Source organism: Furipterus horrens, unplaced genomic scaffold, assembly GCF_987537825.1.
Source record: "Furipterus horrens unplaced genomic scaffold, mFurHor1.1.pri manual_scaffold_4, whole genome shotgun sequence".
Taxonomy (NCBI): domain Eukaryota; kingdom Metazoa; phylum Chordata; class Mammalia; order Chiroptera; family Furipteridae; genus Furipterus; species Furipterus horrens.
In genome coordinates, this window is record NW_028327174.1 from 49591726 (window position 1) to 49643675 (window position 51950).

The 51950-nt window shown below is 49.6% G+C and overlaps 3 protein-coding genes across 5 annotated transcripts; 1 reads left to right on the plus strand and 2 right to left on the minus strand.

Moving 5' to 3' along the window:
* The first annotated feature begins 4797 nt into the window (after window positions 1-4797).
* CACNB3 (calcium voltage-gated channel auxiliary subunit beta 3) lies at window positions 4798-19114 on the plus strand. 3 transcript variants are annotated; one of them, XM_090273092.1, is made up of 13 exons: window positions 4798-4863; window positions 13898-14020; window positions 14221-14343; window positions 14805-14920; window positions 15193-15257; window positions 15470-15489; window positions 15687-15767; window positions 15970-16028; window positions 16196-16305; window positions 16572-16723; window positions 16915-17010; window positions 17131-17280; window positions 17748-19114. In XM_090273092.1, exons 1-13 carry the CDS (start codon window positions 4858-4860, stop codon window positions 18060-18062), a joined length of 1416 nt encoding a protein of 471 aa, XP_090129218.1. In that variant the 5' UTR covers window positions 4798-4857; the 3' UTR covers window positions 18063-19114. The 3 variants fall into 3 exon arrangements, with proteins under 3 accessions (XP_090129218.1, XP_090129217.1, XP_090129216.1); XM_090273091.1 differs by lacking the exon at window positions 4798-4863 and adding an exon at window positions 5882-6054; XM_090273090.1 differs by lacking the exon at window positions 4798-4863 and adding an exon at window positions 9567-9793.
* An 840-nt stretch (window positions 19115-19954) lies between these two features.
* DDX23 (DEAD-box helicase 23) lies at window positions 19955-36058 on the minus strand. The gene is made up of 17 exons (XM_090273094.1): window positions 35953-36058; window positions 31213-31421; window positions 30520-30624; window positions 28716-28809; window positions 28317-28382; window positions 27373-27511; window positions 26989-27122; window positions 26745-26857; window positions 25303-25446; window positions 24980-25205; window positions 24576-24721; window positions 24034-24211; window positions 23053-23295; window positions 22473-22624; window positions 22148-22256; window positions 21251-21425; window positions 19955-20849 (listed from the first exon to the last, which is right to left on the minus strand). Exons 2-17 carry the CDS (start codon window positions 31419-31421, stop codon window positions 20626-20628), a joined length of 2457 nt encoding a protein of 818 aa, XP_090129220.1. The 5' UTR covers window positions 35953-36058; the 3' UTR covers window positions 19955-20625.
* A 5299-nt stretch (window positions 36059-41357) lies between these two features.
* RND1 (Rho family GTPase 1) lies at window positions 41358-48266 on the minus strand. The gene is made up of 5 exons (XM_090273095.1): window positions 48017-48266; window positions 47144-47231; window positions 44357-44466; window positions 43376-43510; window positions 41358-42455 (listed from the first exon to the last, which is right to left on the minus strand). The coding sequence occupies exons 1-5, from the start codon at window positions 48134-48136 to the stop codon at window positions 42210-42212; spliced, it is 699 nt and encodes a 232-aa protein (XP_090129221.1). The 5' UTR covers window positions 48137-48266; the 3' UTR covers window positions 41358-42209.
* Between the last annotated feature and the right edge of the window lie 3684 nt (window positions 48267-51950).

Sequence of the window (51950 nt, forward strand, 5' to 3'; positions counted from 1 at the left end):
TTCAAAAAAATCAGGTGCCTATACTTATATACAAGGATTTCTGGTACCGAGAATTAGCCAATCAGACACAAACTTATTATAAGACATGACCAATAAGATGCAACTCTATTACATGACCTATATATTTATGGTTCAAGACAGGGCATTTACACCAGATGGCTATTGTTGTGTTGACTGTTGTCATTTTTTAAATTTGACAATCTGACTAAACAGTCAGGTTGAAAATTGCTGTTGTAGACCTTGATTTGGATGTGGTTACACAGATGTAGGTATCTATGCCCCTAAAATTGTACTTTCAATATTTGTGCACTTCATATAATTGAGTTATATGTCAAGTTTTTAAAAAAGTTTCAGAACAAAAATCCATAAGTATTACACTCAAAGTGTTAATGGTGATAATATCTGGATGGTGGGAATGCTGTGTTTTGAGTTATTCTGTCTTGTTGCTTATCTTTATTTTCTAATTTTCTACAATCCATAGATACGATTTCTGCAATAAAAGGTTATTTTTTAAAATGCATTTCCAAATACTCGGTAATATTATTCCTGCTGCCTGGGGGAGAGTCAAGAAATGCACTTGCTGAGTTATTCCTGAAGGAGGTGGGTGTGGCCACGAATAACAGGAAGGAATGAAGTACTAATCACTGTGGCATCCCAGTGTGGGAACTTCTCAGGGGAAGTTCCCAGTACTGAGCATGTGGAAGGGCAGAGTGAACCAGAGTATCTGGCCCACACACTGGAATGGAAAGAACCCAGGAGATAGGATCTGAAGATCTGGGCCTGACTCCAGATCCACCATGGACTGACTATGGTCTCTGAACCTTGGAAGAGGAAGGACGAAGGGCTGGTCACAAGGCATGGGCTAAAACCCAGGTCATGACTGTACAGGTTCTCTCCACCACGTGCTACTTACCTGTTTATGAGGTTCTTACCCCCCAGTTACAACAACTAACTTTAACACTCCATTCTTTTTCTTTTGAATGTTTAAGCCCTTTTGTTTTCTGAAGCAAATGTTCCTGTTGAATTCTCATAGATCCTCTGTTAACCAAGCACTGTTTTTTTGTCTATTAAAGGTAAGGAAACTCATTTGCTGAGATAAGTGATTTGCACACAACTAATGATAGAATTAGGACTTGCCTTCTGGTATTCAGATTCCAAATCCCTGGTTCTTTCTACCAGGCCTATCCTGACACCTGCGCCCTCCTCACCTGCACCTGCTCCCGGAAGATCTGTAGTTCTCCATTGTCAGCAGGACGCTGATTCCGGGAGGGACAGAGGCCTCTGCACACAGATTCCTGGAAGGACCTAATGCCTTACTGGTACTGACTCCAGGCCAAAAAAGCCCCAGACTTCTGGCTCTGGGTAACCCTGGAGGCATTTGGGTGTCTAGACCTCCAATGCTGGGGAGAAACTGGGGTCAAGGGTCTTTCAGTCTCACTTCCCAACCTGGCTCCAGGGTGGCTGCCAGCTCCCTCTGCCCTCCTGACCATGACAAGGAGCCAGGACTCTTCACCAGCCCTCTTCCTTCCTCCCTAGGAGGCTTCTCACCAAGGCCTGTACTTCCCTATCCAGGTCCTGCCTCTCCCTAACACCTCCTCCCAGGCCCCTAGGCCTCACCACCTCCCTCCCCCCACTGCTCACAGCGAGGGAAGGAGCAGTGAGAAGCAGAGCAAGAGGTGATGGTGGGCCCAAGGGGCAGCAGCTGTGAGCAGCTAGCACTATGTTCTCTTCAATAATTCATTGCCAGGGAGGGTGAAGCCACCATGTCCTCCCGAACTGGAGATGGCTACCACAGCTCAGATCCTTAAACTGAAAGTGGTGGGAGTCAGTGGTGAGCCAGGGATTGGGTAGGAGTGAGCAGAGGGGTTACCTAGCCTCCAGCACCCTCCCAGCATCAGCACCTCTCCCTTTGCTCTTTATTAAAGAGGGCCTCTGATCTGGGCTGAGATCAGGGATTTGGTGACAGATAAAGGAACCCAGGAACTATAAGTGAGCCAGAAGGGTAGAGAGGAAGGACCCAAACACAGAAAACACAGAACCTCACCTTGACTCACTCCAGCTGTACATCCAGGGTCAGGTGAGCCTCCTGGGGCCAGCCTCAGCCTCTTGTAAGCAGCACACCCACCCCCAAAGAATGCCCAGGTCCCTTTTGTCCCACGCTGCAGGGAGCCCGAGGATGATTTAACTGCCCCTGCTAGGGGAACGATTTCTCCCAAAAGCTTCACCCCTTAGGCCTATAACCAGAGTCAAACATTTCAGAAACCCTCATCCCCCTTTCCCACCCCTGTCATACCTCTTTTCAAACCCAGCTTCCGTGGCTTGTAAACAGGAGGGAGTGGAGGAAAGACTGAAACAGACCCCTTGCTGTTATTCAAAGTCCTAAAGTGTTCAGACTTTTCCAAGAGTGAAGGAAAAAAGGCAGTCAAGTCTAGGCCAGCCCCCCTTCCCCAGGCCCTCCTAGGGATCTTGCTGCCAATACCTTTTCCCCAACCTGGGGCACCCCTGGAGTTCTGCTCCTGCCCCAGCCTCATTCCTCACTCCAATCCATTCTGTGCAGTTGGAATCACCCATCACATTGATCCAGTAGGGAAACTGAGATCTAAGTAAGACTGAAGTAAACATATATCAAGCCCCTACCCGACTGAACCATACTCTGTGAAGCAAGAGAATGAGAGCTAAGCATCTCAGCCCTCTCACCTTCCCTCCTTGCCAGGTACCAGAGAGCTCTCAATCCACAGAGCAGCCACACTGCATGCCCCAGAGTGGGCAAGAATCTGTCTTCAAGACATAGCTGGGAGCCCAATGCCTCCAGAGAATCCTGGTGTGGGAAGGACGGTGCAATCTTACTGGGCACTGTCAGCAAGAAACTCCTCAGGCATATTTATAGCAAATGCTGTGTCAGGGGATGGAGCCTGAAAGTGCCTAGAAGCATCAAATATCACCACAAGCCCAGAGGCGAAGCTCAGAAAAAGAAGACAGAGATTGCAGCAGGAGTAATTGAGGTTTGATGTTGGAAGAACTTCCCCAGAGTAATATCGGAGTTGGCAATGGGGATTCCCTGTGGAAACTACTTCTGAGCTTTCTCAGAAGAGACACATAGACCTCTTTGGTCTCGGTGGGATAAATACAAAATGACGAACATGGTGATCTTTGTTCTCTGTCCTTGTGGTTCACAAGTTTTCAATTAAGGCCACTCAGTGCCATTGTGCAGGTTATGCCTTGCTGAGGAGCTAAGAGGGGATTGAACCCAACTAGAGATCAGTAGAGCAACCTCCTATTGCAAAGCTGCATCTGTACAAAGACTAGACAAAAGGGCTAGAGAGGCCCTGCCAATTATCTTGAGGTCCTGACAACCTGGGGATCTGGTAGGTCAGAGAATAGGGTGAGCTGATCCCGGGGGAAAAGGGCTGAAGGCCGTCTGGGAATCCCTGACCCTTAAGGATCCAAGCTAAGGCATGGCTCCCAACAGTGTGTCCAGGCTAGAGGCCCCTCTTAGCAGGGTCCCGGACACTGTGGGGTCATAGCCAGAGATGGGGACCATAGAGATCATAGTCATAGCAAGGGAGGGATAGTGGGGAGGAAGATGGTGTGGGTCCCAGACAGGCCCCAAAGAGGGTTAATCCTGCCAGTCATTTCACATGGAGGAGGCTGGGAGAGGACAGTTCTAGAGGCCTGGAGGCTGGGCGAGGGAGAGGGTTGTGTGGTACAGCAGCTGGAGTGAAAATGAGAAAAAGTGAAGGCTGCTGAGCTGCCCTGTGCACCTCAGATTCCCTGATAGGCTAAGCAAGAAATCATTGATATTTCTATTTTAAAGTAAGGATTGAAGAGAGAGAGAGTGTTCTTGACTGTAGGTTCTGGGAGAGTGGAGGGAGGGAAGGAGGGAGAGAGGGGAAAGCCAGGACAATTGCTTGCCTTGGCCAGCACCCTCCACCCCCCTTTTCCTATGGAAACTAAAGCTGCCCCAAGGCCCAGAGGAGCTAGTCCATTAGCTGTGGTCAGCAGGGGTGCATGGAGTGGAAGGAGGGGTTCTCTTCCTCCAGGTCTTATTGCCAAATGAAAGGCAAAGCTTCTGCTCCATTAGAGCCAAAAAGAAAACCAGAACCAAAACAAAACATAAAATCCTCTATGCACATTTTAAAAACACACGCAATCTATCTCTTCTGAATAAAGTTGAGTAAATTGGGGGTAGGTGGGAGGTAAGGGAATCCTTGGACCTGCTGGACTAGACCACAGAGAGAAGGGGGAGGTGCCCTCCCAAAGCGCTTCCCAGGTTAAGACCAGCCTGAGGAGGAGCTGGGAGTGGAGAGAATTAATTCTCTCCCAATTTAGCTCCCTCTGGAATGAGGGCAAGGGGAGGGTCAGCTAAACAAAGAGGAAGGGAAGTCTTCCAAGATCCCCAGAGGATGGGAAGATTAAGGGAACCCCAGGGGGAAGCAAGTTAAAAAGAAGCGCAAGGACGTTCTAGCGCCATAGGGGGAAGAGTTCTAGCTAGTACCGAGGGGAAGTTGGGAACCCCAGTCATTCAGCGTCAGGGTGTGTCCGTGTATCTCCACAGAGGTCTACTGCACCTTCGCATCACCCAGCCGCCGTCTTTGGTATGGAGACGAGTCAGTCCAGCCTGGCGGGTGCTGGGGTTGTGGAGGGACCAATGAGAGGCAGATCCGTTCAGGGGGTGCAGGGAGAGCGCTGGCTGGGGCTACACCCCTGCTCCCCCCTTCCCCCGCCAGAACTTGGGCTTGTCCTCTTTGACGTGCCCGCGGAAAGGGGGCGGGAGGGGTACTGACCCGAGGATCCGTCTCGCGACTCTGTACTCCCTGCTGCCCAGGCCCGTCAGCGGAGTCGCCCCAGGAGACCAGGATGGAGGTAGGAGCGCTCTAGGGCTCCAGAGGGGCCAAGTGTCTAAAAGGATACTTGGGGTGGGTACAGAGTGCAGCCTGGAGTCCCATACTAGGGGTATGGAGATGAGACTGCACTTCCCGGAAAGATGGGGGCGTTCGTCCTGGGCTTAGTGGGGGTCTGGCTCAGAGCTTCGGCCCCTCCGTTCGGCCAGGGCAGCGCCTCCTGCTGGCAGGGCCCGCCCCTACCAGCCAACAGATGGGACCCTCGGGCGGATACCGCCACCTGGAGGGCAAGCGAGTCCAGGGGATGTTGCAGCAGGTTCTGAGGAGCCACCTCGCTTCTGCTTTTCGCCTTGGCGGGCTGAGTCCCGGGCCGCCAACACCCAGGAGAGAGAAGTAACAGAGACTCCCCGGGCGCCGGGCACATCCCGACTGGGCTATCTCCAGTTGGATCCCGCAGAAGCCTCAGGGTCTGGACCTGGGATCGGGAGATGGATGTGGCTGCCCCTTAACCCAGAGGGAGAGCCTTGACGCAGGGGTTAGCGAGCAGTACACGAACGTTCTTCTTTTTCGATCCGTTCATCTGCTGAGGTCGGTCGGAGCCGCCTCTGGGACCGCGGCGCTTTCCTTCCTCAGACAGTGGAGGTTGGGCGGAGGCGCACCGAGCTAGGGCCGCGGGGAGCAGAACCTTCAGCCCGAAGCGCCGGAGTCAGGCGGCCCTTGAGCTACTCCTGCCCTTCTGCCTGTGGCGGTGGGAGCTCCAGAGTCCCTTTTCTGGGGAGGGGATAGAGGAAGAAGCGAAAGGGGAGGGGGAAGGCAGAAAAGGGATACGAGCTATGTGAATGGAAGGACAGTGGGGGGGAACCCTGATAAACAGACCAGGGACGGTAAAGAGGAGGGAGAGACGGAAATGGAGAGAGCAGGACTGAAAGGCGACAGGAGAGGGCGAGAGTGACAAGGGAAGGCGTGAAAGGGAGAGGGAGGGAGAGAGGGAGGGATGAAGGAAAAGGGGGAGGGAACCAAGAGAGAGGAAGGGAGCAGGCGGTGGAGCCAGGCGGGCGTGGGGCGAGGCCAGACGTGCAGCGGGAGCCTGTATGCAAAGCCGCGGCCGGGTCCTGCTCCCGCCTCGGAGCCCCTGGCCCCGGGGGAGGAGGAGAGACCGCTAGGCCGGTCTATGTCTTTTTCTGACTCCAGTGCAACCTTCCTGCTGAATGAGGTAAACGCGGGGGGGCCCGTCCTCAGTGGGTGGGAGGAGAGCCCCATTCCAAGCTAGAAAGTGGGATCGAATTTGGGGGAGTCTGCAGTGATGGGGAGGGAGACCAGAGGTGAAGCTAAGGGTGGAAGAGGCAGTAAACTGAGAGAGTGGCCGGAGCTGGCAGCTTCTAAGCATTTGGACAGGGATGGGAAGGGACAACTGCCTAGGGATCCAGAACAGGGGCTAGAAAAGAGGAGGGCTCAGCCAAACTCCCCAGTACACCTCCCCAGGTTCCCTGGGGGCAGCTAAAATGCTAGGGGGGTTAGCTTGGTCCAGCTCTTAAAGACTGCTGAGGAGGAGGATTTCCCTGAGGCCCTAGCTCCTGCCTCAGTTTCCCCATTCAGTGCTCAGGGATCAGGATCTGCCCAGCTTCCTGGTGCATTTATAGGAGAAGCTAGGTATCCTGGAGGCTCCCAAGAACTCCAACCCCCTCAATCTGGTTATTCCCGCTTATCCTCCTGTGTCCTGCTTCCATGCCTTGGTACCTGCCAACTGCTAGACTAACAGCTCTCTCCTTAGAAAGAAGAGGGCAGGAGGAAGCCTCTCTTCAAATCCCTTTTTTTAACCCTCAGCTCTCTTCCCTTATGCTCAATCACAGAAAAGCAAAGAGGTTGGGGCAGCATGGACAATGACAGACAAATGTCTTATTATAGGACAGGCGGTCACTAGGTTGGTATGAGAACTGGACTAGGCAGGTGTGGGTGAGGTGAGAAATGGGGAGAGGGCATTGAGTAGCAATTCAGAGATGAGGGGAAGAGAGAGAGGCTCTGAAGCTCCTGAAAGACCCAGGGGATGGACCCAGATATGAGGAACTTGAACCTATCTCCTGGGGTTGGTTGGCATGGTAACTCATGCTTCAGAAGCACATTTAGACACCATTGTCCCAGCAGAGGATGAAGACAACAAGGTGTGTGAGGAAGGAATGAGGTTGATAGTAGGTCCACTGTTACCGACAGTATCCAGGATACCCTGGTGGTGGGGAGGTTCTCAAAGGAGAGGTCTGGGGAATAGATTCAGGGAAATAGATTCAGGGATTGGGAGAGAAGCAAATGCCTCAGCAGCTGTCTTTTTTCTTTTTAAAAAAATAATTTTATTTATTTTTATTTATTTTATTTATTTAGAAAGAGGGGAAGGGAAGAAGAGAGGGAGAGGAACATTAATGTGTGGTTGCCTCTCACGCACCCCCAGCTGGGGACCTGGCCCACAACCCAGGCATGTTCCCTGACTGGGAATCAAATCGGTGACCTTTTGGTCCACAGGCCCGTACTCAATCCAATGAGCTACACCAGCCACGGTTATTTATTTATTTTTAGAGAGAGAGGAAGGGAGGAAGAAAGAGAGGGAGAGAAACATTGATCGGTTGCCTCTGGTACATGCCCCACCAGGGACCAAACCTGCAACCCAGGCATGTGCCCCGACCAGGAATCGAACCTGTGATCCTTCGTTTGGGGGGATGACGCCCAACCAACGGAGCCATACCAGTCAGGGCAGCAGCTGTCTTCTTTATTAGAGTTATCTCCCAGCACTTCGAGCATCATATTCATCCACATCTCATGCCTCCTTTCTGCCCTCTGGAAGAACAGAAGGGATGACAAGGCAAATAAAAGAGGTGGCTATAGGAATACTGAGGAACTAGGAGAGGGCACAAAATTGAGAAGACAGTGTCTGGGAACTTTCAATACAGAAGAATTCAATATATAAACAATCCTCAAATGGTGCTGGACTCAGGAGAGGAAACTGAAAGCGGACGGCCTCCCCTAGTAGTGATCAGTCCCCTCAGCCATAAGGGATCTGACAAAATTGCCAAATCCAGCAGGAGGAAGACAATGGGCAGGGCTGGACTACACCACTCACAACGGTGGACAGGCTAAAGGCACACTTAAGATGGTCTTAAGATGAGCCTCCTTCTGTCTTTTTCTGGCCAACGAAACATAAACAAGTGACTGATATAAGTGGGAAGCCAGTTGGTTTGGGTGGTCTTTCTCTTCCATGTACAGTACTTTCTCCCATCTCATCAAACCCTTTCTGAGTTTTGGTTTTCTAATTCCCCTGTAGCCCTGGAAGGCAGATTCTTGATTTACCCTCCTGCGCGGGCGGGTGCGGGTGGAGAAAGACTGAGCTCAAGTCCTCCAGGTGTAACCCTCCCACTTTGCCCTTTGGGGTTCGGGCGTGGGGTGGAGGGGCAGGTAGGCGATCAAAATTCAAAGAAATGCCTTTGCTCAGGAGATGAGGGAAAAAGGAGGGAACGCAAAAGGGTTGATCTTTGGGGAAGCTTGCTCAAAATAAAGGCTGCTGTTTGGTTTCTAATCTCAAATCTCAGGGCTCCTTTGAAGGAAGGAGACGGACTAGGGCAGAGTGGTACATGTGGCTCCAACCAGGATACCAGCCACCCCACCTCCATCCTTTTGCTAAGGAGGGAATCTGGCCTTAAGCTAGTGACTCTGGGGACACCCGCTCGCATCTCCCTACTAACCCCAGTGTGGCCAGATTGCCACCTTCTATCCTAGCCACAATCCCTCTACCTCCACCCGCTGGCTTCTTTCCGGTCGCTTTAGGCTCACCTAAAACAGCCCCTCCCGTCCCAGTTCCCACGGATACCTTGGCAATGCCTGGCACAGCCCTTGGCAAAGAAGTGAGGGGAACCCCCATCCTGGGCAGACTAGGATGAAATCTGCCTGCGCAACAGGTGTGCGGCTGCCGGATCCAAAACCTCCTGCTAGGCGGGTTGGGTGGCCACGCCCTTCGTTGCAGGGTCCCAGCAATGAGGGGGGCCGATCACCTAGTGCGAGCAGGGGCTACTTATGCGGCATTGGCGTGAAGTCGCCAAACCCATTCCTCCTCAGTACCATTGCGGGGCTCGCTTTTGGAGTCTCTGGGACCGCCAGGGCCCAGACGCGCCGCCCGCTCACCTGGGACCCCCTCCCCCACTCGCCCCCGCCTCGCCTCTTCTCCCTATTTTCCTGCCTTCCTTCTTTCCTCCCTCTGCCTCTATCCTTCCTTCTTCTCTCCAACCTTCCCGTAACTGTGCCTGCTTTCTCGGCTCGGGTCTCGCCTCCCTCTGTTTCTGCGTTTCCCCCCGCCCCTCCCCCGCTCCAGCCCTTTGTTTCCCGGCGGAGTATTTCCTGGGTTGCCGAGCGTCCGTGTCTCCGCATCTCTCCTCGCCCCGCCTCCTCCCTGCCTGGATCCGCCCGCCTGCAGTCTCTCCTCCCCTTCCTCCCCACTGCACCTCTGGCCCATAGGTGCTGGGGGACCCACGTTCTACCCAGCTCGGGTCCACTACCCTCTCCTGGCCAGGTCCCGGGCTCCCCGGGTGGCCGACGCCACCGCCACCACCCCCGCCAGCTGCCGGCGGGGGGTGGGGGTCAGGTGGGCGGGCACTATTGTTTTAGGAGCCGGCGCCAGATTCTTCAGCCGCGCTCGGGGTGGGACTGGCAGGGTTTAGGGGGGTGGGGTGGGGTGGAGGGAGCGGTGATTTGAGCTCCGAGCAGCTGGTCTTCGCGGCTCGCTCCCTCCTTCGCGCGCTCTCGCTCTGCGCCGCCGTCCGCAGAGCCGCGGGGCTCAGTGGCATCTCCCGGTCGCGGCCCGCTGTCCTCGCCCCTGCCTCGGGGCCACTACCGCCCCCGGCGCCACTCGCTTCCCCCCACCCGGACTCCCCATGTATGACGACTCCTACGTGCCCGGGTTTGAGGACTCGGAGGCGGTGAGTGCCCCCTGTGAGGGTGGGGGTGGGGAAGTTGGGGTGACATCTCCGCTCCCTTGGACCCTTCTCCTAGTTCAGTACTTTGGAAAGACGCCTCGGTGGCGGGGCAGGGAGTATAGTGGGGGGCGCTCCAGGAAAGTAGAAAGATGGATTTTTGTGGTAAGAGCTCCTCAGTTCCCTAGTCCTAAACCAAGGGACATCGGTTGCGTGCAGGGAGCGGGTAGTGCGGGGGACTGGCCCCAGCAGGTGTCTCCAAAGCCCAGGACAGAAGGGTGGAGGGAGTAAGGGCTGGAGGCTGAGGGCACAGGGGCTTTAGAAGGGGCACACACAATGTCTGGAGTTCCCACAGGAGCATTTATGGGGTCTGAACTCAACAGCTACAGGAGAAGCTGGGTCTCCTGGGTCCCAGGGGGACAATTCAGACCTTCTGTACTTCAAGTAAAGGACAAATTTAGAGAGCCTGGGAGAACACCAGAGAATCAGGTACCAGCCTCTTCAAACAGAAAGATCACAAAACTTGAAGACCTCCATTATTCCCTAACCCTGTCCATCCTGATCTTGCCTTATCCCCTCACCCTCCAGCCCAGCTTCTCTCTCAAGCTGGAAACTGGGCGCCCAGCACATGGGTGGGCCAGCTGTCTGATCCCCATCCAGTCCATGCCTCCCGCTGAGGTGTCCTTAGAGCAGCGGGCATCCTGAGTGCCTGCTCAGCATGGAGGACCTGGAGGTGAAGGCAGAGGAGCCGAGGGCCTGGGGATGGAGAGGAAGCTCTTCGCTCCGACAACCAGGCAACCGATAAATATTTAATTCTCCTCTTTGCTTTTATCTCCTGACCCACTGAGACAAATCAGCTCATTAGGCAGTGATTCCCGGAGCTCAGAGGCAGGGAGAGTGCCTGGAAAGAGGGGGCAAATATGGGGAGCAGCTTCTCTCAAACATTCTGCAAAAAGGCCTCCTTTGGAGAGAACTAAGTGGTTGGAAGGGGTCCCTGATAGGTGTGAAAGGCAGAGCACTCCAGGGTTGAAAGTGGAGTGTTGGAGTCTCTCTCCTCCCATCTCTCGCTGCCAAGCCCAGGATGAATGAGTTCTAGGGCTCAGAATAGGCAGCTGTCAGTCCTTTTCTGGGACTGGGCTCCTGCTGGGCCAAATTCCCCATTAGGCCTCTGGGGCTAATTACATGGGAGCAAGAGCAGATGATTTTCAAGGCTCTGGTGGACACCTCTTTCTGACAATTGAAGGGACAGCTGGCATGGCCCCGGGTGCCAAGCTGAGCTTGAGAACGAATGTTCCTGCAGGGCTGGAGGCCCCTAGGAGGTTCTTCCCATCCCGGGTGAGAAGGCAAGAGCTGCTGCAAGAGAGACTGACGTGTGGATGCTGTTGGGGGCATTCTGCTAATCCATCACTCGCTCCCCACCTCTCTCTGGTCCCTGGACCACCCTCCTCCACTTTCCTTTCTCTTGCCTGGCTCCTTGCTCTCTCTGAGGCCCCCTCTGAAGAAGTAGGAGGGAGATCAGGCTCTAAATAAATCCACCACAGGCTCATCTCCCTCCTCTCCTTCCCCCATGCCAGGCAAGAGTGGAGCTGCGTCCTGCCCACACACTCACCAAGCAAGGGGGGCACAACTAGGGCACTGTGCCAACTCCTGGCAGCTCCAAAGTACTGAGCCTCTGGCTATTTGGCATAATGGGGTAGGGGAGGCAAGACCCCAGATTAGGCTTGGCAGGGGCACCTGGACTCCCCAAGGGATACCAGAGCATGAGAGACAGGTGAGCTCTGAGGATTTGGGAATAATGGAGAGGGAGTTCCATTCTGAGCCCAACTCATTAACCACTTATGGAGAGATCCTATCATTCCCATCCTAGGGCAGGAGGCCAGGTAATCCAGGCAGGGATATTAAGATGACTAAATTAGGCTGAGAGCCTGGAGAGCAGAGAGTGAAGGCTAGACTCCTCTCCCAGCACAGGTCTGGGCATCTAGGAGGCATCTGATGGGTACTTATCAAAGTGAGTGTCATCCTGCCTTGCCTCCTGCCTCCCAGCCTGTTGGCCTCTATTCCCTTCACTCAGCCACCTCCCAGAGGTATACAGTATTCCCTCACTTATGGTGGGTATTATGTTCTAGACACCCCCCACCACCCGCAATAGGTGAAAATCCGCAAAGTGGGAACCTTACGTTTATTTTAGTATTTATATATATTTTAAGGCTTTATAAACCCTTCCCACACACTTAAAAACCATCTCCAGTCCCTTATTAACCTTTCCCACTCCCTTATTAACCTTTTCCACACTTTTATAAACACTACTTATGTTCTTAAACATATTCTACACTCTTAAACCTACGTAACTTTAAAAACATACGTATACAGTACCGCAAAACCCCGCGATATAGTGAAAAATCTGCGATAAATAATTAAATTAATATTTTTAAAAATCCTGCGATACAGTGATAAGTGAACTGCGATATAGAGAGGGACTACTGTATTCTGTATCTGAGACCCCTGGGAGGAGGTCCCCCACTCTACAGACAGTGCAGATGTTCTTCCTGGGGCTCAGCCGTTCTATCCTACAGCCAAGCTAGCCTTATTTTGCTCTCATGAGAGATAGGAAACAACATGCAGACCTTACTTCTCTGTAAGATGAAAGAGTTTTTCCCCCCTGTGCTGTCTTCATGCCTCCCATCTACCACAAATATTGACTTTAGCCTAGGCCGTAGGCCTGGGCTGACATCAGGCTGACCAGCTCTCCTACCCATGGTGGAGCTGGGCAGAGGGCATGGTAGACAGCAGAGGGCATGGCAGACAGCAGGTCTATGAGTTTGTCTTCCCCACTGGGAATCTGACCTCTGCTGCCGTCTGTAGGTGGTCATGTAGCCTGGGCATGAAGGAAAATTCCTCAGACTGAGAATATCCTAAAATCCCCTCCATAGACATGCACATGCATGCACACACACACACACACACACACACACACACACACCTCTCACATCAACTTCTTCTCTAGGGTCCTACCTTATCTCTGTCACCTGCACCTCCAAATTGATAGAAGTCCCACTTTGCCTCTGATCATAAACAGGGAAAACTGAGGCAGAAAACAAAAGATTCCCTTTTGCCTAGACTGGGGAAAACTCAGCCATCCTGACTTCTATCCTCCGGTGCTAAGGTCCAATTTCCCTTGCTCATTTGGGCATCTTACTGAAGGCGTTGAAGGTGAACTCCACAACCCTCCAAATGCACCCTTGTCCAAAGACCCTTACTCTGGGCAGGACACAGACTCTCTCCTGGCTCAGGTTACAAAGACCCCCTCCTTATCACCCCAGGGTCCTGCTCCTCTGCTAGGTTGCCTGGCAACCACATGGCCCTCCTCCAGGGCTGATATCCCCTTGGAGGCAGGGTGGAGAGAGGTGAGCCAGGTGGTGGGCGTGGCCCAGCCTCACAAGCCCATGGAAATAGCTTTGTGTTGCCTTCAGCCTGTGTCGTTTGCTGCCCACACCTGGCCAGTTGCCCCAGCACTGTGAGAGAAAAGTGGGGGTGGGGAGTAACTTCCAGGAGTTGGCAGGTCTGTGTCCTCTTCGTCCTGGAAGGGTAGGGACTAGGAGAGATGAGATCTAAGGGGTGGATGGCTGTATCCAGACACTCAGGACCAGTACCATGCCAGCCAGTATCACTTGACTGTTCCCCACTGGCCGTACATCGGCCAGGCATTTTAAAGGGATAATGTCTAGGCTGTTTTGCAGACTGGTGTGAACAAGAGAGCTGGGTCACCCACATTCACAATCATCTTCAAGTACATCTCCCTTCCGTCTGCCTCAGAGGAGGACATGGTAGAGGGAAGAAAAGGAAGGAAGGAGGGAGCGAAGGCTCTATTCAAAGCTGCAGTATTAAAGGCTTGGGGGAGGGGCCCAGATCTTAGCGCATGTGGACTGGGTGGCATTCCTATAGCCCAGAGGCACTGAGATCCTTCTCAGGGAAATTGGAGGGCCTGTGGGGGACCGGCCACCCCTGTGGACACAGAGAGGCGGGGGTTTGTGGAGGCACTGCTATAGGGTTGGAGGGTGCCTCTGTACTTCCCACCTGAGCCTAGGGATCACAGCCTCTCCCCCATACCAGGGTTCAGCTGACTCCTATACCAGTCGCCCATCTCTGGACTCAGACGTCTCCTTGGAGGAGGATCGGGAGAGTGCCCGGCGAGAAGTGGAGAGCCAAGCTCAGCAGCAGCTGGAGAGGGCCAAGGTATCCTCTTGCCTGTAGGCAGGGGGCAAAGCAGGCCAGGCTGGGTGGAAACCTGTGCTCTGCCCTAAGTCTAGGGGACAACGGACAGTGTGTACGTGAGTCTGAAAGGTTGTGTGTGTGATGGGTGGATGATGGGGCAGTGAAACTGGAAGGGGTGCTCTGAGGCTCCCCTCATTGGCACTGATGGCCAAATTCTCCAGCACAAACCTGTGGCATTTGCTGTGAGGACCAATGTCAGCTACTGTGGCGTACTGGATGAGGAGTGCCCAGTCCAGGGCTCTGGAGTCAACTTTGAGGCCAAAGATTTTCTGCACATTAAAGAGGTGACCAACCCTCTCCCACACAAAGAAAAGCCATTCAATTTCCCTCCTCTTGCCCCAGTTCCCATGCTTCTTAGTTTAGTCCTCAGTCTATAAACAAGTCCCTGAACTCCTCAGCTCTTATTCTCAACACGCACCCGTATACCCTTCATATCCAAAACCCAATCCTCAGGGTCCCCATCCTTCTGACACCTGGCTTGGCCCTCAGTCTCCATATGTGTAAAGTGAGCAGTTAGATTAGGTGCCTCTCAGGTTCCCTGTGACAGCTGTGATGCCTCATGCTGAAATCTTAGGGGTGGCTCAAACCTGGCAGCCCTTCCCTCTGGTGCCTCCCCCTATCCCCTCCCCTCAAACTGCCTTAGTCAGACCAGCTCTGTGTCCCTGGGTCTTTCACACTGGGGAGCCTGGACTGAGGCCTGGGCCACCTGCCCTCACTATCCCTTCCTGCTCCACACCACCCCCAGAAGTACAGCAATGATTGGTGGATCGGTCGGCTAGTGAAAGAGGGTGGGGACATCGCCTTCATCCCCAGCCCCCAGCGCCTGGAGAGCATCCGACTCAAGCAGGAGCAAAAGGCCAGGTGAGAGCAGGGCTGTGACTCAATAAACATCCTCCCTAATGTGGGCACTTTACCCACAGCCCACTTTATTACACACGCACGCATATCCTGCTCCCCAGATACACACATACCCAGCTATACACATTTACACAGCACAAATATACACATACATACACAAGTGCACATATGTCACACCTTCCTTGCTAAAATGTAGGAAAGTGTACACAACTGTTAAGTAATGTATAGAACGTAGACACATTAAGGCACATTCTGACCTCCCTTTCTGCTCTCAGGAGATCCGGGAATCCCTCCAGCCTCAGTGACATTGGCAACCGACGCTCCCCTCCTCCATCTCTAGGTAGCCTTCCCCTGACCCACCTGTCTTGGGTAGGTGGGTCACTAAGGCACAGGGAACAGGGAGACTCTCCCCAGGTGAACTGTGTGGGGAGGGGTTGGTGGAAGGGTCAGAGAGCGGGAGAAGCCCAGTGTTTCCCCTGGGGAAGGGACTACATGCCCACAGGGCCTTATCCCCCTTCACCAACTTTAATCTTTTATTTCCTTTTCTAAAAGCCAAGCAGAAGCAAAAGCAGGTGAGTCAAGGAAGGGACCTGGGCTTGGGGGCTCATGGCTTATGGCTGTGGGAACAGGCTTCTGGGCAGTCATTGTGGGGGTGGGCAGCAGAACAGAGAGCAGGGGAGCCCAGAACTTCTGAATCTGCCCCACACCCGCTGGACATAGGGCAGGCCACAGGACCATGGCTTTGCTTGACCTCAGGTCCATTCTGCAGGCAGAACATGTTCCCCCATATGATGTGGTACCCTCCATGCGGCCGGTGGTGCTGGTGGGGCCCTCTCTGAAAGGTTATGAGGTGAGAGGAAGTTTTCCACCCCAAAGAGTCACATCTACCAAGCCTGCCATGGGAAGGCCCCAGGGACAGTGGGAGGGGGTGTTCTCTGCCACACTACCCCCAAGGCCTGTGTGTGGAGGAGGTGGGCTCCAGGACTATACCTAGGGATGCTGCCCCTCTCCAAGAGGGTCCTCAGCCAATTCCATTCCTTTCCCCCACCCAGGTCACAGACATGATGCAGAAGGCTCTCTTTGACTTCCTCAAACATAGGTTTGATGGCAGGTAGGCTGCTCTGGCATGGGGTGGCATGAGAACCAGGGAGAAGATCATTGCCTCCTAACAGATATCTGTAGCCAGGTCTTTTCTAAAGGGAAAATTAGGAGTTAGGAGGTCCTGGGCCTCAAGCTTGAAATTTAGAAGTGAGCTGTGCTTCTCCACCGCCACCCCAGGATCTCCATCACCCGAGTCACAGCTGACCTCTCACTGGCAAAGCGATCTGTGCTCAACAATCCTGGCAAGAGGACCATCATTGAGCGTTCCTCCGCCCGCTCCAGCATTGGTGAGAAGTCCCCAGCTCCTGCTTCTCTGCTCACTCAGGCCTTACTGAGAACTTCCCTCCTGCCTTTCTCTTCCCCAAGTCCTCCTCTGCCTGCCTAGGATTGGCAGGAAAACACCCCAGTCTCCTCAGTTCCCTGTTCCTCTGCCTGCCCAGGCCTTGATGAACACCCTCGCCCTCCAACAATTCCTTCCCTTCCACCACTGGGGAGCCCCCAAGCCCCATTGGAGGAAGAAGTGGGTGGAGCCACTGGCTTGCTCCCTCCCTAGCTGAAGTACAGAGTGAGATCGAGCGCATATTCGAGCTGGCCAAATCTCTGCAGCTGGTAGTGCTGGATGCTGACACCATCAACCACCCAGCACAGCTGGCCAAGACCTCACTGGCCCCCATCATCGTGTTTGTCAAAGTCTCCTCACCGAAGGTAAGCTGGCAGCAGAGCTGCAGGAGGTCCCCAGGGCCACCCTCCTAGAATGTGCCACGACTCAGCTTGGTCCCTGCACTAGAGCTCCTGAGTTCCCTTTTCCTGGTGGGGGACATGTCAAGTTTTTTCTTGGCTCAGCTCTGCCCAGGGCCCCCCGATACTCCAGGTCTCGCTCTGTTCTTTCCCCTCAGGTTCTCCAGCGACTCATCCGCTCCCGCGGGAAGTCACAGATGAAGCACCTGACTGTACAGATGATGGCATATGACAAGCTGGTCCAGTGCCCACCGGTGGGTGCCTGGGGCAGGTACTCCTGTGCCCATTCTTGCTTCTCCAGGACTGGGGGAGTGAAGGAGTGGGGAACTGCTGCTTGGAGGAAGCCAACATCCCCCTTCCCCTTCCCTGCCCAGGAGTCATTTGATGTGATTCTGGATGAGAACCAGCTGGAGGATGCCTGTGAGCACCTGGCTGAGTACCTGGAGGTTTACTGGCGGGCCACCCACCACCCAGCCCCCAGCCCTGGACTTCTGGGTCCTCCCAGTGCCATCCCTGGACTTCAGGTAATCATTTCCCGTGGCCACTGTGGCCTAGGCCACGCCAGCCAAAGCGATGCCCCTTCCCTGCCCAAAGACCGTGCTTGGCCTCCAGTTTGAAAGCCAAAGGATCAGACAACTCAGCTCTGCTTTACAAAGCTAGGAAGATGGGCTAAGGAACTTCTTAATGAGAGAGGGAATAAATCAGTAAGATGGGTTATCAGAAGTTACTTTTCTAGGGCTCAAAAGAAACACATTCTCAGACCTTTCTCTGATCTGTCTTGAAGGCAGAGCCTGAATTTCGCAGGAGTCAAAAGCGCCACTTTTCTCTATCTTAAGAGGGAAAATATGCCAGTGTGCTTCCCTTCCTTGCACTGTTCCCTCTACCCAGGCACTGAGGTTTGAGGGGGAAGAATTTGCCATCCTAGCAGAGGTGGGAGGGAGGCCGAGGTGAGGCCCATACTGCCTCACGTGGAGCTGTTGTGTTAACTCAGAACCAGCAGCTGTTGGGGGAGCGCGGTGAGGAGCACTCCCCCCTCGAGCGGGACAGCTTGATGCCCTCAGATGAGGCCAGCGAGAGCTCCCGCCAAGCCTGGACAGGATCCTCGCAGCGCAGCTCCCACCACCTGGAGGAGGACTATGCAGACGCCTACCAGGACCTGTACCAGCCTCACCGCCAGCACACCTCTGGGCTGCCTAGTGCTAATGGGCATGACCCTCAAGACCGACTCCTCGCTCGGGACTCAGAGCACAACCACAATGACCGGAACTGGCAGCGCAACCGGCCCTGGGCCAAGGACAGCTACTGACCGCCCCCTGTTGCCCTACCCTGGAGGGCACAGGCACAGCTGGCTAGGGCACTCACTCCAGGCTGGTTGGCATTAGACTGGCATTAGGCTGGCAATAGGCACCGCCCCTAGAGCCCCCTGCCCAGCCCCAGAGCTGCCTGTGGTCCCAAGGTTCTGGGAAAAGCAGGGGGCCCCCTTACCTCCTGGGCAGTGACTCCCCTAGGCTCCCATTCCAGGTACTAGCTGTGTGTGCTGCTCCCCTGGCCCTTCCTCTCCTCCTGCACAAGAAGCTGCCTCACTGGGCAGTACCCTCAGGCCAGGATCCCCTTAGCAGGGACCTTCCCACCAGACTCAGGGAAGGGATGCCCCCTCGAAGTGAGAAGAGGTTGGGGTGTCACCAACAGGGCATGAGGAAGCAACAAAGCCCCTGAGCAGATACAAATCCTAACGGTCAAGGGACTCAGGGGTTGTGCTTTGGGGTCCGAGGGCCTCCACTCACCTCACTGCCACATACCAGAAGAGACAATCAGAGCCCCACAGCATGGCACTCCTATCTATCAGCCAGGTGGGGCACCTGCATGCCAGGCAGGAGCAGCAGGCAGGTTAGCCTGGGGCCAAAGGCCTGACAGCTGAAGCTGCAAAGGAAGGGCTCTCCTCACCCTGCCAGGAATCTTCCTAACATCTGAGGACCTGGGACCAGGAACACGGTCAAGCCAAGTGGTGGACAGGCGCCAACCTGAATTGGGGGTTTGGGAAGGGAGGGCACATGTAGTAGAGACCATGTGGAACAGTTTTGGGGCCTCTGCCCCTCTCATCCTTTTATTCTTGCATCCTGTCACTTCTGTTCTTGGCCCTCATGCCTCCTGGGGCACACAGGCCCCAGATTTCTTCCCTCCTTCATAGTTGCTGCTTGTTACGTTAGGGTTAGGTGGGGAGAGACGACACAAGAGGACAGCCCTCAGAGGCCTGTCTACCCAGCTACCCTTGCCTCATGGCTCTCATGTGTGACCTACAGAGCATGCTCCACGAGACCCTGCCCCACCTGTCATCACTAATAAACACCATGCACAGTCCCTCAGGCTCCTGTTCTGTCTGCTGGCTCTGGTGGCTGATTCCTCACTATGTGGCCCAAGCCTGCAGGAGGCAAAGCAGGATCCTGGCCTCCCACTGAATGGAACGGGAGGAAGGAGAGCTGGGGGGGGGGGGGGGGCGGGGATATATTCCCAAGCACCCCGCAATTACCCCTAGTACCCAGGTGCCTGGAAGGAAACACAGAAAGGACTTGTTATGGGAGGCTGGGGAGAGCCTTAATCTCAGCTTTACACTGTCCCTGCCTCAGGCCCTAGTAGCTGCAACTTGAATTCCATGTATTTGCCTAACAGGTTTAGGGAAAGGAAAAACATAAGAGTGGTAATGGCAGGGGACCCAGGCCCAGCAGCCCTCTCCCTACAACCTAACTCAGCTGAGCCCAGCTCATCACTCCCTGATTCTCTTCCTGCCTATCTCTACCGCCTCCTATGAGCAGTGGGCTCAGTAACTGGGGAGCCATGAGCAAAGGGAATGAAGACTGGGGGTCAGGCACCAAGCATCAGGGGACGAAAGTGGTCCTGATTGTGCCTCACCCGCCAGTTTCACAACTGCTTTCCTTTCTCACCCTATGCAAAGCTCCCTAGAGGGTGTCCAGGCCAGAGCTACATGTTACGTGAGACCGGAGGAAGGGAGGTAAATGCATTAGGACACTGCTGTCCATGGCTTTTCTATCTACCTCCTGTCAACTGCCTCCTGCAGACTTGGACTATCAGCTGAGATCCCAAGCTCTGCTCTGGATGTGATTTTTTTTACATTCCTAAGCCTTTCTTCTGTGGTTCCCGGGAGCATCTGAAAGATGAATTTAGCTAGAACTAGACACAGCCTTAATATTCATGTATTTATTCTCAGAACATACAAACTTATCTTTTCAGAGAATAGAAAACAAATTTCACTCAGCAACTTCAACACAGCCAGCTCACCCCGTCCCACATCTAAAAAAGTTCCTGGGTGAGGGATGCCTAGAGTGCACAGCACCCCTTGGCACAGGGGCCTGCACAGCTCTATAAACAAGGCTCTCAACCTGTTTTATAATCCCAAAAGGCAATGCTATCAAAATGACAGTAAGAGTTCAAGGTCCACGATCCTCACAGTGCCAGAACCCCTGGGCCAGCTAGGGCAATGATGCTGCGGCTTACGCAGTCAAGTTTGTGCTGAAGAAGTGCCCTCCTGGCAGCCAGGTTTCCTTCCAGTCAGGGAGGCAATGCCCACTGGCTGCCCCCATAACTGGCAACAGCCAATGACCCAAAGCAATTCTGGTGCCCACCAGAGGGGCAGAGCTGGGCCAAAATCTGTGGCAATTTGTCCTCCCTGCCTCCTGCAGCAGCTTCCCTCCTCTCCCAGCCCCACACTCAGGCCTTCAAACCTGACGGTCTAGGCCAAGGAGTCAGACTGTTTCCTAAGCTCCTGTAAGAGTGAGAACTTGTAGAGAGAGATATGAGGGTCCTGAAGAACAGGCTTTGGAGCCTGCCCTTAAACCTGTAGGAAGAGTCCTGTGTCAGGCAAAGATGGTCTCCTCCCGGCGCTTCTTGGTTAGGATAGTGCCTGGCTTGTGCTGGGCATCTGGGTGGTTGGCTAGCTCTGGGGGGCAGGAGGACACTGGACTCTCCAGGATGGCTTGCTTCAGCTCATAGAACACAGCAGAATCCTCTTTGGTGAGGAAGGTGATGGCCACACCACTCTTGCCCGCTCGTCCTGTGCGGCCAATGCGGTGGATGTAATCTGGGGAAGGGGTGAGGGAGTCATGTCAGTCAAAGTGCCCAGACAGACGCCCTGGTGAGCATGTCAGAAGCCTCGGCTTCAGAAGGCATCCTCCTCCACACACTTCCCCAGGCAGGAAGCAGAACTCACACTGCCTGCACCTGCAAAGCCCCCGGTGCTCTCCCTATGACCACTACTCGTGGGGTCATCCCACCCACAGAGACCCTGAAGACAGCGCTATCCCAGGTACTGGGATGACACACCCACATGAGACAGAGCTCTTCTCACTGGGACAAGCAATCCCAGACTCAAGAGCCGTGAGCCATGGCAGCGGCAGCTGCCTCAGCACAGCACCTCAACTTCACGTGGAGAGAAAAGGGGTCTCCCTTCACCCAGGCTATAGCTGCTTTCCTTGCACTCACCTTCAATGTTTTTGGCCATATCATAGTTGACCACCATGGACACATCTTGGATGTCGATACCGCGACCTGCCACATCTGTAGCCACCAAAATGTCCTTGGCCCCAGCCTTGAGGTTGGACAGTGCAAACTCTCGCTGCTCCTGGCCTTTTCCACCATGCAACGTACAAGCGTTGTACTGTTGGGAGAATGTTGCAGTGAACGAAGTGCAGTGGAATCACGGGAAGACACATGGGAAGAGCAGCAGGGTAGGAGGAGAAGGGGAAGGAGGCAGGAGAAAGATTGAGTGCAATGGAAGTGGAGAGAACAAGTGAGCCGAAGAAAGGGCAGGAGAGACCAGGATGTGGCATGGCAGAGAGAGCCAGGGCAAGGTCAAAGGTAAAACCAGGGGCGAGATGTGGAGCCAGAGAGATGAGAAGTAGTGAGAGGGTGGGGTGGAAGGCAGGGACTAAGTCTAAGGAAGCTTAACCATTGAGTGGAGAGGATCCACCCTTCCCCTCAAACACCAGTCAGGAGCGAAGGGCACCAATCCATGTCTCCCTCCTGACCACACCATCCCCTCTCCCAAACATACATAAACACAACAAACTTTGACCCCTTCTATTCCATGTCCTCAGAGCCTGCCAGGGTGTCTCTAAACCTCTCCCATGGCACCAGCTCACTTGGAGGAAGACCCAAGGGAGGAGCTCTAGCTGGCACTACTTGAAAGGACAGTCCCGGCGACTGACCCAGTCCTCCCTAATTGCCATCAAACCTCCCCTCTCCCTCTGGCCCTAATGTGTTCAATACTGAAGAAGTTCAAAAACGGGTGAAAGTAATGTAAAGCAGGAGCCTAGGGGGCCCCTCTAATTTCAGAAAGCGCCAAAGAGAAAAGACTTTGTCCTCCCCTGTCAGACACACCCCCATCTTCTCCAGGGACTTGGCCAGAACATCACAGCCCTTCTTCTGGTTGACAAAGATGATGATGGGTGGATCAAAGCCTTGCTCCAAGATTGCCAGCAGCTTTTTCCTGGGGAGAAGAGGAGAAAAATGAGATGTATACTACCTCTCACTCCAAGTGAAATGTCCAACCGTGATCTACAGACATCAATTCCAGGCTCCTCAATGCCCATGGCATCCTGAATAAGAAAACAGCTCTTCAAGGCAGAATAATCACCTTCCCACGACCACTCACTCTGAAAAAGCCCCTTCTCCCCCATTTCCCCCGGCTCAGCGGCCCCCGTACCTCTTCTCTGACTCTGACATGAGGAAGACCTTCTGTTCCACACGTTCATGGGGCTTGCCTGCAGAGCCAATGTACACCACAGCAGGTCGCCGAAGATAGCTCCGGGCCAGACGCTCTACTGCTGGGGGCATGGTGGCCGTGAACATGACTGTCTATGAAAACAGGAGACTCAGCTTTGGGCCCAGCAAGACACAATCACATAACCTACCATCACCACAGGTGGCACAACCCAGGCTGAAGAATCTAAAACAAGCCACAGTGTAAACTTTTGTAGCCGCCACCTTAGGAAACAGTGTCCTTTGCCTTTCCACTTCTTTCCTTAGTACCTGTACTTGACATCTTATAATGACAGGAAGGGCTGAGAGCATTCGTTAGCATCTATGGTGGGCAGTACCATGATAGTTCAAAATCATTTTTTTACGGCTAAGTTAAATGGTTACACTGTTAGGAATGTCAGAAGACTGCATCTAGGCAGGCCTCACCATCTTGGAAACATGTACTGAGACCATCTAAGGCAAGAAGAGCCCTAGAGCAGGTTTGCCAACTTGCCCGACTTCCCAGCCCCAGAAAGCAGCCTTACTTGGCGGTACTTATGTTTTCCTGACTCAAAGTTGGCCAACATCTTCTCGGGGTCCTCAGCCTCATCCGTATCTGGCTTCTGGTTGCTGACAGGCATGTGCTCCAGAATCTTCTGGACGTCTGGCTCAAAGCCCATGTCAATCATTCGATCTGCCTCATCCAGAACCACATAGGTACAGCGGCTCAGCACCAAGTAGCGGTTCTCCAGCACATCAATCAGACGTCCTGGGGTAGCGATCACAATCTAGGGGGTATAGTGGAATCATATGTACCCCTAGTAGGTACTCCCTTCTTCTCCCTTCTGTGAACTCCCCACCCACTTGGACAACAGAACCTCAATGCTAAGGAACTTGGACCCCAATGTCTAGTTATGTTTGGCAATGGAGGGTCCTGAGAACTGACACAAAATCACTTGTTGCTATCTGGAATACTTCTCAGGAATAATCGGGGTCTCTGAATATGATACAGGAGTTAAGACGAGGAGACAAAATCAAAAGGAACTTTCTTAGATAGAAGAGAGATTAAGGAAGATTGTGGAGGGAGTTATATAAAATGATTACAGTAAAAAGCCTACAGAAAACTCAACTCCTACCTCAGACTTCTTACAAAAAGCTCTCCTCCCTTATCCTGAAAAGGTGGCAACACACAAAGTCAATGACTTGGTCTGGCAGTGATTAAGAGCACCAGATTTGGATATGAATCTCAGCTCTGCCCACGGCCAGCTGTGTGTGACTTTAGACAAGTTATTAACCTGATACTCAGCTTCTTCTGTAAAATGGAGATTCCCCTATCTACTCTCATATGGTTGTGAGAATTAATGATGGGTACAATCCCCAGTGTATAAGTTCTCAACAATAATAGCTCATCCACATAAACCAGCCCTTTTCTTCATTTGACTGAACATCTGTAGCAGAAACTAGAAACAGAGCCCCAGAACAGAACAGCTCAAACAGCAGGCTGGCTGCTGCCCAGGTAAACAAACCTCACAACCCATGCGCAGCCTGAAACCCTGGTCTTCTCTGGAGATGCCGCCAATGACAGCCACAGTGCGAATGCCTAGTGGCTTCCCAAACTTGATGGTCTCTTCCTCAATCTGTTGAGCCAGCTCTCGGGTCGGGGCCAGGATGATAGCATAAGGGCCCTGGTCTGACTCTTCGATCCTGTGGTAAATGGGGCATCCCACAGTTTCATGAGCTTTGCTTCCCATCCAACCACAAACAAGAACAAGGCAAAGTCATACTTAAGGACGGCTATGGGAACAAAGAGGGTGGTGAGAAGAAGGTGCAATGACCTCCCTTAAAAATCAGAGACTCCAGGATAGCCAAGTTCCTCAGGGAGTAGTCCTTGTGAGCAACAAAATCATACACTTCTTTGATATCATGAGCCAGTTATTCCCTAATATCTGACCCAAACTAGAAAAGGGGCTTCTGATTATAGACTTGGAAAGAAAACCAAACACTCACTTGCCACTTTCAACATTTCCTACCAAGTCAAACTCACTCTACTGGTGTCAGATGACCCTACCTGTCAATTTTGGGAAGAGTAGTGATCCAGACCAGTAATGGAATGAGGAAGGCTGCTGTCTTGCCACTGCCAGTCTCAGCCACACCAATGATGTCACGATTCTGTAGCCCAATGGGAATTGCCTGACGCTGGATAGGTGTTGGTTCCTGCGGTGACCCAGAAAGAGTAATGGGTAAGGGCAGAATTATATACTACCTGGGCTACCATTGATAAGAGCGGGCACATATGCTAGCACAACGTGAGGACACCAAACACCATTCATAGGAATGAGAAGAAACACAATCACCAAAGGCCAATACTTCCACCACAAAATAACAGATGTCACTTTGGTGCCCCTGGCAGAGAAGGCACCAAATGGTCAAGGAACAAAGTCTGGTCTTCTGGACCAATCTGCCCCTCCTTACCTTGTAGCCACACTTATCGATGACCTCCAAGATGTGTGGGGGCAGAGAAGAGTCTTTCCAGGATCGAATGGGATTAGGGATCTTGCCACCTTTGGTGGTAATGCTGTAGTCCTCACGGAATATCCGCCAGTCCCTATCTGTCATCTCATCTAACTTCTTCTGGGACCAATGACGATCATCCCAGCGCTGCTTGGCTTCCTTCTTACGAAGTTTGCGGAGTCTTGCCCTGGAGCAGGATCACAAGGAATAAGTGGGATCAGGATCCCCAATTCCATTCTATACACTCCAGGCTCTGTCCAACCACCCCAGCCCTGACCACTCACTCCTCCTGCTCCTTTTCTTCCAGTGTCCGTCTCTTCTCCATTAGATCTCCATAAAAACGTGACTGCTCTCGTTTCTGCTGCTTTAGGTCAATGCCTGCAATGAATCCTCGCCCCAACAGCTGCACCTGGTGCCGTTCTTTGTACCTGGGGTTAAAACAGAGGAAGAAAAAAGGAACTGTTACAGTAGCGGGAGGGAAGGGCAGACTACCAGTATGTATGCGTTTCCCTTCCTCGCCAAGATCTTCCTTCACCCAGAGGACTAGCTGACACCTAGTTTACCAATTTCCCCATCCCTGCTTATCTTACTTCTAGTTCTATAGTCATGGGTTCTCCCTAGGAACTGCCTAGTTTAAAAGATCTACTTTAGACAACCTACTGAATGGGAGAAGATATTCACCAACAATACATCCAATAAGGAGTAAATATCCAAAATATATAAAGAACTCATACAACTTAACATCAAAAAAGATAAACAATCTGAGTAAAAAACTGGATAGAGGACCTGAATAGATATTTTTCCAAAGAGGACATACAGATGGCCAATAGATATATGAAAAGATGCTCAAGGTCACTAATCATCAGGGAAATGCAAATCAAAGCCACAATAAGATATCACCTCACACCTGTCAGGATGGCTGTGATCAAAAAATAAAAACAAGTGTCAGGGAAGATGTAGGCAAAGGAAACCCTTTTGCACTGTTGGTGGGACTGCAAATTGATGCAGCTACTATGGAAAACAGTATAAAGGTTCCTCAAAAAATTAAAAATAAAACTACCATATGACCCCACAATTCCATTTCTGGGTATTTATCCAAAACACTAATTGGAAAAGATATAAGCACCCCTATCCTATGTTCATTGCAGCATTATTTATAATAGCCCATATATGGAAGCAACCTAAGTCTCCATCAACAGACAACTGGACAAAGAAGATGGGGTACATATAGGCAATGGAATCTTACTCATCCATAAAAATGAATGAAATCGTACCATTTGCAAAACATGAATGTATCTAGAGGGTATTGTACTAAGCAAAATAAGTCAGAGAAAGACAAATACCATATGACTTTACTTATATGTGGAATCTAAAATACAAAATAAACACACAAAGCAGAAACAGACTCATAGATACAAAGTGATAATTGCCAGATGGAAAGGGACTTGCGGGGATAAGTGAAAAAAGGTGAAGGAATTAAGAAGTACATTTGGTTATTACAGAATAGTCAAGGGATGTAAAGAACTGTACAGCGTAGGGAATATAGTCAATACTACTGTAATAACTATGTATGCTATCAGGGTGAGGACTAGACTTATTGGGGGGATTACTTCATAAGCTATATAAATTGCTAACCACTATGCTGTATACCTAATATAATATTGAATGTCAACTGTAATTTTAAAAACAAAACAAAACAACCTAGTTTAAGCCTGAAGCCACTCACAGTGGGTTGTAGTCGATGGATGTGTCCTCAGATGCATCCCACTCAAAGACAAACTTGCGATCATTGAGATGCCTCGTTCGGCGCCGCTTCTTAATGCCACCCAGGTAACGCTCCTGTCCGTGGACAGAACACAGAACCCATCAGGCTCAAGGTCCAGAGCTTGCATGCAGAGATCAGAATGGCCAAGTAATTAAACCTTATCTTTGCATGTGGGGGGAAGTGAAGATAGAGCCAAGGCCTGCACCTTAATGGCATGTAGCTCCTTGCTCTTGTCCTTCTCCTCCCGGATCTTCTGCCGCCCTTCCTCATCCTCATTTCCATTGGTCTCCCGCTCCATCCTCTCCCTTCGTTCCCGACGTTCCCGTTCCTGAGGGTCTTCTGCAGACCAAAGAAATCAAAGCTGCAGAAGAGCTCAGTGGAAGGAAAAAAGAGCATGGAGGGACCCGGACAATGGACACCAAATGAGAAAAAAGTGGGATTTATGATACAAGGGAAATGGAAATATAACAGAAAGGTACTTTTCTCATAAACTTCCCCCATCCTTTCGTTTTCCAAACTCCAGAACAAACAGGTTTCTAGCTCTCCTTTCATATCCCATCTAAGGGCTACAGCGAGTAGGAAAACGAACCCAACATTTTCCTGCCCAAGTCTTGAAACTGTTTCCTTTTCTTCCTCTCTTCTTCAAGCATCCTCTGCCGCTCTTCCACCTCCTGCTGCCGTCGCTTCAGGGCTTCAGCCTCTCGTTCTGCTTTGGAGAGGAACTTGGGCTATGAAATAGATTGAAACTGTAAACAGGATTTGGAGACAGGGTGTAATCACATCACTGATGGGAGAAGGCAAGGAGCAAAAAAATATTTGCTCAGGCATTAAACCTGTTAAGAAAAGCACAAACAGCCCTGGCTGGTGTGGCTCAGTGGATTGAGTGCCGGCCTGCAAACCAAAATGTTGCCAGTTCAATTCCCAGGCAGGGCACATGCCTGGGTTGCAGGCCAGGTCCTCAACTGGGAGTGTGCAAGAGGCAATCTATCCCCTGCACACCGATGTTTCCCTCCCTCTCTTTCTTCCTCCTTTCTTTTCTTACTAAATATAAATAGAATCTTAAAAAAAAAAAAAAAAAGAGCTGGTATATAAACCTATTTTTTAAAAAAAGAAAAATACAAACAGGCCTAGGATCCTGTTATGAGCTGAACTGTGTCCCCCTAAAAATGCATATATGAAAGCCCTAACCCCCGGTGCCTCAAAATGTGACTGGATTTGGAGAGAGGGCCTTTAAAGAGGTATTTGAGGTAAAATGAGGCTCTTAGGCCCTAATCCAATCTGACTGGTGTCCTTATGGACATACAGAAATACACCAGGGATGCGCATGCATGGGGGAAGACCATGAAGACAGAGAAGACATCCATCTATGAACCAAGGAGAGAGGCTTCAGAAGAAACAACCCTACTGTCACCTTGATCTTGGACAATTAGCCTCCAGAATGGTGAGAAGATAAACTTCTGTTGTTTAAGTTACCCAGTCTTGTGTTTTCTTGTGGCAGCCCAAGACGACTAATGTAGACCCTCAAGTTCTTACCTTAGCCTCAGCTTCTTCCTCAGCCTTTTTCTTGGCCAGAAGTTCCTCCAGAGATAATGGCTGGGCCTAAAAATAAAACACAGGATTTCATTCCATAAAGGCTCTCTCCCTTTGAAGATCACAAAATTGGGCTTAAATTCAAGAGGAAGATGAGCCCTGGCTGGTGTGGCTCAGTGGATTGAGAACCAGCCTGTGAACTAAAAGGTCACTAGTTTGATTCTTAGTCAGGGCACATGCCTGGGCTGCGGGCCAGGTCCCCAGTTGGGGGCAAGCAAGAGGCAACCAATCAATGTTTCTCTCCCTCTTTTCCTCCCTTCCTCTCTCTCCAAAAATAAATAAATACAATCTTAAAAAAAAAAAAAAAAAGAGGAAGATGAGAAAACCCTTCCTCTTGCTTACCTTAGGCTTTTTATCACCATGTTCATCCTCTTCATCCTTCTTAGAGTCTCTGTCTTTACGGGATTTAAAATCTTTTCCTCGTCCAGGAGATAAACTTTAAGAAAAAAGAACAAAGGGTCCATATTGCTGCTGTCCTAACCCAACCCCTGACTGAGGTTCAGGCTGACCCCAAAAAGAGGATGGAAGTTTCCCCATGACTCAGCAAGACCAGCCATCTTATCCACTAGGTTCAGAGCTCCCTTTGAGGCATGATTGCTCTGCCTGCTCTAAAACCCAATGATGGCCTGTATGGGACCCAATCTACCTGAACTGCCTTTTCTAAAACTAGTCTCTTCTGGCAAGTGGGTCTCCACTACTGATGTAAAAAGTTATTTTCTTCAGATGGCAGTTGTACATTGAAGAAAAAAATCCTGCTTTATCGTCGGCAGCTGTCCGTCTCGAGAGACGATGGTGTAGCTTCTTAAGAGTCTATCTGCACCGCCGAGAATGGCTGTGCAGTCCGACTCGGGAGTGACACGGTACCTGTCTCCTCCCGTGTTAAATCGACATCTTGCGATGACGCTGGAGTGTCCTCTCCAGTGAAGCTGAAGCTACAGAGCCTGGGCAGGGTGATATGGAGGGTCTGCTGTTGCCCATGCAGCAGACCCCCCCTCTCTTCGCAGCTGAAGGGTCCAAGGGAAAGACGGAGTCAATACAGCTTGGCTTCAGGTGCGCCGCAGGAGTTGCCGGTGTTGACTACAACGTCAAACCGCCTTAGGGACTCCGGCTCCGGATTTTCTGTCGGGGTTTACTCCCTTAGCCTTTCCCCTGAAGAGGTATGCCGCAAGGCAGCGGAGGTTTTTTGGAGTCAGAGTTTTCCTTCTCTGATGTGCCCTGACTGGAAGATCGAACCAGCGACACTTAGCTCGCAGGCCAACGCTCAATCCACTGAGCCAAACCAGCCAGGGTTTATAATACACAATGAATTTAGTCTGCATGGCCACCCATAACCCCCTTCCTAGATACTGCTATGTCTGTCCCCTCCTCATTTTCCTTCCCACCAGTCATAGCAATCCCTTCCTCACACCTGCTATAAGCTTAATTCACAAGAGATCTCAAACAACTCTACTATGTTTGTTATAAGAATTCTTCCCTTTGCCCTGAATTCTAACTACACGCTCGAAGCCAAATAAAAACTTTGAATAGGAAGTTTCCAGAAGAAAAAAATCAAGATACTGAGGCATTAAGCTATCCCAACAAATATATGCTGCATATTCTGGGTAGAAAACTGAATGGTTCAGTAGAGCTAAAGGCATGTTTTGTAGGCTGGTAACCTTTTCAAACTAATTTCTAAATTCTAAGAACAAGCTGGCCTTCAAAGGGTTGTGACTTCACTAACTGGTTATACTTTCTCTCTCTCTCTCTCTCTCTCTCTCTCTTTAAAATTTTTATTTATTTACTTTTAGAGAGAGGGGAAGAAAGAAAGAAAGGTGGAGAACATCAGTGTGCAAGAGATACATGACTGGTTGCCTCCTGTACATCCCCAAGTGGGGACCCAGCCTACAACCCAGATACGTGCCCTGACTGGGAATTGAACCAGCGACGTTTCCATTTGCAGGCTGGCACTTAACTCACTGAGCCACACCAGCCAAGGCACTGGTTATACTTTCTAAAGACATATGCCTTTTTAAAAAGACAGCTCCGCAGTAACTACCAATACGGTCTACTAAGACAATTTTACTTCCCTACAAAGCTGAGCCAGCTCAGATGCAGAAAGGAAGAGATAGAAACATTGCCCCAAAGCCCCTGTCATTCCCTCAGGTACCTGGATCGTTTTCGGTCCTTGTCCCGTCTGTGCCCGTCCTTATCCCGGTCTCGGTCCTTCTTATTCCGATCCCGCTCCTTATCTCGTTCTCTGTGCCGTCGGTCTCTGAAGACAACAAATTTAAGAAGTCTCTTGATATTTCCAGAATATCTGGCTTCAGTGCAGCCCTAAGGAGGTTCCCATGATCTTTTTTTTTGTTGTTGTTGTTATTGTTTTTTAATTTATTAATTTTTAGAGAGAGAGACATCAAGTTGTTGTTCCACTTATTTATGCACAAATTGGCTGATTCTTATATGTGCCCTGCCCAGGGATTGAACTGCTTATCAGGACGACGCTCTAACCAACTGAGATACCGAGCCAGGGCCTGATCTTTTCTCCCCAAAATAAAATTTTACAAATTGGTGAATGTGTTTATTGGGGGAGTATGAGGGAATCCTAAGATCTTACAGCTCAGAGTTATACTGCTAAGTATTAATGGCAATAATTGACCACAGACTATGTGAAGAGATGAACTATCTCTGGACCTTCATCTTCTAAGTTCACTCTTAACCGTTGAAGCTAATGAATCACTGGGTGTAGAGAAATTTGTGAAATACTAATGTCTTAACCCTGGAGTTATGAGAGGAACCAACAATGAAGAAGTCTGAAATGTACTCTCCTTTTCCATGTAACAGATGTACAAAGTAACTTCACCTTTCTGTAGACTTTGACCGGGAACGGGAGCGAGACCGGCTGCCTCCTCGACGCCTATCCCTTGAACGATGCCGCTTCCTATCTTTAGACGGGGAAGATTTCCGGTCCCGATCCCTATCTCGCTCTCTGTCAGGTGTCCGAGATCGCTTCCTTTCATCCTTGGAGGGCGACGCATCACGATCCTTCTTTTCAGCCAGCTCTCCTGCCATCTGTCATGGGTAAAAGGAGTATTTACTATGTACTAGGTACTACTCTAAACTGTTCATATATAATGTATTTAATCTCAAAATACCCCTATGAGGTAGATATTTTGATACAGCTACTTTACAGACAAGGAAACGGAAGTTCAGGTATATACAGTAACTTGCCTAAGGACATGCAGGTGGTAAGTAGCAGGATTCCAGGCAGTCTGGCTCCAGAGGCCCATTTGTAGTCATTATACTATACTGCCTTTCTGTCATTATTTTTTGTATATATTCATCTCTAAAAGTACACAATAAATATACCTTATTTTTTAAATTAAACTGCAAGAGTATGAAAAGAGATGTTTAGTGTACTAGCTACCTCTAGAAACATCCTGTATTGCTTATCTGAGGAGTCTCTGTCAGATCTGCCAGCACACCAGGATCAGTCAACACACACACATCTAGGGGATATAAGTTCTCTTGAACTCATAAAGAAAGCTGAAAAGGCGGGGAAGGGGGAGTAACTTTGAGGTTTGGCATTATAATCAGCACTCCAAGGAAAAACTAAATTTAAATGGATAAACAGAAAAGTACTACTAGTTATGCAATGGGGAAAACTTGGTGAAGGGTAGGTACACAGGACCTCCATGAACTTTTTTTTTTTTTTTTTTGCAACTTGTATGAATCTATATTTCAGGGGGGGAAATAAGTAAATACCAAAAACTACAGGTCATAGACATTCTGATTGACATTCCCTACTCAAATTTTTAGTCTTGATCATTATCCAGTCTCATGAAAGGTTTGTGCAGGAATTTGTCCTGTTCCCTCTTGCCTGGGAAACACTGAACATACCGTCAACTGTCTTTCAGACTACAAAATCTACCTCAGCTTCATTTGCAAAAACAAGAGCAAGTCTGAATCTGCCTCTACCCCATCATCATCAGCATCATCACTGTGATCATCACCATCCCTAACACCTGGGACACATTTCTCCGAACTTTTTTTATCCCCAAATGTGTCAGCTAGAATAACAGTCCCTTAACCTTTTAGTTTACAATCCCCCTTTCCCATGTCATTTCCTGCCATATATCTTTAAGAAGGGAGAACTTGTAAACAAAAGAAAAATAAGTAGCATTTCCAAAAGGTGGAGAAACAACCCATTTTATCTCACAATTTTCTGAGGAATGACTGAATGCTCTATATCAGAACTATGCATTATCACATGGAAATTATACTGAATGTCTCTTCCACGTACAGCCCTAAGAAAAACACTCCAGAAGAAAGACTATTTTCTCTGTAAAGCATGTTAAACATTGTGAATTCTTTCACCAAATATTCTGGTAGGTGCCAGAAACTGTTGTGTGTACTGGAGACATACTTGCAAACAAAATAAAGTCTCAGATCTCTTAACACTTAAATTCTAGTGAAGCAGGCAGGCAACAGTTAAGCAATAAGATAAAACAGTGAACTCTGGCTGGTGTGGCTCAGTGGATTGAGCACCAGCCTGCAAACAGAAAGGTTGCTGGTTCGATTCCTAGTCAGGGCACATGCCTGGGTTGCAGGCCAGGTCCCCAGTTGGGGGTGTGTGAGAGGCAACCAATCGTCGTTTCTCCCGCACATTGATGTTTCCCTCTCTTTCTCCCTCCCTTCTTCTCTCTCTAAAAATAAATAAATAAAGTATTTTTTAAAAACTTAAGAAGTAAAAGAGTGATATAATGGGTATGAACAAGAGACAAGAGAACTCAGGAAAAAAATTTTTAGACAACATGTAAGCTGAGATTTGAAGGATGGCAAAGAGAGAGCCTGCAAAGACCAGGGAAAAGAACTTGCTGAGTAGAAGCAAGTATTAAGGCACTGGGCAAGAACTAGTTTACTGTGTTCACCAATTAGAAACTTGTGTGGCTAAGGGGCAGTGAGCAGGGGAGAAGACTGATTCAAGAGTTCAGGGAGGTAGGGAAGAGTTAGTCATGAAAATATGATTTTAGGCCAGGGTAAAAGAACTTGGATTTTTTTTTTTTTTAAGATTTTATTTACTCACTTTTAGAGAGAGGGGAAGACAGAGACAGAGGGACAGAATCATCGATGCAAAAGAGATACACCAATGTGTGAGAGATACATTGATCGGTTGCTTCTTGCATGCCCTCAATGGGGACCTGGTCCATAACCCAGACATATGCCTCGACTGGGAACTGAACCAGCAACTCTTCACTTTGCAGGACAGCTCTCAATCCACTGAACCACACCAGCCAGGGTAGGAACTTGGATTTTAATCTAATTGCAATGGGAACATGAGAAGAGTGTAAAACAGTAAGTAAGGTGATCTACTTTTACATTTTTCAAGAATTATTTTGGTGATTTGCAAGAAACTATATAGTAGGGAAGCCAAGCGTAGAAACAAAACCACTGAGAATGTTACTTAAACAGTAGTGTAGGCAAGGCTGGTTTGGCTCAGTGGATTGAGCGTTGGCCTGCGAGCTAAGTGTCGCTGGTTCGATCTTCCAGTCAGGGCACATCAGAGAAGGAAAACTCTGACTCCAAAAAACCTCCGCTGCCTTGCGGCATACCTCTTCAGGGGAAAGGCTAAGGGAGTAAACCCCGACAGAAAATCCGGAGCCGGAGTCCCTAAGGCGGTTTGACGTTGTAGTCAACACCGGCAACTCCTGCGGCGCACCTGAAGCCAAGCTGTATTGACTCCGTCTTTCCCTTGGACCCTTCAGCTGCGAAGAGAGGGGGGGTCTGCTGCATGGGCAACAGCAGACCCTCCATATCACCCTGCCCAGGCTCTGTAGCTTCAGCTTCACTGGAGAGGACACTCCAGCGTCATCGCAATATGTCGATTCAACACGGGAGGAGACAGATACCGTGTCACTCCCGAGTCGGACTGCACAGCCATTCTCGGCGGTGCAGATAGACTCTTAAGAAGCTACACCATCGTCTCTCGAGACGGACGGCTGCCGACGACAGTCTAGGCAAGAGATGACAGTGGCCTGTTGTAGGAAAGTAGCAGTGGAGATGGAAAGAAGTAGACAGCTTCAGGGTATACTTTGGAGGCCGGGCTAACAGGACTTACTATTGATGGGATAAAGGGAGAAGAGACACAAAGAGAGCTCCTAAATTTATGGTTTGAGAAACCTAATGGTTCGTGGTGCTATTAGTGACTGAAGAAGACGAGGGGAAAAGAGATTCAAGAGGAAATCAAGTTTGATTTTGGCCATGTCAATAAGAAAACCAAGTAGAGACTGCAAGAAGGCAGTTGAAAATGCAATTCTGGAATTCAGAAGAGAAACCCTAGAGACAAAAATTTGATTCATCAATACATAGAAGGCTTTTAAAGCCCTATGACAGTAAGTGATATTGCTTAAGTAGGCAGTATGGTTAAAGAAGAAAACAAACAAGAAGAGAATGAAGAGAATGCATAACTGAGCTCTGGAACACTATAACATTTAGAGGTCAAGCACAGGAGGAGCCACAGGAAAAGATGGAAAGAAGCTAAAGCCAGTGAGAAAGGAGGAGGAGAAGCAAGAGGAGGAGGAGGAGGAGAAGTAAAGTAAAAGAAAGGGAAGAAAAATGTGATTTCTATGATTTGGAAATCACAGAATCCAAACAGCATTTCAGGGAGGGAGTGGTTAACTGTGTCAAGTGCAGTAAGACTCGGGGATGGAGAAGTGGTGACCCCTGCTTTTGGAAAAATGGAGATGGTTGGTAACCTTGACAAGAGCTGATTCAAGTTTGAGTGGAGTCAGTTTAGAAGAGAATGAGAAGTGAGAAGAATACTGTAAACACAGACAACTTTTATTCCAAGTTCTACTTATCACAGGCACACCCTAGCCATTGCTTCCCAGCAGTCTTCCTTGCAAGTCTCAGTTCTTGTTGGTAGAGGCACATTCATTTTTTGAAGTTTTTGTCAAACACCTACTATTTGCAAGGTACCGTGCCAGGTACTGTTGTGAGTTACAAAAGGAAATCATGAAGACCTGTCCACAGGAAGTTTACAGAACAATAGAGGGTATGAGACACATACCAAGATGAAGACTCAGATGAAATATTTATTACATGAGTTCAAAGAAGTTTCTTTCATTTGTGAGATCTGCGGAGGAAGTGCAAAGACTCTTGAGCATTTATGTATAAGCAGAATTTAAAGACGTGTAACTGAGAATGAGGAAAATAAGTCATTCCCAGCAAAAAATACAGGAGGCACAGAGGCGGGAATGCATGACTGGTTCTGTGAGAAGGGCCAGAGTTCTAGTTTGGCTGAAGCAAGGGCTACTCAAAACAAGAAAGAATAAGGTCAGACTGGGGGTATCACAGGTGCTATGCCAAGGGCAAAGGTCTGGCCTGTTACATCTTCCAGAGACCTGGCCTGTGCTCCCAGGAGCCAATACTACCCGCTGGGGCCCGCGCCCCTTCGCTCCAGACGGCTAGAGCTTTCCAGGTTCGTGCCCCTTCCCTAAGACGTTCTTCCCCGCCTGGTCGAAGAGGCACGGGCTACCGCCATGCCTCTATTCTCGCCCTTTCTGTAAACTTGTGGGAACCGCCTCCATCGCCCAGGACTCACCACTCTGACTCTGAACCGCCCAACGCGGCCTCAACGTCGCGGAGCAGTCGCCATCTTTCCCTTTTCCTGGTCGCCGAGATGCAACCCCTGGACCGCGAGGCAAGCTGGGAAAGTCAGTTCCTGATACTGGGCTGCCCTGGCCAACAATGAGAGCCTGAGAACTAGCAATCCCAGAATGCATGGCACGAGCGCCAACCCCGGGCTGCGGGGGCTGCTGGGCAATGTAGTTCGGAAACATTTGAGTCGGCCGGAGGAAGCGTTTTCAGTGAGTAGACTTCCGGCAAAAAGTCCTCTACCGGCTCAATCTTCTCGGATATGCTGGTCTTCCTAGAAACTGCAGTTAACGGTTATCATGGCTTGGGGCTTACTTCCCTTTGTGGAAAAGCGTTTTTACAAAAACAAAAAACAACTGTGAGGTGAATTTTTAGTCCCATTTTATAGGTGGTTACAGGCGTAGCCGAGTATTTCTCAGTGAAGGTTGAACTACTCATTGTGTGGGACTATCCCGGGTTTAGAAGGACATTTTAGCAACCCACGATAACAATCCCCAATTATTGTGACAACTCAAAATGAAGCCACGCAACGGATTCCAGAGGCTCCCAAGAACGATGGTGTCGTCTGGGCAGTGGCACCTGTTTTCTCAGCACTCCAGTTAGGACCCCGGCGTTCTCATTTTTTTGCCCTTTGGAATCTGGCTCGTATTGGACTATCTTCATATATTTGCATCTTTCTTCTTCATATTCCTTTTTCTTCAGTCCTCCACTGAGCCTTTTTTTTTTTTTAACCTCAAATTGTATGTTGACTTTGCTTTTTCTTTGGTCTTATCATCCATAGCTTTCCCCCCAACCCCGAGCCGAAACAAAAACGTTGCAACTTCTAGGACGGGTTTAAATATATACCAGGAAGTATCAATGCCTCCTTCCTTCCCATTTTCCCATCATCAGCTTTTTAATTTCAATCCCATATGGCTGTAAATCTGGCTTTTCTCACTGAATATACGTTCAGTTCTCCTCAAGCAGAGCCTCAGGATAGACCCAAATAATCCTAAAGCCCTAAGTATTACTTACTATAGCCCAAATTACCCCCGGGAGAGTACCCACCCTTCTGCTCTTCGAGTTCTGCAGCTCTTGACCCCACTGACAGAACTGAAGGGAAAGTAGTCAGATCCATTATGTGTATTTCATCCACTGAACACTGGAGGGCTCTCCACTAACAGAATGGAACCCCAGCTAACAATCAGATCAAAGCTGTAGACTGGAATCTTTAAGAGCTGCAGTTATCATTTACTGAAAATATTCTAAGTGCGTGCCCAATTCTGAGATTGACACTTAACTTATGTTACTTATTTTACTGAATTCTAATAACGGTATGAAGTAGGTATTATCTCCATTTTACTGTGAGATTGTGGCCAGGAAAATTAATTATGCCTTCAAAGGCCACATAATTAAAAAGAACGAAGCCAGGATTCAACTTCAAAATCCATGCTCTTTCCCTATTTCCAGATTACCATTCGTCATCATCTTTAAATTTTTATTGATTTTTTTGTTTTAAGTATATTTTATTGATTATGTTGTTACAGTAGTCCCAATTTTTTTCCCTTTGCTCCCCTCCACCCAGTACCCCACTTCCCTCCAGCAATCCCACCCCCCTTAGTTGATGTCCATGGGTCATGCATATAAGTTCTTTGGCTTCACCCTTTCTGATATTATTCTTAATTTTCCCCTGTCTATTTTGTACCTACCAATTATGCTTCTTAATCTCTGCACCATTTCACCATTTCCCCCCTCCCCCCTCCCAGTTGATAACGCTCCAAATAATCCCCAAATCTATGATTTTGTTCCTATTATGGTTTGCTTAGTTGGATTTTGTTTTTATTTTTTAGATTCAGTTGTTAATGGTTGTGAGTTTGTTGTCATTTTAATGTTCATAATTTTTCTCTTCTTTTTCTTAAGTCCCTTTGACATTTCATATAATAATGGCTTGGTAATGATGAACTCCTTTAGCTTTATCTTGTCTGGGAACATTTATCTGCCCTTCCATTCTAAATGATAGTTTTGCTGGATAGAGTAATCTTGGTTGTGGGTCCTTGCTCTTCATCACTTTGAATACTTCTTGCCAATCCCCTCTTGCCTGCAAAGTTTCTTTTCAAAAATCAGCTGATAGTCTTATAGATACCCCTTTGTAGGTAACTCTCTGCTTTTCTCTTGTTGCTTTTAAGATTCCCTCTTTATCCTGAATCTTTGGCATTTTAATTATGATGAGTCTTGGTGTGGTCCTACCTGGGTCTAGCTTGTTTGGGACTCTCTGTGCTTCCTGGACTTGTATGTCTATTTCCTTTGCCAAATTTGAGAAGTTTCCCTTCATTATTTTTTCACATAAGCTTTTGATTTCTTGCTCTTCCTCTTCTCCTCCTGGCACCCCTATGGTTCGGGTGTTGGCACATTTAAAGTTGTCCCAGAGGTTCTTAAGCCTCTCCTTATTTTTTTCAATTCTTGTTTCCTCATTCTGTACAGGTTGACTGTTTATTTCTTCCTTATTTTCCAAATCATTGCTTTGATCCCCAGTTCCTTCCCTTCACCATTGGTTTTGTGTGGATTTCCCTTTGTTTCATTTTGCATAACCTTCACTTTTTCCCTTATGCATTTGCTGTATTTAAGCATATCTGTCAAGCCTGTGAGCATCTTTATCACCAGTGTTTTGAACTCCGCATCTGTTAGGTTGGCTAACTCCTCGTCGCTGTTCTCCCACTGGAACCTTGATCCGTTCCCTCACCTGGGCCATATTTCTCTATCTCCTCATTTTCCCAGGCTTCTGTGTTTGTTTGCCTCTGTGTCTTAGGTAGAGCTGTCGCGCCTGTTATGTTGTAAGGTACAGAGTCTTAGGTATTTGTCAGTAAAGGGAAACCCGTTTCACCACGTTGTGATGCTGTGTATGGGGGAGGGGTCTAAGAGGGAACAATGCCGCTTGCTCAGCACACGCCCCTTTTCCAGGCACTTCTCCCACTTCCGTATGGAACTGGTGCCTCTCTAGCTGTTGCCCTGGCCATTGTTCCCAGAGTGGGTGGGTCTGTGGATGTTCAAGGACCATGAGGGCCCTTTAAACAAGTGGACTCTACTGAGAGATTGGCAGTTTCTTCCTCCGCCCCAACCCCCACTGGTTTTCAGAAGCAATGAGGATTTATTTTCCCCAGCGCTGGGACCGTGAGCTGTGCAGTCTGGTCTGGTGCTGCGAATGCTCCCCAGGTGTCCCTCCCTAGTTTTTAAAACGTGTGACCACACTTTCCACCAGCCTGAAGCTGCTGCCACTGCTGCCACCACCGCACCACATCCTCTCCGCCCCAGCTCCACCTCTCCTACCTGTCTGGATGAGTATTTCTTCTTTATTTCTTTGTTTGTTGGACTTCCATGTAGCTCGATTTTCTGGAACTTCTGGTTGTCTCTGGTTTTGAAGTAATTGTATTGCTTTTTAGTGTGGAGGGAGATGCAGCATGTCCGTCTGGGCCTCCATCTTGGCCAGAAGTCTGAATTTTTCTTTTTTTTTTTTTTGAGAGAGAGGGAGAAACATCAATTCTTGTTTTTTGTGGGTTTTTTTTTTTGAGAAACATCAATTCTTTGTTCTACCTATTTCTGCATTCACTGTTCATTTCTTGCATGTGCTCTGACCAGGGATCCAACCTGCAACCTTGGCATATTGGGATGACACTCTTACCAACTAAGCTACCGGGTCAGGGCCATCATCACCTTTAAAGATAAGTAAATTGGAACCCAGAAAAATGGTGAAGTTTGTCCAAGTTCATAGTGGCAGAGTTCCCCTACTTGTGCACACTTCTCTTCTGAATGACAAGTGTAAAACACTGAGCATAACAGATACTCACTGTTTGTCTTAACTTACTAGTTTTTTTTTGCAAACATGCGTCTTTGGAGATGGAGACAGAGGGACTATGTTCTAGTGAGGACAACCAGTAAAATCTTCTTTGTAGGTACAACATGACTAGCAGTAATGGACCCATGGAATTATAGTTAACATTGTTTTATTAAAGATTGGTTGATTGATTGATTGATTTTTAGAGGAGGGGAGGGAGAAAGAGAAGGAAAGAAATATCAATTGGCTGCCTCTTGCATGCCCCACAACGAGACCTAGTCCGCAACCCAGGCATGTCCCCTGCCGACTGGAAATCAAACCCATGGTCTTTCAGTTTGTGGGATATTGCCCAACCCACTCAATCACACCAGTCGCGGCAAAAATTTTTTGTTGTTGTTAAAGATTTTTCTTTGTTTTTGAGGCCCAGTTTGAATCTTGATTCCACTACATGAAAACAGTGTGATCTTGTGCAAGTTATGTGGCATCTCTGGCTTTTCTATTTCCTCATTTATAATATAAGGCTAAGAATACAACTTACCTCATGGAGTAGGAGAGCAGAGCAGTGAAAAGCACATGTGCTGGAGCCAGGTTGCCTGAATTTGCATCCAGGTTCTACTGCCTTCTGGCTGTGTGACCTTGGGCACACTAACTAAGCTCTCTGAATCTCAGTTGTCTTGTCTGTAAAATGAGGTAGGTAGTACTCCATAGGAATACATAACATATAAAGAACTCATAAACGTTTCTGATCCACAGTAAACATTTAACAAATGTTAGCTATTATCATTTATGAGGTTAAATGTGATAATGTTGGTAAAGCTATCAGCACAGTGCTGAGCACACAGTAAGTACTAAATACCTAGTAGCTTGCTCTTTCCAGTACACTATGAAACTTGGAAAAAAGAGCTGTAAGTCACTGAAGAGAAAGGAAGTTAAGGCCCCTGAGTTGCCATCAACAGGTAATGGAATTGGAAAATCAAGAAAGCAGGAGACATCACTTCTCTGAACTCAGAGAAGACCAGAACCCTAGGAACCTCCCAAACTTGGTTCGTTCTATCCACCTGCAAGGGGTTGCGATCTCAGCAGCATGGATACTGATTTCACCAAACCTCTCTCTCCTCTAGATTCTCTAGGGCAGTGGTTCTCTCAACCAAAAGTGATTTTGCCCCAGGGGACACTTAGCAATGCTTGAGAACATTTTTGATTGTGGCAACTGGAGGGTGGTGCTACTGCTATCTAGCAGGTAGAGGCTAGGGATGCTGCTAAACCTCCTCCAATGCACAGGACAGCTCCCACAACAAAACCTTATCTAGTCTAAAATGCCATTAGTTCCAAGGCTGAGAAACCCTGCTCTCGGGCTAAGGAGATCTTCATGGGCTTAGTAGGACTTGTGTGAGGTTGGGAGTAGAGGGAAGAGATCCTAGTTGGAAGCGTCAGGGAGCAGTGGAGGCAACCACTCTGCAACCCACAGAAAGGGCCCTAGGGCAGCTTTTTCCTTATTATCAATGACCAAAAGAAACAGAAAGAAATTAAGAAAATGGAGCCAATTTCTTTATATGTGTTATATTTTTCATTAATAAATAGGTTTTCTTCTTTAAACACAGAACATGTAACAGATTGAAACACCCCCCTCCCCCCATTCCAAAGACAAGAGTCTATAAAACAAATGCCAGCTGTACTGCCCTAAGGGCAGAAGAAGTCTGGTGACCCCCACCCAGCCCTGCCTTCTGCAGCACCACCACCCCCACACTGCAAGAGAAGGGGGCCTGGGGCTTCTCCCTTGGACCCTGGGGACTTAGGTGAGAAGCATATGAATGTATGATGTCACCTCTCCGTGAGGCATGGGCTATGCAGAGGTGAGGTTTCCTTCTCATTGGCCCTGACCAGCTCCTGCCCTTCTGGTTTCAGTTATGAAGCACCTGGGCTCAGCTCCCAAGGGAGCTGCCTCATGGCTTCCCCACTCTCCACTCCTCCATGGCCTCCTCAGAGGGGAGGGGAAGGGCTCAGGAACCCCTCCCATCCCCTGGCCTGCATGGAAACGCTGGGTGGAAGAGGCATGATGCTGAAGGTGAGGCTCCTGCAGGCCCCTGAGCCCATGAGGCCAGCATGCCCCCCAGACCCCTACACCTTTCCTTCCTCTGGAGAGCAGGGCACCTGGGCAGCCGCCCCCTCCACCACCTAGGGCCTGGCTTGGGGTGTGATGGTTCCTTCTCAGTGTCAGGTCCTCAAGCTGGGCCTGGCTCTTTCCTCATCTTGTTCTTGTCTCCTTCCAAGCCCTCGCCATGGCCATCTGAAAAACTCATTGTCCAGTGTCCTAAATTGTCTCATCCTCCCTCTCCCCGCGCCTCTGCCACCCAAGGGAGGAAGTGGGAGGTTGTCTCCCCTCTCCGACCCCCAGTTCACATAATGGAACAGCTTTTGGCCTTTTCCTTCTTGAAGGTAGAAGAGATGAGTTCAGAACGACTGGGGAGGTGGAGCAGTCGCTTGGAGAGGCTTCGGACAGGGCTCTTCGGGGGCAGCGGGCTGGGCTTATTCAGACACACCATGGATGCCATCCGGAAGATGCTGTGGACACTCTTCTCTGAGGTGAAAGCCGAACCTTCCAGGTAGATTTCCGCACCCAGCTGCTTGGCTATTGCACAGCCCTGCAAGGGAGAGGGGAGTGAGGTCACTGATTGATGCAATGGTCCAAAATGGCTCTGAAACACTGCCTCCTATGGTCAGTGGTATTCCTCTGGACTCCTCCATGGGACCCAACTGCCAGTCTCCCACCACCACCCTCTGCTAATTATTTCCTGAAGGTGAAGCCTGACAGCGCCTCAGAATCACCCAGGACACTTTTAAAACCATACTGACACCAGAGTAAGTCAGTCAGAATTTCTGGTGATATGGCCAGGGCATTAGTATTTTTAAAAGCTCCCCAAATTAATCTAATGTGAAACACCAGTTTAAAGAAATGAACCTGGCCCTGGCTGGTGTGGCTTGGTGGATTGAGTGCCGGCCTGCAAACCAAAGAGTCGCCAGTTCAATTCCCAGTCAGGGCACATGCCTGGGTTGCAGGCCAGGTCCCCAATTGGGGGTATGTGAAAGGCAACCACACATTGATGTTTCTCTCCCTCTTTCTCCCTCCCTTCCCCTCTCTCTAAAAATAAATAAGTAAAATCTTTAAAAATAAATAAATACAAGAAATGAACCTTTACTCCTATGTGCGTAAGAAACTATCCAGTAATTATCCAGAGTGACTCTATAGATATGGAGTCAGGAATTCTAATAACCACCCTTCATGATTCTAATGCAGGTGGCGCCCAACTAACAATCTGAGGGACACTGACACACACAGGAATAGCTCCCCCGCCAACCTACATCATAAATCTGAGTAAATGGGTACCACTTCTATCCAGGGGACTAGTTGCTGATTATAGATGGCTCCCCAGAATACCAAGTCTCTCTTGCCATAGTGAATTTGAATAGGGTCACATTTCAAGTCCTCTACCTACAGCCTTCTCCACCCCACCCCACCCCAATACACAATGGTGCACGTGTGCACACACACACACACACACACCTGCTCGTATGAGATGGGTGCCTGCTTCTGGTGGGAGAGCTCCATCAGAGTACTCAGGTCTGTCCGCAGGTCTGTCTTGCAGCCAATAAGCAATACACGGGTACTGGGACAATAATCTAGGATTTCCGTCCTCCACTGAAGAGCCATGCAAGAAGATTGGGGGAAGGAAGAACGAAGGTCAGAGGCTGGCGGATGCCCAGAGAAGCCCAGTTGGCAACATCACATGCACCACACAGCTTATCACCAGCCCAGCCATCCCTGAGTCACAGCATCGCCACTGCACTAATTACATCATCTTCCTGCCATGAGGCCTTTGGGGCCACAGGAACGCTGACCCAAGAGTCTGTCCCTTCATTCAACAGTCCAGTCACCAGAGAAAGCACAAGGGTAAATCTCTTCCCACTCTCTGCCAAGCATATGGGGCCTGGATCTGCCCCCTCAATCCTTTCAAAGGGCTCCACAGGTCCAGAAAGCAAGGAGGAAGCCAACCGGTCTCTTCCCAAGAGCCTTCTCAGAAACTGGGCTAGTTCCACAATGTAAACTGGGAATCGTCAGTATGGTTAGACCTTGCCAGTCAGACCTAGGCATTTCCTACCAGCAGTTCTGCTCAGGCTTGCCTGGCTTGTCCAGTCCCAGTGGACCTGGGATCAGGGTCTGTAGAAGCTGCCTCCAAAAGACCGCATTCCTGACCTTCAAACCACATTACCAAAAGGTTCTTTGGCTCTCAACCCTTCGCCTCCAGAGTCTTCAATACCACCCTTCCTTGCTGGGCATTTGGTAGAGCAGTATGGGACAGGGGCAGAAGATCTGGGTTCTAGTCTCAGAGCTGTAGCTGATAGTGTAGCCTTAGGCAAATTTCTCCTTTCCCTGGCCTTAGTTTCTTTCTGTTACACATGAGGGGATTAAATGATAAGGTCCCCACCCAAGATTCCCTTTTGTTCTCAAGTTGAGCTAGAGATTGTAAAGTTTATCCAGACTTACCTTCTTGAGTGCACTGTCCACTGTCTCTGGACGGCTGATATCAAAGCATAGTAATACTGCGTCGGAGTCACTGTAGCAGAGTGGACGGACATTGTCATAGTAAGGAGATCCTATTATGAGGGAGACAGAGCTGATGATGAGCCACGGCATTTTCCCTGCCCTATAGGCCTAAGCCCAAAGAGCCCTGGGAATACCATTCTTGGCCCCTTAGGTTAGTTGGCCCCACCCATCTCCCAGGGGAACCTGCTGCAGCTGGAAGCTTGGGATCTGACCACATGCCAAAAGGCAGAACAAGAATATCATCTTCCTTAGCCCTGAAAAAAGGAAAGGAGGCAAAATACAAAAGGGATAGAGCATAATTTGACCCTGTCTTGGTCTCCTACTGTGAGCTTAATTTAAGGTCTCCCAGTTCTCTGAGTCCCAGAGGAGGGTACTCCCACCCCTGCAGAGACCAAGGTTTGTTTAGGGTCTCCTCCTCTCTAGAATCTGCCTACTGCCCAACCTCTGCTCCAAGGTTCTCCCCAATAAAGAAACAAACCTGCCTGTTATATAACCAGCTGCCCTGCTTCTTTGCCATGGGGTCAGAACTCTAAGAGGCTGGTAGAGATTCAGCGCCCCGCTCCTCCTCCACCCAAATCAGCTTATACTGAAAAGGGCAAAAAAAGAGCTGCAGCCCCTGTCCCCCAGATCTCAGGGAGACAGTCTCAAAGACAGCAGCATCAATAGCTGGAGGTTTTGAGGCTCCAGTATGGGTCCTTCACTGGGAGGGCAGCAGGGAACACAGACCCAGGTGGTCTCATATGGGAGAATGCTAGGAGCTGAGACTGCCCCCCTCCACCCTGGGAAGGAACAGTAGCAGATTTGGAACCCAGACAAGCCGTGCTCAGAATAGCAAACAGCCCCCCTCCCTGCACCACAATCGCCATGGAAACTGGGGGGAATCCAAGTGGGGTGGGGGTTGGCTGTTAAAAAAAAAAAGAGTGAAGGGGAGTTGGGATAGCTGTGTGCTCCTTCAGCAGTCTGTCCCCTTCCCCTCTCACAGGTGGGGTTTCATCATGGCAGCACTGAGCAAAGAGAGCACTGAGCAAAGGGGGCACTGCAGCACTGGGGAGGGGGAGGGGAGGACGCCACCATTCTGGCTCCAAGCAATCCCCCTCCCCTAAGACCTGCAAGTGAATAACGCAAATAATGCGAACAGGCTCCACCCTGGCCCCAATGCTGGGAAGCCCCATCCCACAATTGGCTGCCACTTCCTCTTTCCTTATGGGCATCTGGTTGGAAAGAGGGAGTTTGAGGCTGACTGATAGCCTGCATCCTTTTATAAATTGAGGGGCTGGAGATGCGACACGGGAAAGAGAAAGCATCTTGCTGGTTTTCCATTATCTGGGTTGGGATTCAAGGGCTGCGTTCTGACTGTGGGAGGAGGGGGGAAACAGCGGGAAGTGGTGGTGGCAGGGGAGTGGCGCTTTGGGGCGGTGGTCGTGAGAAGAGATGAGCTGCAGTAAGGTTCTGGGAAGACTGAAAGGTGGGCAGGGTACGGCAGATGCAAGAGCATACATCATGCAGCTAGCTGCATTCCAGTCAGATCCAGCCAGCACAGCACAGCCTAGGATAGTCAGAACCCTGCCTCCCAGCCCCTGGAATTGCAGCGAAGAAAGCCTAGCACGTTGAGGAATTTTGTTTCTGCTTTCTTTTGTTTTGGGGAGGGGGTGTTCTCATTTTGTGTATCCATCCCCTCCCCGACCCCAAATCTTTTAATCTTTTCAGACTTCAAAACTGGATCATGGGAACAACAGCTCTTTGGAGGAGCAGGACAGCATATTTATTGCATGTAACAGGAAACCCCTAGTGATTTATATAGTTCCTCGTTAAACTTGGCCTGAATATGCATAGTTAGAGTGGAGCAGATTTTATTTTCTTTCTCCTATTCCTAGTTTTTAGTCCTTAATTATTACTCTGAACCCAGTCTATTTAAAAAGGACTAGGGTAAAGAGATAATGGTAAGGGATCAGAATCAATGCAAGCAAGAATAGCCAAACACTGAGGGTTTAGGGTTGAGAGGCTGGAAAAATATCGCTTCCTACATTCCAGAAAGGACACTTCTACCCCAGGCCAGTGCCAGGGAAAATGGTCAGAGCCAACACTCCCCCTTCTCCCACCTCTATGACAATGTGACTCTGCCCCATATTAAGCTGTCTGCCCCACCCTCCAAAGCATGGATGATGCATCACTTCAGCCCTGAGCTGCAGCAATATGACGAGTGGAGCTGAGCTGAGCTGCGGCAGGCAGAGAGCAGTGGCCCAAGATGGAATGCAGGAGAGAAAACTGAATCAAGAGCAGTACTTCCCCCAAAGCAGGCTTGTCTCCCTGCCTCAACCACAACTGCCTCCAGCAGCACTACCTTCTGCTTTATTTGGCTTTGCGCTGGGGCAGTAAAGGCTGTGTGTGTGGTGGCAGGGACTGAAAATGGAGGAGCCCTGTCTAACTGCCCCCAAGGAGTATTCAGGGGTTCATTCACCTCTCCATCCAGCCTTCTGAAGAATGGAGACAGACCCAGAGAAATGAGTGGCTTCTGGGGTTCATCCATTCTGCACCTCTGGACTGGCCAACTGAGTTGACCAGGCCCCTCCCCCTACACCCAACCAAGGAATCTTCAGGTCCCCTTCTTTCAGTTTCCTGGCAAGTATCCTACTCCTCCCCATCAAAGAGGAAAACAATTTCTAAAAAACAGCAGCTACAGCAGCCCAGTAGAGATGGGAAGGGGGCATTTGGGAACAGCAGTCTTACCTGAGGTGTCCCAGAGACTAAGCTCCACTCTCTGTTCCTCTGTCTCCAAGCAGGCTGTGTAATTCTCAAACACGGTGGGTACATACGTCTGTGAAAAGAGAGGAACTATTCACACCCAGGGCCCTTCTGCCATCTGGTTAGTACTGCCTACACAAGAAGCCACATACCCTAGTGAGATACTAAAGTGGCCAGAGGGGATACCTGGGGCAGGAAGGATCCCATGGGACAGGAGGCAGGGGTATGTAGAGGCACAGGCACTTTGTCCCATCAAATTAAGAAATAGGAATGACTTCCAGCCAGGAACAAGCTCCCATATTTTAGATGGTCAGGGATGGCCACACACACACACACACACACACACACACACACCTCGCATCCTCAGCTTTGTCTGTCTCCCAATTTTAAAGCCACAGCCCATTCCAGCTCTTCAGTCTTCTCCCCACCAGCCCCCCGGACCAGCAGAGCAGCAGAAACGGACAGCAGAAGACTGCCTGGAGCCGGGCTCACAGCATCTTTGAGATTGGGGTGAAGGGGCGAGCAGGTATTGCATCAATAAACACCAGATTCTCAAATGCCTTCGGGTCCCTTTCCAGAGAGCAAACTCCAGGATGAAGGGAGGTAGGAGGGGATTTGATTGGGGCCTATGGGTGAAGAGGTGAGGAGGAGCCAGCGGGGCGGCAGAAGTGGAACAGGTCTCAGGGGGAAGCTAAGGCAGGGCGGTCCTCCAGCCAGAAAGAGGCTGAGGGTGGAGTGGGGTGAGGTGGGGAAAGGAGAGGCAGCTCCCCTGGGTAGGTGGGGATCTACTCTGGGGCAGCGGGTGGGGGGCAGGCAGGCAAGGAGAAAAGCTGGCCAGGGGGCGGACTGGCAGCTTACCTCGGGATAGCAGTCCTTCGCTAACACCTGTAACATCGCTGTCTTCCCGCACTGCACGTCTCCCACGAGAACGAGCTTACATCTAGCCACGACTGGCTGGGGAGCCCGTCTTTCCTTCATGGCTGCAGCCTCCGTGGGACTTGGACTCGGGTTCAGAGGGGAGAGGGTTGAGCCAGGTGCGTCTCAGTCCACAAGCCCGGGCGAATTCCCTGCCTCGCAGCAAATGAACAGGAGGCCAGCACAGCCCCTTTATATCTACCTGGATAAGCCAATCACAAGAGGAGGTGGCCTCTGTCAGGGCCAATCCCTGAGGTGGGATCCCCTCCAGCAGCCAATGGTAGGAGGATCTGAGTCAGCTCCCTCTTTCTCCCTTCCCTTTCTCTTAAAGCGGCACCGTTGCTTCCTCTGAAAGGGGATTCCCACGATTTACATTTGTATTAGGGAGGGGGGAGGGGACTTGAGGCAAAATGTAATGGTCTTGAGTGTCCACCAATTAGTGTCAAAAACAATAAACTAGCCATGAACGCAGAAAGTGAGGTCAAGCTGGGGTCCCAGAAGGAAAGGACCTGCGTAAACTATAGACAGGTGGCACCCCCAGAGTGGGGGTGGGGACAGAGATCTCTCACCTCTTTGTTCCCTCTAATCCTTATCCAAACCAGTTCCCACTGGGTTTCTCCTCCCAGAATTTTCTGTTCTACCCCTTTAGCAGCTCCTGCTGTTCCTCTTTCAATTCCGGAGTCTGTTTCTCAGGAATCACCTTCTCTGTGAATAAATAAATAGGAAAGCCTTCCCACATCATATGGAAAAACCCCACAGAGCCCCTGACCCAGAGATGAGCAGAGAGAAAGCAATGAGAGAGTCTGGCAAGTGAAGTTGGGAGAAAAGATGAGAACAAAACAAACAAAGTTGCTGTCTGTTCGGCCAGAAACCTCTCACCCCATGCCTGGCAGGAGCTGCTTAGGGGTGTTTGTTCTGCTGCCTGGGTTCAGCTTCCTGGATGAATCAGGCACACGTCCAGCTCCAGGTGACACTTACTGATGCTGACACATTGCATGTGTCACCTGATTGAAGTCCAGACTGGACCTGGGACTGTAGGATTAGAAAACTGGAGGGCAACCTAAGGTTTAGATGAGCTGCATAACTGCCTCCTATATAACCTGCCCCTCAGAGCCATTGCAACTTACGGCACCAATCCACTAGACAGAACCATGGGATATAGACAACTGGAATAACACTGCTTATTCAGGAACCAAGACAGCCCAAATAAGGCATTCTGGGGATCAGGGATTAAAGTAATTAGCCCTGGCCCATTTGGCTCAGTTGGTTGGGCAACATCCTGCAAACTGAAAGGTCGCAGGTTCGATGCCCTGTCACTGCTCATGTCTGGGTAGCAGGTTCCGCCCCCCAGCCCCAGCATGTGTAAGAGGCAACCGATTGATGTTTCTCTCTCATATCAATGTTCCTCTCTCTTTCTTTCTTTCTTTCTTTCTTTCTTTCTTTCTTTCTTCCTTCCTTCCTTCCTTCCTTCCTTCCTTCCTTCCTTCCTTCCTTCCTTTCTTTCTTTCTTTCTTTCTTTCTTTCTTTCTTTCTTTCTTTCTTTCTTTCTTTTTCTTTCTCCCTCCCTTCCTCTCTCTCTAGAATCAATAAAGAAAAACAAAATTTTAAGTAAGACTGACTATAAGCAAAAGTGAAAGCACTCCAGAGTTCATCCTTAGGTCCCTTCACTTTGGCAAGCCCAGCGCCTCTGGGGCATGCCCTGGGTCTTGTTCCACCTGAGTTTAGTCTTAATTCACTATCATTGCTGCCCCACCCAGGGATATTTTCCCTGTTGTAAAGGCTGTTTAAACGCCTTCCCCAGACCCCAAAGGGACAGATTTCTAAGGGTGAGATTTCCAATACCCATCATAGACAGGAGAATGGGCAGTATTTGAAAACGTAGCCTTGTCAGTGTGTCTCTTGCCAAATCCTGTGGCATCCAAGTTCACAGTCCATATTTGTCTGAGAGCTCTGAGGCCAAGTCTGCACTGTCCTCTACCCATCAGGCCCCCCTGCCAGGGATCAGGAAATCAGCTGAGGGAGCCTCCTGGATAGAAAGAGTTATCCAGGTGCTGCCATCAGCTGGTTACCCTCCTCTTCCAGGCTCTCTAGAAGTTTCTCCTCCCTACCTCCCCCTCAGGTCTCAGATAATGTTCCATCTATAGAATTTGTCCTCTTCTTTCCCTTTTTCAGCAGACTGACAGCCTCTCTGAGCTGCCCAGAAGTATGGTTTGGGAGAGTTCCAGGAACAGCTGTAAGATCATAGCCTGCTTCAGCCTGAGTCCTTTCCCTGAGCCTTGACTTTTCCTCCCATTCCCCACCTTCAGTCTCCTCTGGATTCAGTTCTCAAGGTACAAGTGGGACTCCTATACATCCTGTTAACCCTTAACTGGGTCCCCTCCAGTGAGTTCCCCCATGTTCTCTACCAGCATTCCCCGACATACATGCCCTCCTCCAGCCATTTCAAATTAAAAAAAAAAAATTCAGTGTAAGTAAAAACTGTTCTTGCTAGGCAAACAGCTTCCCCTGGCTTCTAACAAGATTGCCATTCCTGAGCTCCCCTGAGATGGCATTCTGGAAGCTGGAGCTGCACTGATCATTCCCCACCCCCCGCACCCCCATGGCTGAATTTCAGGGTAGGGCAGCCGAAAGCCTGGGCTGTGGGACAGAGCAGCCCCCATCACCATTGATTCTCAAGTTTTCTCTGAACATACAAGTGAGTCACATGTTTATGAGTTGTGACAGGAAAATTGGTATGAGTTTGTGTTAGGTCAGAAGGCAGTGTGGCCACATGAAAAGAAGATGGAGCCAAAGGTCAGCAAGTCTAGATGTTCGACCCAGCTCTGCCTTTAACAAGCTGTGCATTTGGTAAGTCACTTTCTTCTCCGCGTCCATTTCCCTGAATGTAATACAAGGGATTTGTACTAGAGAAGGGGTTTTTAGCCTTTCTCTTTTTTTTTTTAGCAGTTAGACTCCCTCCCCCAAGTCTGTTTAAACCTCTTTCAAGTGTCTTTATTTTAAAATCCATAACCACAGTGCTGGCTGCTGTGGCTCAGTGGATTGAGCACAGTCCTATAGATCAGAGGACTACTGGTTTGATTCCTGGTCAGGGCACATACCTGGGTTGGGGGCCAGGTCTTCAGCTGAGGGCATGTCCCCAGTTGGGGCTGTGTGGAAGGCAACCAACTGATGTTTCTTTCCCTCTCTTCCTCTCTCCTTTCTCCTCTCTCTAAAAATAAATAAATAAAATCTTTTTAAAAAATCCATAGCCACAGTAATAAATTCACAAGATGGCTCTTTCCTGTCAAGACCAAAAGTGTTTAAAACAAGTTGAAAATGTTATCCTAAGGTAAAGGAAGACCTAAGGTAAAAAAAGTTAGTCACGAAAGATCACATATGGTGCCCTGGTTATTGTGGCTCAGTGAATTGAGTGCTGGCCTGCAAACTGAAAGGTCATGGGTTCGATTCCTAGTCAGGGCACATGCCTGGGTTGCAAGCAAGAGGCAACCTGTAGATGTACCTCTTATACATCGATGTTTCTCTGATGCTCTTTCTCCCTTCCTCCCCTTCTCTCTAAAAATAAATAAAATAAAAAGACACATATTATATGGTTCCATTTGTATGAAACTTCTAGAGTAGATAAATCCAAAGAAACAGAAAGTAGATTAGGGGTTGAGGGAATGGAGAGTGTCTGCTTTTTGGGGTGATGAAAATCTAAATTTGATTGTGGTGCTGGTTGTAAAAGTCTGTGAATATACTAAAAACCACTGGATTGTCCAGTTTAAATTGGTAAAATGTATGGTGTGTGAATTATATCTTGATAAAGCTGTTACTGCTTTGAAAAATAAGGTCATAATTCCAAATCTTTTTATACAATCCCCTTCAACTTTTTTTTTTT

Bases quoted from the DNA above. Each gene is read 5' to 3' on its own strand.
- RND1 (XM_090273095.1), bottom strand. From the start codon at position 48,136: ATGAAGGAAAGACGGGCTCCCCAGCCAGTCGTGGCTAGATGTAAGCTC. The intron at 47,232-48,016 runs GTAAGCTGCCAG...CTCTTTTCACAG, and splicing joins CGAAGGACTGCTATCCCGAG to ACGTATGTACCCACCGTGTT. The intron at 44,467-47,143 runs GTAAGACTGCTG...CCCTCATAATAG, and splicing joins TAGTCTCTGGGACACCTCAG to GATCTCCTTACTATGACAAT.
- CACNB3 (XM_090273090.1), top strand. From the start codon at position 9,749: ATGTATGACGACTCCTACGTGCCCGGGTTTGAGGACTCGGAGGCG. The intron at 15,490-15,686 runs GTGAGTCAAGGA...TCCATTCTGCAG, and splicing joins CCAAGCAGAAGCAAAAGCAG to GCAGAACATGTTCCCCCATA. The intron at 16,029-16,195 runs GTAGGCTGCTCT...CCGCCACCCCAG, and splicing joins AAACATAGGTTTGATGGCAG to GATCTCCATCACCCGAGTCA.
- DDX23 (XM_090273094.1), bottom strand. From the start codon at position 31,421: ATGGCAGGAGAGCTGGCTGAAAAGAAGGATCGTGATGCGTCGCCCTCC. The intron at 30,625-31,212 runs GTGAAGTTACTT...TGTTGTCTTCAG, and splicing joins CGGTCAAAGTCTACAGAAAG to AGACCGACGGCACAGAGAAC. The intron at 26,858-26,988 runs GTGCAGGCCTTG...GTCCACGGACAG, and splicing joins AGGAGCTACATGCCATTAAG to GAGCGTTACCTGGGTGGCAT.